This window comes from Nuphar pumila, chromosome 3 (assembly GCF_984573655.1).
Source record: "Nuphar pumila chromosome 3, dmNupPumi1.hap1.1, whole genome shotgun sequence".
NCBI lineage: Eukaryota > Viridiplantae > Streptophyta > Magnoliopsida > Nymphaeales > Nymphaeaceae > Nuphar > Nuphar pumila.
In genome coordinates, this window is record NC_143251.1 from 6514337 (window position 1) to 6586425 (window position 72089).

The window sequence follows — 72089 nt, forward strand, 5'->3', positions numbered from 1 at the left end:
TTATTAATTTGTTTTTTATCCCCATATATCATATGGGATTTCTTTCTAAATGAGTTTTTCTTAATCCTTACTACTTGCAAAGAAAAATATTTATGGATAAAAGGATCATATCATTGATATGCATATTTGAAAAGCAATTTTACATCTTGGCATTTAACCTATGAGGGGATTCAAATATTTTGCATATTAAGTGCTTATGTTTTTCGGCCACCTAGTGAGTTTTTGCATTTGTAAATAGAGAAATTCCTCAATGAGTAAGGTTCTTTACTCAAATAATATTCATTCTTGACTCTTGGGTGGATGTTTTTTAATTAGATCATGTCCTTACAAGTTCACATATGGCATTTGTTTGGCATAGAATTTCTTCTAAGATGTGAGAGAAATCATTAACTCATCTTTTGTTGATAAAATATCTCCCTATTGTTGATTTATGTGTGTTAAACATGCGTTCTTTCGTATGCTCTTATACACATTTCCTTGGGAGCAATTTGTTCTTGTGTGAACATTGTCATCTTATATATATTTCTAATACATGAATTTTTTTACTTGATCTTAATACAAATCTCATATTTTGTGTGTCTTTGTGCACTTGTGAGTGTTCTCCGTGCACACACTCCTTACTTCCAAATATTGATAAAACCCTTTGTGAGAATGCTTTTGGGAGCCTTAGTGCTCACCTATTCTAAGAGATTCAATCTTTTGCATTTGTGGGTGTCCCCTTTGTACCTTTGAGTACTTTTATTCAAGTGTTCTTGGTGTGTCTTTGCACACGTATTCCTTTGTGATGTTGGTGCTTGAAGTGCACATCTTTGAAGGCATTTTTACATGGTTCTTGGAGATATTTTTGTTCAAATGTTCTTAGTGTGGCCTTTGTGCACTTATCTTTCTTCAAGAACTTAGTGTGTTTTATCAATGTTTAAGTTTAATTCTTGTTTTGCATAATACTCAATCAAAATGCATAAAATATCTTTTGAATCATTGTCATTCTTAATCAATGTTATGGTCTATTATTATCCATTTTTAATATCTCTTATTTGATTAAGATACAAAGATACTTTTTACTTGGAGTTTTTTTGGCTTGTTCCACAGGATCTTCAAGATGAGATAAAAGAAGCATCTATGGTACATCGTGAAAGGAGCTTGGGGATGATCATTAAAGACAGTTAAAAGCTGACATTTACAAAGTTCTTTCATATGCTATAAAGTTGATGACTTCCATTGAAGATTTTTTTGAAGACTTGGAACCCTCCTTTTGTATCTTCAAACTTTTCGTTACCCCACACAAAGTTTGAGGGGGGTGTTAAAATATATATATATATATATATATATATATATATATATATATATATATATATATATATATATATATGGTTATTGGAGATATTTTTGTTCAAATGTTCTTAGTGTGGCCTTTGTGCACTTATCTTTCTTCAAGAACTTAGTGTGTTTTATCAATGTTTAAGTTTAATCCGTGTTTTGCATAATACTCAATCAAAATGCATAAAATATCTTTTGAATCATTGTCATTCTTAATCAATGTTATGGTCTATTATCCATTTTCAATATCTCTTATTTGATTAAGATACAAAGCTACTTTTACTTGGAGTTTTTTTGGCTTGTTCCACAGGATCTTCAAGATGAGATAAAAGAAGCATCTATGGTACATCGTGAAAGGAGCTTGGGGATGATCATTAAAGATAGTTAAAGGCTGACATTTGCAAAGTTCTTTCATATGCTATAAAGTTGATGACTTCCATTGAAGATTTTTTTGAAGACTTGGAACCCTTCTTTTGTATCTTCAAACTTTTTGTTACCCTACGCAAAGTTTGAGGGATGTGTTATATATATATATATATATATATATATATATATATATATATATATATATATATATATATATATATATATATATACCCGATAAATGGTGTTTTTGTAATTCTGCCCATTAGGGACATTTTAGTCTTTTTACATGTATTTTATTTTCCATTTTCTTTTTCATTTTTCTATTTTATTTATTATAAAATATAATTAATGCATTGCATTGAGGGTCCCAACCAAAGGAGTCGTTGGACCCCCAACGAGTCCCCTTTGGGCCTCCCAAGGTCTTCTCTCTATCACTTTTTCTCACTCTCTCCCTCTTTCCTTTGTATATAAATAGAGGGGCATTCCCCCCATATAAAGTATGGCTTTTCAAGCCCTCATTCAATAAAGTTCATATATTTTTTATGTGTTGCCTGCCTCTTTGAAGGCTTCTTGTGTTGTCCCTTATCGGACTATTTCTATATTCCCCATCGTGGGTTTGAGTTTGTCCATTCATTGGACCGTGTGAATGCATTAAGCATTCTTGTTATACCTTTCCACATACTTTCTTACATAATGCAGTCCAGTTGTTTGGTGATGGTTCTTGAGATTAGATGCGGGTCTTGCTCAGTACAGTATCTGGTAGATTTGATCCAGATATGCTTTTGTTAAAAGGTGCAGTATCTACCAGTCCAGCTATCACATTCTGCCCCATCATCAGCATCCCATGATTGTTTCATATGATGGTTTATGCAACATGCCTGTGTTGTGTTCACGTGCGCATGCAGGTGCGGAGGTTGGGGTGGGGCGGGAGAGGGATAGAGAGGGGTGTGGGTCTTCACCTGCTTTTGCATTAGCCCGCATGTAAGCACTTAAATTGCATGTTTTAGATGTCTAATCTATATTCAACCAATTTGATGCAGACTCAGATGTAGTTGCCCGCTTTATCATATGGCTTCACAGATGTAACCATTTCACAGCCTTGTCATAGGGCATATTGGATTTATTTATTATGTCATTAGTTTGACCAAAACCTTGCATTGGCTGCATGTTTTCTCTGCTCTCGCTGACCATGTATTTCATGTCATATGCTGCAGTCTGCTAGGCGCATGGCTAATGGGTCCAAAGCATGAGAAGACCAATGAACAAGTTTATCCAAAGGTATCCACGGTTAAGGGTGGATTAAGCAAAGCTGGCCCTTTAGCTCTCCAAGAGCCTCTTCTAAGAGCTTCAGCATACTGAGCAGTCAACTTACAACAGTTGCTCCTGAGAAGCAGAAACAGACACTCAGTGATTATCTCTTTCCTCTTGTTCAGAGACTTCAGGTGCACTAATCATCTGTTTTTTCACGTGATTTTTTCATACTGATCATTGCCTGGACTCTTTATTGGCATATGCAGACCATGCAAATCACAAAGAACTAGCTTCCCTTGATACTGAAATCATGATACTAACTCCATTGTTTCTTTTTGGTTTACATCATGAGTTTGCGGGGAAAATAACAGGCATGCTTCTAGAGATGGACAACACGGAATTGCTGCTGTTATTCAAGTCACCTGACACACTGGCTGCAAAATTAGACGAGGCGATGCAGGTCTTGGAAGCTCCCCAAGGCAGATTTTAGATTCTAAGGATGTCACATATGGAAGTCATCTACCTGATGCAGTTGCTATTAAATGATTGTTGCCTGCTCAACTTGAGCTTTAATTAGTAAAGCAGCAAGAGGATTCAGCTATTCTTTTATTTTGGAAACATTCACTTGATTTTTTTTTTGCCAAATTGATCCATTGACAATTACTTCAGCATTGCTTGCTTGAAATCTCTGAGAGTTGCCCATTGTAGATATTCAGAAATACTAGAGCATTTCATTGTTATATCATTATATCATACATCATAACTCTGAAGACAACCATCTTTTTTGAAAGTTCTATAGTATCTCATACTTTAATGGGCTCAAGTCAGCAATCTTTTGAATTCTGTTAGTGGGTCAAGGCAATCTAGTTTTTTTTTTGTAGTGCTCTATCATTTGAGGGATAGAATGCCTCTGCTCATAAAAAATAACAATAGCATTTAAAAGTGAATTTGACGGTCATGAGGTTTCCAAATGCTGACTGAAAGGTCATAAAGATCAAATTTGTAAAGTTTTATGTTTAATCTATTTAGTTAACTGCATATATATATATATATATATATATATATATATATATATATATATATATATATATATATATATATATATATATATATATATATAGGGAATGTATAAGTGCCATACCATTTATCTATCAGACTGTCTCAGACCCCTTTAGAAAACATATTCACGTGTTTTTTACTTGTATAAAAAAAATGTAGTGCATGTATTTCTTGTTTAATCTAAATCCATAGATGTGATATCGATAATTAGTAGAAAACATTTTTCATCTTTAGATGTGTTTTTCGTACAACAAAAAATCAACGTTCCATATTACACCAAAAACTGGATTAACTAAAAATGAAGAATTCTTGTTAAATTAATTCAATCCAAAGTATGGGTTTTAGTGATTACATAATGATAAACACATCTCTATTGGGTTTGATTAAGCAAAAAAGACCATCCAAGTACATTTTTTAAAGGGGTTTGGGACCGTTTGAGAGATAAAGCTCTAGAAGATACACATTACTCACACACACACACACACACACACACACACACACATATATATATATATATATATATATATATATATATATATATATATATATATATATATAGAGAGAGAGAGAGAGAGAGAGAGAGAGAGAGAGAGAGAGAGAGCATGTTAAATGGGCACATTGCTAAATGAAACATTCTATTAGATTTCCGGTATTTTTTTTTTGAAATTCCAATCCCATAGATGTGTTCAACATGATTGATTTACTAGAAATTGACATTTTGATCATGCATTTTGGATGAAAAATGATATTTAGAACCTCATAAATTTATAAAAATGGTAAGCCATTGATTTTTGAAACCTTATAAAAACTTATTCATGCATTGAAATCAAATGCTCCAATAAGTAATTCTTATAAAAACAAGCATATAGATCACATCTAAATGGTCAGAATTTTGAAAAAACACTGAAAATCCAACATGTTTCATTTAGCATTGTGCCCATTTAGTAGGTTCCCATATATATAGTAATGACAGTGTGCTCTTGGAGCACCTAATAGAAGCTTCAAAATTTCAAAATTCGAGTATTTCTTTCATTGATCAGACACTATAGATATGATCTACAATCATTATTTAGTGGAAAACAAGTTTTGGACCATACATGTAGGCGTTTTAAGATCTTCCAAAATCAACGGATTGCAATGTACACAATTTTTATGAATTAAAAAACAACATGATCCAAACCATGATTCTAATCAAATAAACTGTGTTAAGTACATCTATAAGGTCTGATTGAGAAGTGCAACCTACAACTATGATTTCTACTAAGTGGAAATAGGTGCTCCTGGAGCATTACTAATATATATATATATATATATATACATGGAGCATTACCAGAAAACTAAATAAAAAATTAAAAAAAGATCACATACATCTTAGAAACAAAAACAGATATTTTGTGATGTCTGTTTATCAAGGAATACATCAACAGTTACTAAATTTTGGTGAATAGATGGTTAAATGTCATTGGTGGGCTAACGATAACATGCAAAGTCAATCAAATGCTTGATCCTATGCATGGTCAATCCGATTAGGTAATTTACATTCATAGTCATTCAAGGTTATCTAAGCAACTTCTTTGAATAAATGGAAAGAGACATTCCATAAGCAGTTACTAAATTTTGAAAGGTTAGGCATCTATCCTTAATATTTGAAACCTGAGGTCGCTAAACGTAAATTTACTATACCTTAGCCGCCTATAATGAGAGAGAGAGAGAGAGAGAGAGAGAGAGAGAGAGAGAGAGAATGGCGTTCGTGATGGAATTCGCGGAGAACCTGATCCGGCGGATGATGGAGGACCCGGAGGAAAGGGACAGGAAGAACAGGGAGCACATCTACGCGGTGAAGGCGAGGTGCCAGAAGACCAAGGAGATGTGGGCGCTGCCCATTCGGCCCTACGGCTTCTGGACGTTCGAGCGCCACAACGCCCAGCTCGCCCGCGACGCCCAGATCAGCAACGCCCCCGGCCGCCGCGATCCCTACGACGACCTCCTCCTCCACTACCCGGAAATTCCCCCCACTACCAAGTAGCTGCAGCCCCCTCTTCACGCGTCGCGTCGCATCGCATCGAGGTAACGATTACCTTTGTCTTTTGGGTGCCTATTTTTTTGTTCTTTTGTTGGGTATATCACCAATAAGAAAGTAGGTTGACACGACGCGCTAGTAGATGGAATTTAGGAAAAGAGGAAGACAAGCCGAGGCTTGGAGTTGGAGGGAGGCAGCGGGAGGTGATAATGAGTGATTGTAAGGTGACCCAAGTTGTAGCTTTAGTCAGAAAGGAATGGAGAAATTATTTTATGGTGGGGATTCTGTTCAAGTGCTTCTTGTACCCAATTTAGGCAGAGGATTTTTGTGGACAGTACAGCGGGTCATGCAGGTGTGTGATTTCTAGGGTTTTCGATTTCATGGAAGATTTGTGCCTTGAGATGTTCCAAGGAAGCCATTTGAGAAAAGCGTAACCACGGTAATCCGATGATTGTGTGTTTGGTTTGTGGAGTTGAAACTCGAAAACTTGATGGAAGTGAAAAGTTGTCCCGGCTCGTGGAATCCATATTCTATGAAATATGAGGAAATGACATTTGCGGCTATAGGCTAAGAAGAATGTCCTTTCCTCATTGTCTTTGTAGGATACATATTTCATATTTAATTTGATTCATGAGACGTTACTTCTCAATGCCATGGAATGGGATTTTCAATTCCTTCATTGGAAAACGCTATAGAAGTTATAATTTTTAATGGAATGTTGCATCCTAAGAACCTCCCAACTGAAATGTATAGGAAATAAGGAACTATACACAACCTTACATGCTGAGGTTTCATCAAATGAGATAATGCCTAAAAATGACAAATGAATAATTTTCAAAGAGAAAATTAATTACAATCTGATTGTTAGAGTTAGAGACAATAGGATTATCAAAGCTTGTGCTGAACTTATTGCATTATTATGCAAAACTTTTCAAGAGCATTGCCACAAGTTAAACTATGCATGAACTAAGCTGTTAAACCAAACGTATATTCAGGGCTTCAAGGCCTGATTAATATTCAATTGGAACATCTGCATCTAGGTGGTACCTCAAGTCCTCTTAGAAATGAAAAAGTCATTCATCTTCAATCTTAGCAACATCATCAAACACAAATAACCACCAGAACTGTCACTAAACCTTTTGGCCATGATCATAAACATCATCTTCTTTTAGCAATAGAATTTGCTAAACCATCCAGTTTAACATTTTCTTTTGCTTTTTCATTAGAGGGCTTCATGGACTAGGGCACACTATCAATCATGCTGAAAATATTGCCGTTCCATTCAATTCGCATGCTTGCTATGGTCTATTCACACCATAAGTTTTCCTCTAAGGGTGTTGGGATCCACCAACTTAATCAGAAATGTGGAATAAGACCGGATTATCACATTTTGGTCTAGGGTGCAATATCCCAGCTTGTGTTTTTTCAGAAAAATCTTGCAGATTGTACCTAGTTATTTCCATTGTATTATATTCTGAAAGACCAAGTTTTATGTATATTGTTTGAGAAAAATAACTAGGAGTCTTGAGGTGAGATGCATATGACAGCTTCCTGTGCTCATCCCTAAAGTGGGTCCGTTACATAAAATAGCATTTAGGAGATTTTCTTTGTATACGTTAAAAGTAAAGAAAGTACCATGTGGAACAACTGAAAGCTTATTTTTTAGTAATAAGCTTAATAAAAATTTGTTCCGAAATTCAAGCAAAACACACACCTATTGTGTGGTTCATGCTTCATATTGAGTTGTGTATTATTACATTATGACAGGTATCTCATCAGTTATAATCTCATCAATTATATGCAGTGTATTATATGAGTTCGCAACAATCTATTCTTCGACTATCATGTTCATGTAGCTAGGCTCAGAATGCTGGATTTGGAGTTCAGGATGCATTTCTTTTTTGATCTAAGGACTAGACTTGTTTGGGATCATGCAACTTTGGAGGTAGAGCAGATTGGAATGGCTTTGACTGGACGTGGATTGTGATTGGGGGTGAGACCTATCTTGCAACATGTTTGTGCTTAGTTAAGTGGTAGGCTCATATGCAATGAAAACACAGTCTTGAATCAATTTCAGCAGTATAGCCAATAATCTGTTCCTTATTGGTAAGCTATATATATATATGATATGAGAATGTATTTCTGTATGATCTGTGGGCTTGTTAGCGCACTGATATTTGTCAAGCTTCACTACACTTTGGGTTTTAGATGCTTAATTGTCATCAGATATCATTCTTCATTTTTGTTGTATATATTGAAATTTGATTACCTGATACCTTGCGGCTTCATCATTCAGCTTCAGCCCTGACATGAGATTGTCTTCTTTGGTCCAAGTCCCGGATTGAATTGAAATAACTGAAAGAGTTCTTCCCACCTTACTCTTGTGAGTGCGTTCTCTTGGGGAAAAAAAGTTTAGGAAGTCCTTAGATTAAATGCATGTGTCTTCTGTCTGAGACCCTGATAACTCACAGGGTATCAATTCATTTATGACTTTCTACATATACATCAGATCTGAAAAATGTGCGGATCGTAATATTTGATAAGCTTTTCTTCTTAATTATAGGAAAAGCATCAAACTAGTATGAAATATGCATGATAGAAACAGCATACATCTACACACTGCTAGTTGAGACAAAGGTTAAATTTGAGCCTGAGGTGAGCCGTGAGCCTTCTACAGGTAAACGGAGATGCAGGTATATCGACATATGCAGTTTAGAATTTGATACCACGTTACTAATCCCAAATCTTGTTATGGTTTGCAATTGCATCATCGGAAGTATGTGGTGCATGCATTCTTATGCATGAGTAAAAGTAGAAGCAAGTGTTCACATAAACCGTAGAAAATTTAGCTAGTTCTGTCATCTAATTGAAAAATACATGGTTCCGGAGTTGACTTCATATCCAAATAACAGGTAATTTGACAGGTAGAAATCATATGCCAATCACAAACTACATGGCTTGAACTTCATCAAATCTATGCTAAGAATCATGATCCATTAAGCAATTCAGTTATCAGGCTGAATACAAATTTTTCAACAGTAACATGAGCATAGAAATGTGGAGACAATTAGAAATTTAGAACTATGGAACCGTGTCTATTTCTAGAAAACTAAGTTGTATAGGCTCACATATGCTTGTTTTATAAGCATAAATATGCATTTAGAAAAAAAGGCCACTTTTGTTTTCTTATGAATGTAAATTTCAAATAGCACATACCACAAAACAGGCTGAGTGTACCTTCTGATTCGCAAACAAGTTTGTGATTCTTTTTATCTTGTTACATTTACTACACTTTCAGCTGCAAAGGTGGGTGGACTGACTCATCATGCTTGTGAATTTTAAAAGTTTGTGAAATCAACATAGAGGGCATTACTTCTCCAAAGAGAAAAAAAATGATGCTTACAGAAAACTTGGCCCATATGTGAATAAACAAGTTCCAATTCTAGCTATGTTGGGACAAGAACAGCTGCCATCAATGTGAAACAATTTTATAACGTCAACAGGTCTCTTCTATGAGGAATCCCTTAACATGATCCCCGATCTTTTATTTCGCTCTTTTCCATTCCACTCTTGATGAAAACCTTTTATTACCTTAATGATTTGTGCAGATTGAAGCTTTTACCATTTGATGATCCTTTGTCACCTTCTATTCACACCTATACATGACAATTAGCTGCATCAAACTTGGTGAGATATGGATTGTGGCCAACAAATCCACCAAAATGGATCTTTTGATTCGCTGAAATTCAGTGGATGATTCTTCCACCATTCTCCACTTTCTTAGAACATCACTTGATTGATCTTTAGTTACACCGACATCATTGAGAAATCTGATCCTTCCGTCTTCAATATCTATATCTTCCAAGTCTTCTGCCACCAACTCTGAGCTGCTGCTTTGGCCATCATCCATTCCCAAAACAGCTCTTGTTCCCTTTGGAAGTTTAACCACTACAGAAGTCCTGGTTCTGATGACTCATTCTCTGCTAAGGATTAACAATAATCAGCATGATCTGCAACTCATGTAAACTGCATTTTGCGTGCAACCTTATACACCAGCTATCTATTGGTAGATGGAAACATTGCTACACCTTTGGCAAAAACCTCTGATCCTGATTCTCTTGGAACTCACTTAGACAGAGCAGTCCGTTCATACCTTTGCCACTTCTTGAATTTGGTTCTAATGATTGGCTTTCTGAGTGATTTATAAATTGGCCATAATGTTGATACTATATCTATGTCACTGGGAGACACTTCCTTGGGCCATATCCAGTATTGGCATGATTGCACGGGGGCATGGATGTGGATCATTTGGTGATACAAGGTGGATGTGCCCGGAATTAGGTTAGACATGGTCAACAACGTTTACGGCTAAAAATGCTTTGCAGCTATTTAAATACCGTCATGTTGGAATCACACCATTTGGCTTCATAGTTGTACTTTACCAAGTTGCAACTCATGAGTACTTTAAAGTGATACATACTTCATCTTGATGAACTTATGAGTCTACTTCTTGTACTTTATGTAGCTGTCCCGGATATCATTTCTGGTCACTTTTAAGGGTTTGTATAGCCCATCTCAACATATGCCACCTGATTGACTATTAATTGTGGTATAGATTTTCTGTTAGATGCTCATCAACTCTTTCCATTACACTCTTGTTAATTATTATTGTAGATTTTCCAAAAACATTATTTTAGATGTTACTGCATTCATGTTTTGGCACGTATAGCTTAGTGTGATGCATAATGAAATGATAAAAAGAAGGATGCCGTATATTTTGCTTTAGTTCCTTTCTTTATTTTTTAGCTACTGTTGACTAAATCTATCACTTCTATGATGGTTGGTGAAAGGTATTCAAACACACACTTACACATGCACACTTCTTTCATTTGAGCTTTAAATCTGGCATAGGAACTGCTGGTCAAAACCATCAAACAAGTTTGTGTATATAGCAGTGTTGTGAGAGGCGTACGGATCAGTACCTGAAGCGTACGCCTCATAGGCGAGGCACACACTCAAGGTACTGAGGCGTTGCTGTGATGCGCAAATTGCCCCTCATCACAGTTCCCCGGTTACAAATTCCCCGGTGGCGAACTTCGCCGTTGGCTGCTCAGTCTTCTCCGACCACCGGATGTGGCCCCCCCTCGCTTCCGTACCAGTTGGGCGCGTGGTCCTTCTCCTACTGCCTCCCCTCCCACCGCTTCACTTCCATACCAGTTGTGAGAGGCGTACGCCTCAGAGGCGAAGTGTAGGCTCAACGCCTCGCTTCGCCTCATCGCATTTAACAACCTTGGTATATAGTGCATAAATGTGGACATGGTAATGGGGATGCTACACCAGGACAATGTGTAGAATGTGAATAAAAATAAGACAGGGTCATGGCTTTGGGTTAGATTTACTCCCTCTCTCTATATATATATGTGTGTTTAAGTGTGCAAACTGTAAGTTTTTGTATTATGTATATCTCCTTTCGAGCCATCTTCCTATAGGGCACGTTTGCAAGCAAGAAAATTTCTTATAGGAAAAGAAAAATTTGCCTATGAGAAGTTTTGTATTATGGTTGACAAATCTTTTTAACAAGATTTGGCGGACAAATAAGATGCCTAATGAGTGGAGGAAGAGTACTTTGGTGCCTCTATATAAGAATAAGGGTGATATACAAGATTGCACAAACTATCGTGCTATAAAACTCATGAGTCATACTATGAAACTTTGGGAGAGGGTGATTAAGTCTAGGTTGAGGAAGGTTGTCATGATATCGGAGAATCAATTTGGTTTTATGCTTGAAAGATCTACTATGGAAGCTATACATCTTCTTAGACAACTTATTGAGAGAAATAGAGAGAGGAACAAAGATTTGCATATGGTTTTTATTGATTTGGAGAAGGCTTACGATAGAGTACCTAGGGACGTTCTCTGGTGGACAATGATGAAGAAAGGTGTTTCTTTCAAGTACATTAGTATAATTAAAGATATGTATGAAGGAGTAGTAACCAATGTCCGCACTTGTGGAGGGGTGACAACCAATTTTCCTATAACGGTTGGGTTACATCAAGGATCTGCTTTAAGCCCTTCCTATTTGCTATAGTGATGGATGAGCTTACGAGATCAATTCAAGAAAATGTGCCGTGGTGTATGTTGTTTGCTGATGATATTGTTTTGATTGATGAGTCTAGAGCTGGGGTTAATGCTAAGTTAGAATTATGGAGACAAACATTGAAAGCAAGAGGTTTTAAGTTGAGTAAGAGTAAGACAGAATACATGGAATGTCGATTTAGTAAGCAACGAAATAGAGATGGGAGTGTAGTGAAGCTTGGTGAGCAAGAAATACCGGTGGATGATTCTTTCAAATATTTGGGATCTATCATTCAAAAGTATGGAGAAATTGATGGAGATGTAAATCATAGGATAAAGGTTGGGTGGATGAAATGGAAGAGTGCAACTAGAGTGTTGTGCGATCGTAGAATGCCATTGAGGTTGAAGGAAAAGTTTTATAGGACAACTATTAGGCCCGCTTTACTATATGGTACGGAATGTTGGGCTGCCAAGAGACATCATATTCAAAAAATGAGTGTAGCTGAGATGCGTATGCTGAGATGGATGTGTGGAAATACAATAAAAGATAAGATTCGGAACGAGGAGATACATAAGAAGGTAGGCGTTGCACCTATTGAAAATAAGATGAGAGAGAATCGTTTACGGTGGTTTGGACATATTCGACGAAGGCCTAATGATGCTCCAGTTAGAAGGATGGAGAAATGGGAAAATATATTAGTTAAAAGAGGTCGGGGTAGGCCTAGGAAGACATGGATGAAGGTGATAGGAAATGATATGAATGCTTTGAACCTCACCGAGGACATGGCATTGGATAGAAATGAATGGAGGAGAAGCATTCATGTGGAAGACCCAGAATGATTTTCTTTGTTGGTTCATATCGCCGACCCCAATTGTTTTGGGATGAAGGCGTAGTTGTTGTTGTTTGTGTAGCAGTAGAAAAACAGTGGAAAAATGAGAGAGAGAGAAAGAGGCCTGAAAATGGTGGTGGGTGGGAGGAAGATGGAGATGGATGAAGCTCTTTTTGTGGCAGCCCATGGAATGAGATGTGTTGTGGTTGAATGGTTGCCCTAATGCAAAAAGGAGTTTTGATGGGAAAAATTCCTCTATCCCCCAGTTGGAGGAATTTTTCCTATAAAAAATCATACTTTTTAGAAAAAAATTCCTTTAAAAAATTATCTCAGTTGGAGCAGTTGGACAAGTTATAACTTTTTCTTTCCTACTTTCACTTTTCCTACTTTTTTCTCACTTCCAAACGTGCCCATGGTGTGTAGAAATATTCTTGTTGTACCACCCTTATACCCATTAGTCCATGTGATTGGTTTGTGCTTACGTATGCTTGTATGTGTGAAGAAGCTGCCTCCACTGAAACGGTTAAGGATCCGTTGAGGTCATGACCAACAGTATGCTCATCTAGCATGGATATGTCCATGTGACATAGGCTTATGTTTGATTTCCAAATATCATTGATCTCTTGGTTTATAAGAAAAATGAAAGAATAATCTTTTGGAGCGTGTAACGATCATCTCTGTGTTTGTGCATAGACAGTGCAAATTGCTGAACCTATTCCTTTGTCATGTTTTACATTGTTTTCCCTTCTAGTTATCTGTATCATCTTGATTTAAGCTGCTCGTGTCTTCATTTATGCAGGGAAGCTGCAGATACTCTATGCAATAAAAACACCATGATGGATCCATACAACGTTGGTTGGTTCTGATTTTTCCTGAGTGCAATCTGCTGCCTTGGGACCATGAAACTCAATGGTTAAAATTCATGTGACTGTTTGAACTTGTGTGTTCGAGATCTATGCATGGTTGTAGTTATTTCATGTTTTTCTATTGACTGTAGAATATGGACTTCCGCTACCGCAATTGGCAGTCACATACTTATCGCTTGCTTACAGGTACAACCATTGAGATGGGATGATATGGTATTCATGCAGTAAATTATGTGAGCGGAGAGTAGGTGCATACCGTGAGTGAATGAGGGTTCTTGGAGTGTTTTTCGAAAATCTAACCCCATAGATGTGTTAGGCATAGTTGATTTGCTATACAGTCGATTAGAAAATGTGAATTTTTAAGTTTAATATTTATGAAAAATTTAGACCATTGATTTCCAAACGATATAAAAACTTACCCACTTGTCAGAATGGGACGATCCAAAAGTCCATTTTTATAAAATCAAGTATGTACAACCCATCTAGATGGTCAGATTCAGAAAAACATGAAAAGAATCCCTTCAGAAGTTGGGTATGCTTTGTGTAATTATTATATGACCTACCAACTGCGGGGCGTGGGGCGCTCCACATGGTTGGTAGGAGCTGTCAGTGCACGTCTCCTTGTGGTGGGACGTTGCAGGTTCAAAACCCAGTGGTACGTTTTATAATAACTGGTGGGGGTCTCCTAACGCCAGCTTGCCTTTCAAAAAAAATAAAACTTATAAGACATGGGTATGGTTTTTTTATGTCAATGTCAGAATGGAGTCTGGGAAGGTTCTCCGGCTAATCAACTGACTCCAAAAAAACCTTTCTCTACTTGTTAATCCATCCGTCTATCCTTTTCATGCTATTTGGCAGGAGTCGACACTGGGATAGTAATTACCGGGGATTGAGGTCCGATACTACTACACATTTTTTTTTTGAAAGACAAGCTGGGGTTAGTCAGACCCCTGCCAGTTATACAACTATACCATTGGGTTTTAAACAGGTGACTTTCCCTAATGTCACTCTATATTGGTTTTCTCTACTTTAGATGCTTATCCAACTCTATACCAGCCTCCATTGGGTCAAGTTAGGTCGGCCAATCGGATCATGGGTCATGCTGGGTTCTTTGCCAGCGTGAACCTTTCTAGCCTTTTTTTTTTGGAGAAGGAAAATATTTCATTACTCAAATCAGTATGTTATACATAGGGTAGTGTCTAAGAGAATTCAACAATAAGAGATTTGAACCAATTCGGGAACAGTCTAAACAAAGGTTGAAACCATCTTAGGTCATTGAAAAACATAGCCCTGGCCAAGAAAAAGACGTCAAGAAGAATGGCCTTAAGGATAGAAGACAGGTTCCAAGCTGTTTTACATTGAGTTTTACTGGCCGTTTCCATGACACTAAAACTGGGTGGAAAATTGAGTTGTGGCATCAAAACCCTGTTTTGACAGTGAAACTGAGGTGCAGTTTGGATAATGCCCAAAACCTGGTTCAGACTCAGTTTGAGTCTAGGCAGTACCAGTCCAATATAATTGGATCTGATCTAATCCGATGACCACCCCTCTCCCCATTTCAACTACACACTGTAGCTGACAACTCCACTCCCATCACCCTTCTCATCTCTCCTCCCATCTCAAACAGAGCTTAAATAACCAGGGTTGCTTTGCTTGGCTTGGGCACATCCCAGTCTGCTATTCTTTTAGCCTGCCTATTTCTGTAGAACCATCAATCAACTGGACTTAGACCAGATAAAATGTCCAAGTTTGACTCTGACCTTTAGACTTCCGTTATCAGTCCATCAAAAGATGGACTCAGTCCACGTCCAATTTGGTATGAACCATGCCTGGCTTGCGTAAAACCCTTTCCCACTGGATTTGATTTTACTCGGATCTCAGATTCGCGTTGGTTATAGGGTAGAAATAACCAAATCAGGTCCAAGTTCAGTTAGGAATAAGACTCTGCAGAGTAAGCCGGATAAGCTTGCGGTTATGCTTTGACAAGTCCAAGTTTGACTTCTATTGGATCAGGTTGGCCAAACAAGGAGCATAAAGTGATAGAGTTGGGGCTTGGATGATTGAAAGTTGAAACTCTTTCATGGCAGCATTGGAATTGTGCCTGAGATCATTAAACACGGAAACAGATTGGATATGGTTGGCCCCTCGGTTTGAATCCAATATTATTTTCAATTATAGATCCTGAAATAAATTCCAGATATATTTTCAGATCAGATTCAGTTTTCTATGGCAAGGGCCTTCTGAGTTTGACTCAGATTGACATCAACAATTTTTGTTGGATCTAGATTCAAATCTGAACCAATCCATTTTGTACTTTTTTAGTTTTTACATAAAAATACACAATCTTTTCAAGCTATTTGTCCCAGATCCCTATAGTACCATACAAAAATCGGATATTGATTCGTATCTACTTCATCGAATCTCTTAGTGATTCAGTTTCAGATTTGAAAAAGTGTATATATATATATAGTCAACTTGTCAGGCAATTTGATCAATTTAATGGTTTGGTCGGCGCTCGGCAACTAATAGTAGCATTTCAAGCCTGAAAAATCTTCTGTTTATTGATCTAGACCAAACCCAGTATAATGCAACGATACCCCCATGATTTTTGGTTTCTTTTTGCTTAGGGATCTGCTTGGAGCCGTGAATTGGAGGCTGCGGTTTCCTCAACATCCACTTCTGTTTGGATGTCGCATTGCGGGAAGGTGGACTCCGGATCAAGTCCAATCACATTGCACACTTTAGTGTGCTGCCGTACATGATCCCCCTACATCTTCTGTTGGGCCCCACAGCTGACAGGCTGTACCCCAGAGATGGAGGGCTGATCATCAGGTGTGGAAGCACACTGAAAGTGTGCAATGGGATTGCACCTGATCTGCCCTCGGGGAGGGGATGGAGTCGGCAACCCCAACACCATATTTCAAACACCATTCAGGAGAGGACGGCTTTTGGCAATTCCATCCCCAACACCATACTTTGGTAGTACCAAATTTTGGTAAAATCATATCTTGGCAAGACATGGAAATGGTCTGAATTCAAGGCTCCCAAACAGAGCCTAGGCCCTAGTTCAATCTTTTCATGTTAGAACAAAATAATCTTTCATACATCGATACCCAGACAAAATGAAACTACTCGGCCTTCTTTCCAAACACATTTCCTGGTAATCACATGAAACAAAGCTTGTTTTTTCTACTACACATTTTGCATTTCAGTGAAGCCAAAGATACAGCAAAATGATTTGGTTGAAGGTGAACATCATCTGTAAACACCCTCAGAACTCCTACATGGTGTAAAAGCAAAACACGTTACAAAGACACTTAACACGCTTGTCCTGTATTGCTACACACACACACACAGATATATATATATATATATATATATATATATATATATATATATATATATATATATATATATATATATAGAGAGAGAGAGAGAGAGAGAGAGAGAGAGAGAGAGAGAGAGAGAGAGAGAGAGAGAGAGAGATCTAGAATTTCATGGCCTGGAGCCTTGGCTCCTTGGGGAGGAACTTCTCCTTGGCATAGCGACGCATGTAATCTGCAGAGATGAAGGTTGGATAGTCTATTGCAGTGTCACCATGAAGGAGAGTTGGTGCTGGAGAGATGACAGCAGATGGTGCAGGGTTGTAGAAGGATACCACAGACCTCCTGTTCCCATCTTTGGTGGCCACAACCCTGTGCCACGCACTAAGGAACCTGCCATTGCTCAGCACCTCAAGTTGGTCACCAATGTCAATGACTATAGCATTGGGAATGGGCTTCACATCCACCCACTCACCATCTTTGAACACTTGGAGCCCACCCACTTGGTCATCTTGAAACAACAGTATGACCCCACCAGCATCAGTGTGGGCCCTGAGCCCATCCATAAGGTCTGGGCGTGGGCATGGTGGATAATGGCCAACTTTTGTAGCAAAGAAGGGCTTCTCTTCACTGCCCTTAAACTTCTCATTCAAGTAGCCCTTCTCTAAGCCCAAGTTCTCATCCATTATTTCCAGTATGCCCCTTGCTAGCTCTTTCAACCGATTTGAGAATTCCACCACTGTTTTTCTGCAAGAATATGCATGTTTTAATTTTCATATGCAGAATTGATTTTCTTAGGTCAATAATAAGAAAGGGAGTAGAAATAGAAATGTTACTTGAAATTTTGTGGAGTAGAAGGCCATTCATCACTTTCCGCTTTGTAATAAAGCATGAAGACATCCTCCCAATCTAGTGTTTCAATTTTTTGTGGGATTTCAGACCCAGAAATAATTTTCTCCAGTTCCCTAACAGGCTGGGAGTTCTTGAACAACTCATCCCTACAAAATTTGTAGTTGTGAACGCATACTTCTTTTACTCCATCTAGAAGAGCCGCTGGCATTCCATGGTTAAGAAGCTGTAAATTGGTAAACAAACAAACCCCGATAAGGTATATTGAGTTGTGTAGGAGTTAGAAAATAAGCAAATGCCAAATTGAAAAGCAAGTTGGAAATAGGATTTCTTCATGTGAAAGCATGTGTCCCTTGAATGTTTTAAATCTTAAAACAATGGCACTAAGTATATAATAGACATGGATTGATATTGATTAATGTGATAAACTAAGAAAAGCACAAAGCAGAAAGTTTTCAGTAAACAGGATTATTTTGGTGTTTTTCAAGGTAATAACTGGTGTAGTCTAAGCCCCAAAGGGGTTAGAGTAGTTGGAATGGGCTTCGGCTGTCAGACGGGCAGTCAGGGTTCGACTCTCGCAGGTGCTAGCCCTTGTCTAATAGCCAAAGCAGGGCAACTCCCCAGAAAGCAAAGGGTGTGCCACGGGTTTACACCATCGGGGTCTCTGATTCTGGGGGTGGTTTTCCTGTTCCCTCATGGAAAAAACTGGTGTGGTCTAACTATATATGGATCTGGATGATGTGCAATCGACAGCTGGGACAAACCCCATTAGCTTAAAATTTGACAACATGAGAACATAAGAAACAGAATTAAAAATAATAAAATAAACAGAGCGCCTTAAATACCCATTCTACATATCTATAATTCAAAAAAAAAAGAAAAAGAACAGACAGCTTATGTGGAAGATCATTATAGTCTTGGAACTTTAAAATCACCCACATGTACACAGAGTTGGCACCAACTTGGTCTGGGCCGGGTAGGTTATATGTTCCCTCCAGGAACACACACTGTAGCTACAGTGCATGTTCCTGGGTCTCCACTGAGTGTCGCGTTCAGTGGAGTGTAGGGGAAGCCGTACACCGCTCGTGCACCCTCTCTGGTCTGTGAGGCAGTTTCCTATTGTAAGAATACAAGTATTTGGAGAACACAGGGTACACATTTACATATGAAACTAACAAAGTTTATGAACTTCATAGCACGTTTCCCCATTATTAATTTTATTTTATAGGCAGATACTTTACGATGCCTTTAGCATTGTATGTATGACATGCGACCAAATTGAATACCAAAGCTTCCACTAGCAACTGAAGCACTGGGTTTCATGAGTCGGCCACAACTGTGAAAGGCTGGAAAACAAGATGAGTCACTTGTGGCTCAACTCATGCTCGGCTCATAAAGCGCACATTCAAACTCGTAAAATATGCTCGTGAGCTGAACACGAACAACAGGTCTTCGGCTCTGCTCAGCTTGTATAGGCTTGTTAAGTAGTGATCGATGTTGTGAAAAGCGTTGAGGCGAAGCGAGGCGCTCCATCAAAAACTGAGGCGAGGCGTAAAGCTTTAGCCTCAAATATTTTTTTTGAAAACTTAAAAAAAACTATAAAAAATATCTAAAATTACAAATAAGTAAAAAAATGCTTCTTCTTCTTCTTATATTATTATTATTATCATTATTTTATTATTATTATATGATTCTTCTTCTTCTTATTATTATTATTACTACTATCATGCCTTAGGCTGGCGATTTGAGGTGCAGAGGGCCTTGCCTCAAGGCAAGGCACGCCTTTTGTGCCTTGAGGCACGCTTTTAACAACACTGGTAGTTATAAATATATTTTACTCATCACACAGTTCGCCCAAGGTTTCTATATCTGTATTGCATGTATTGAGCTTGCTAAGTATTTTTTGTCTGAATATATATAAAAGTGAATTGCCTTTCCTCCAAAAAAAGTAATAAATACATTTTACACAGTAGTAAGTTTAAAGCTCAAATTTTATTGCTTCAGGCCATAAGACAATGTATTTTTTTTGTTGTTGTAAAGAAACAAGTCTGAGCTCAACTCAATAAGTCTAGTTCTTAAATCTTATTACTTCTAGCTTCGAAACAAAGTACTCTTTTTGCAAAAGAGCTAGCTTAAGCTCGCTCGCCACAAGAATGAGCCATGCTTTAACACCTCAAGCTCAGCTCATTAATTTGGCTCGTTTACCAGCACTGCAACTGTGATAATTAAAAACCTGTTACAACTAGCTGTTTATCACTCTTAGAAGTAGCCATCCATAGTTCTGAAAAATACAAATCAACATCTTTTTTATTTCAAAAAAGGGTGATCAATAGATGCTCATTCTGTGGATTTCTTGAAGACATGTAGGCCTTAAACCAGAAAGAGCATGGGAGGTTTAGCATAGCAAGCCCAGCTCCCTTTGAAGCTTGGGTGGCAAAATGATCACAAAAGAACAAAAGAGGAGAAGAAGATATATATATATATATATCACCTGAAAGAAGCCCCAGTTTTGACAAGCATTGTCAATATGAGCCAGGACTGTGGTCCTGTGTTCACCATGAATCTTAGAGAAATCTATGACAGGGACTTCCATATCTGCACTATAAGCACAATAGATAGCAAGATCCAAGAATGGTTTGTTTGTGAGTGAGGGAAAAAGGCCATTCACTAGGTGTTTTATAGGAAGAAATGACCCCCCAAGTTGATGACCCATGGTTTTTTTTTTTTTGTTAATCAATAATGGTGCCCATGGTTTACGGATTAAGTTAGTTGTAGACTTGTGTGCACTGCCGGCCAAGCGAGTATATCAAGAAAGCATATATCCACACACAGACAAATATATAGGGAAATAAAAACCTTCTCAATGGAAAACTCTCCCGAACCTCTTCAATGAACGTTTTATTAGATTTTTATTGTTTTTTTCTTCAAAATTCTGCCCCTACAGATTTGATCTAAATGCTTGTTTTTATAAGAATCACTTCTCAGAGCATTTGATACCGATGCATGGATAGGTTTTTATAAGTTTCAAAATCAACGACGTGCAATTTTCATAATTTTTTGAGGCCCCCAAAGAACATTTTTTCTATCCAAAATTCATGATCCAAGTATAGATTTATAGTAAATCAATTATGCTGAACACATGTATGGTTAAAATTTTGAAAAAAAACACCATTTTTTTTATTGGAGAGGTTTGAGAGGGTTCTCCTATGTAGGAAATGAAAACCTTCGCAATGGAAAACCCTCCCAAACCTCCTCAATGGACGTTTTTTGTTGTTTTTTTCAAAATTCTGATGGTACAGGTGATCTATATGCTGTTTTTATAGGAATCATTTTTCAGAGCATTTGATTTGGATGCATGGCTAGGTTTTTATAAATTCTGACTGTTTTTATTTATAAGTTATATATATATATATATAATTATTAGGAAAGTTTTAAAATTAGTGATTTCTTTCCACCAAAAGTGCTTTAAAAGGTTTAGTCCCATATCTAAGAGAAATCAATTTTTCTAGTGGTTTAAATACAAGCTTTGTTCTCTATTCTTTACTTTGGTAAGCCTTGTGTCTTTGGGTGACTTGCGGACGTTGATGCGCATTGTATAGCAACGGATGCGCCGTTCGCGCGCGCGTGTGTGCGCAAGGGCGCTTGAGACGCAATGTGGCGTTTTGATGGCGCACTTGATTTTTCGGTTTTGAGATATCTGGTCGTTTGAAAGGTTTTAATAGCATTTATATTGAGTTTATGGCGCTTTGTGACTGTTGGACAATTTTGAAGGCCTTTGATTGACAGTCAAAGGTGGGTGACCGTTCATATACCTTTTCGTCCTATTTTCAAACCGTCAGATTTATGGTCATTAATCTCATTTATCGCAAAACATTTTGGCCTCTCTAAAAGTCTATAAATATCTTCTATTTTTGTCTTTTGAAAACACAAGAATTTTTTGACTCTCCAATTTTCTTCTTCCTGCTTCTCGATTTGGCATGCTGAGTACAAGTGTGGTAGAGATCATCTGTTCTTGCGAAGCAGTGACTCTCTTGAGGTTCAAGCCTAGTTGTATCCTGAGAACTCAGTCACAACAAACTCCTTTTCGCTTTTTCGGAATTCCCGGAGTGGGGCGATTGAAGTTCTAAAGATAGCGATCTTAAAAACGTGCCTCTAGGCTTGAGATCTCTTTTCTGAAATCCATTTTTTACAAGGTTGGAATAACAATAATGATTATGGCATAGATGTAAGTCTTTTAAGATCTTAAAAAATCAAAGTACCAAAATTTTATGACTTAAAAAACCTATTTTTATGTCCAAAAAACATGATCCAAACCATGATTCCTTTCAAATAAACTATGTTAAGTGCATCTATAAAGGCCTGATTGAGAAGATGCAACCTACAACTGTGATTTCTAGTAGGTGTTTATGTATATATACATAATTGTTAGTTTTTAGGTTAGTTCTCTCTCTCTCTCTCTCTCTCTCTCTCTCTCTCTCTCCTTAAACCAGAAATTTTAAAAGAACCCCTTGACTATGCTAGGAACCTGAACAATCTGTATACTCCTGCTAGAGATTGAGTTAGTACTGCATTCCAGATGCAACTTTTGGTGTATATTTCGTGGGCAATTCCATGGGATTGGATTTCATTAGTGATTTATCTGAGGTGGCTAGGTTTATGTGGATATTTTGGGGTTGGATTGGGGTCCCCAAATGAGTAATACAAAAATTTACAGAATATTCCAGCGGACAAGTGATCTGGGTATCTGGGTGCAAAGTGCAAACGGATTGGAATGAGATGGATCTGAATCTAAATCTTGTTCACTAATTCTGAAATGATGTCCAGGTCCAAATAGCCCCAAGAGGTTTGGCACAGTGGGGGGCCTTGGCCACTAGGCACTAATTACAAAACAATGTCCAGGTCTGAATAGCCCCAAGAGGTTTGGCACAGTTGGGGGGCCTTGGCCACTAGATGGGTGGTCAGGGTTCCATTCTCATGGGTGTCACTCCCCTTTCATATTGTCTAAGCAAGGTGACTCCCTGAGGGCATGGGGTGTGCCCCAGTCTTACACCATTAGAGAAGCTGCCATAGATTGGAAGGGTTGACCAGCACGGCCAGGTCTCTTACTTCGGGGGTGGGTTTCTCTGGTTCTCATCGAAAAAAAAAGTTCATGTCCAAATAAGATCCAATGATGTGGGGTTGAATCTAGTTCTCATATTCTAGTGAATTGCCTGAATAAGAGTCAATCACAGCAACCTGGCACGTTTAACTCTTCTCTTTAGACCTTGTTCACATTTAGTTACCAATTGCATACCTACAATTGATGTCTTTGGAAAATGCTTTATGTAATGATTGATTTACCAAGGAAATGCTAGACATTTGGCCTTTACATACTTAAAAATAAACCTTCACCTTGATTAGCTAATCATGATCATATCAGTAATTACACAATGCAAATATTATCAACTCAACCTGACTCTTACGTGGTTTGAATGCAAGAGTAGCACAACCTCAGACCAAAACGATGAAAATCTTCCATCTTTTTTAAAATATTACTTAAGGCATGGCTTTTGGCTGTCCATTATAGTCACTAGAATATGAGAACTACTGTGTGAACTAGGCATTTTCATGTTTATTTTTTGATGAGATTCATGACAAAGCAAAAGAAAATCCAAAATTTGAAAATCTCATGAGAAATTCTAAGCTAAATAATTCTCATTTGAACTTTTGTCACTATGATTCGCATCCGCATAAACTCTTTGTTTTTATTTTTTTTAATCCTACTCATTCGCATCCCTGAGCAGGGACCCAGAGAGAGCGGCTAAGTGCCATGGCTATTTGACACAGACAATGGCATGATAGTATTTCATGTGGGGCCTGTACTATGTAGTTGTGGGTCCCATGCAATGTTGTCATGTGATTGGCAGCTCATGACACTAGCATTGCATGGAGCTCACAGCTATAGGGTGTAGTCCCATATGAAATGCTGTCATGTGATTGGTTGTGTCAAATAGTCATGGCACTTAGCCGCTCTCTGGATCTCTGTTCAATCCCAACTCGCCATCCCCAATTAGATGCAAACCTGAAATTAACTTCTTTAAGAGCGGGTTAGATGACAAACAAAGCCTAATCCATTCTGACACTATAAAAAGTGGACCTGAACTAGCCCTTTGTGTGTTTAGCTTATATACTAAATCTCAGCTAGACCTGGACCCGATATTGACCTGCTTCCCAACCCAACCTTTTTTTACGATCTAAAAGACCAAAAAAAAAAAAAGACTTCCTCCCTTCGGTTATCCTATTGAAGTTTGGACTTCGCGCTATGGTAGTCTTAATGGGAGACATTTGTGTACTCGATACTCCATTTTCCACGTATGATCCTGGCCATTCAGTACTAGATAGATCCGGATTGAACGGTGATGAGACAGCATCAAAACCACTTCCAGAGACCATCTTCATCTTGAGTTTCTATCGAGAAAGAAACTCAAAGGACACCAAAAGAAGCAGTTTCATGTTGGGTCAAAACCAGAGATACCAGATTGCATCTTTGAATACCAGAAGGAAGAAAGGAAATAAATAAAATAAAGGATTTCAGTTATATGTATTGTATTATGGTGATGCAGTTGATATCCGCGTCACTTGGATGTTTGGTGCAAGGAATAGATTCGGGCCAAGATATGCTCGCTCCTATATCCAATACATCTCATGGATGTATGCATGTACCATTGCAGATGCATGTATCAACATGCATTGAAAGATGTTTTTAAAGACAACGTAAGAATGAATTAGTATGGAGGCGAAGAACAGAGGAGTAGGGATGTAAACGGTTTGGATTCGGAATCCGATGCAGCCAATACCTTATCCATCTAATCAGATGTTGGCTAAATGGACTTAAATTGGGTTTTGGATGGTGAAAACCTCAAACCAAATCTGCGTTTTTACATGTGAACAGTAAACATACTAGTATGTCTATCGAATTTGGATATTTGTCGGATTCGGTAGCGAAAAATTAAAACCATATCTGCATCCAATTATAATCGGATATGGTTTTGGCTTACCAAATGCAACTAAATGAGCCGAGCTTGGTCGGATATATCTGATAAAATCTGTCTCATTTGCATCCCTACAGAGGAGTATTCACTTCAACAGGAAGAAGCTTAATTACTAGAGAGCTGCAATGTGGTGATTTTGATCTCCCTATTGCCAGGAAACCTACAGAAGTGAGAATGGGAAGATGAAAAGGAAATCCTACGGTTTGGATTGCTTGTGTGTCCACGTTAGTTCAATATGGTTAGTTAAATATGGGCACGTTTGGAAGAGAGAAAAACTCTCCTAGGAAAAGAATTTTTTGTCAATGAGAGTTTTTGATATGAGAATTTTTTCAAAAAAAAGTTTTTCAATTGTTTGTGTAGCATGAGAAAAAGAGTGAGAAAATGTGAAAAAATGAGAGAAGAGGAGGTGGGTGGTGGTGGTGATGGCGAGATGGTGGGTGGTGAGATGGGTGCTGGTGTGTGTAAAAATAAATTCTCTTGCTAAGAAACATTCCTTCACCCCTCTCATGGAGGAATGTTTCCCATCAAAAAGTATACTTTTCAGGAAAACTGTCTCAGCTAAAAAACCTTTTTCGTTTGGAAGAGTAAAAAAATCCAATTTTCAATTTTGCATCGCTTTTCCTACATCTTTCTTTCTTCCAAACGTAGCCATCATCTTACTAATTAATGAACTGCAATATGGTGCCGAGCTATGGACAACGACAGTGACGAGAAGCAAAACAAGCAATATCACAAATCTTATTATCGAGATTTTTGTGGCGAGGGCAAATCTACCAACATAATGAAAAATGGGTTTTCCCCAAAATCTCTAGAAAAAAATAAGAAAATGTGGACGTTTTAACAAGTCAGTATCACCTTAATATCAGGATAAAATCGTGGTACTTGATAAAAAATATCCAATTTTTGGGGGATCATATCGGCTTTGAAAAAATATCACGATAAAAGTGTGATACTTTTATAATATTACGGACATTCGTGACACCGAAAACAAACCTAACCTAATCACTTCAACAGTGAACACATTTTGCTACTGAGATGGGTGCACTCTAATACTTCATTCTTCATACACCCTTTGGCGTGCTAGGCTAAATGTGTCGATTCAATATTCCTCTAAGAATAAAAAAACCCACCGGGATGGCGCCTTTCACATTTATGAGCAATCATGGCATCATACGTATTATATCAGATAAGAGGAGTTCAGACTGATGTTATCACCATTGCTGCCTCGGAGTTTTAAGCCGCCCGCGGGCATGAAGACCGTAGGTATGGCAGGCTGAGTTAGAGTGACCAGGTCTTGGTGCTGGGTGCTGTTTTTTCGGGTTATAAATAAAAAAAAGTTCAGACCAGGGTTACCGAAAATGTAATAGGAGCATGAAAAACGTGTTTATCCGAAAAACAGTTTCTGAAATGTGTGGAAAACACAAAAAAAAAAAAATGGGAAATGGGTTTCCCACCCTAAGGGAAACACGTTTCCTATATTTGGGCATTTCTCATGCATTTTTCACATGTTTCCCATGCACTTTCCTTTTGTGGAATACATGTTTCTCATGTTTGGTAATTTTTTTCTTCCTTTTAAACGTTTTCCATTCATTTCCCAGATCGTTTTCCTTTCTGGCAACCTTGGTTCAGATTGTTTTTCTTTTTTTTTTGAAAGGCAAGTTGGGGTTATGCAGACCCCTACCAGTTCTACAACGGTACCATTGGGATTTGAACTTGCAACCATCCCAACACAAGGGGACGTGCACTAACTGCTCCTACCAGACAAGCGGAGCCCCCATTGGTCCTTGGTTCAGACTGATGTGATCACCATGGATGCCTGTTTTATGTCCAGTATCTTTTATCCAACCCATACATACGGGAAAATGACTTTCAAGTCACCATATGTATGGGAAAATGGATTTCGGGTCACTAAACTAGATTGTCTTGGGTGCAGCACCAGACAAGGGAACATGGCCAAAAATATGCTCTGAATCCAAGCTCCAGTTGCACATGCTGCGTAGTCAAATGCATGAACAAGCATCATGTTAGGAAATTCCTTGTGGATTTGATCTTGGATAGCTTGGTCAACTAAATTGTGATTCCTTCAACTTCAAAATCTTGTGAATCCCTATTTTCTCCTCACCTGATTCCTTCAATTCCTTAAGTAAGTCACAAAGCTTCCCCATATAGCAAAAAATTTCATATATCACAGGGTTTTTGACAAAAATATAAAAAATAAAAAGAATAAAAAACTAGAAAGAAGACAATGATACCATTTTATTAAATCCAACGATAATTGAGAAGATTGTCATGCATAAACCAGGCCTGACTTAGATGGCTTTTTATGAAAAACAACCAAAAATATGGACCAAAATTCAGGATTTGGTTTGGGCAGTAGGCCCATGTCCAAATTCATGATCAACCTTTGTCAAAATTAGAGTTACTAGCATTGATATTCATGATGGCAATGTAAGATTACTACTTTATTGACAATGTCAATTTGCCATTAGCTCTGTCATGAGGATACTCCCATTCACTTTAGCGTCGTATCCTCTTATATACTGTTTTAAATAAAAAAAGTTTACAAAAATGGCGGCATATTTTTTCTTCTAAATATTTGGGTCAAAAAGGTTGGCGTTTCATGAGTCTTTTCAATATCCACCATAAGAAGTGCACAATATCCACAATGGTGGCCACAAAACGTTGATTTCTCACTTATCTCTAGTTGCATACTAAGACTAGTCTACATCACCATTACTATATATATATATATATATATATATATATATATATATAAGACAACTAATTTAAGCATTGTGAGAGGATCGGTTCAGAGGCCTTTGATGCCTTTCATCCATGTGATGATCATCATGGTTGGGTAGTTTACATTTCAGATGGGTCCTACAAAAATTTTCAGAAATTGTAGATAGACGGCATCTACACACGCCACCTTGTGAGGACTCCTTACTATAGACGCCTCCCTTGAGTTAGTAATCCCGTCTTGACTTGGAAACTTCTTTAGTCATCCTAAACGATTCTATAAGCTTATTCATTAACACGCCACCTCAAGCCGATGAACCTCAAGCAAACAAAATGTTGTTGTAAAGCCATGTGGCCATAAACTGTTTGGTCCAATAGTCACTACAAGAAAAACGTGGATTAACGACAGACATTTGCGATGAATTTTTTCCGTCGCTAATGAGCGATGAAATTTTTGCATCACCAAACATTATAAGACAAAATGGTAATTAACGACAGAATTAGTGAGAGAATTATTTTGTAGTTAATTTGTCGCTAATTAATGAGGGATTAGCGAGGGAATTTTTCCATAACTAATCTGTCGCTAATTAGTGACAGATTAACGACAAAAAATTCCCTCGTTAATTTTTGATTTAAACCGTCCCATCTAAGGCGCGAAATTTTCCCTCTCTCCTCGTTTGAATTTTTTCGATTTAAACCATCTCCCACCACTCCCCCTGCGAGGTCCTCCGCTTCTTCAAGGAGCTCCGCTGGCTCTGCATCGAGCTCTCCGACGACAAGCTCGGCATCGACGGCGGCGCCCTCCTCAAGTGGAAGGCCAAGTTCAGGAGCTCACTCGAGAGCTGCGCCATCCTCGTCGCCCCCTCATTCCGCCGGTGGCTCGCTGTTGGCTATGATCTCCCCATCGATCCTGCCATTGAAGTCGAGAGGGACCCCAATTGCGGCCCTGAGGACCAAGGAGGCATCCTGGAGTCATTTTACATGAACGACAGACTGAAGCTGCACGTCGTCTGGATGATCACCTCGCTGATCGTCGCCTTCATCGGAGAGCGTGCCAGAGAGTACGCCGGAGAGCATGCCAGTTCTGTGCAAAAGATCCCGTAGTGGCAGGCCGGGCCGCTCGGGTGCAATGCATGTGTGGTGCGGTACAAGTTCGGCCTATTGCTGCTGGAATACCGCCCAACAGGGAGCAAATATATATATATATATTTTAAATTTAGTGATGGATATTATCCATCGCTAATTTAAAATAGCGATGGACTCGCGACGGATAATATCCGTCGCTAATTTAAAATAACGATGTACTCACAACGGATCATGTTCGTCGCTAATCTGTCGTAAATTAGCGACGGACGTAGCGACAGATAAGTTCTATCGCTAATTAGCGATTAGGATTATGTGACAGACGCTATCCATCGTTAATCCGTCGTCAATTCATCGCTAAACTGTTTAGCGACGGATTAGCGATGGATAGTGTCCATCGTTAATCCGTCGTCAATTCATCGCTAAACTGTTTAGCGACGGATTAGCGATGGATAGTGTCCATCGTTAATCCACATTTTTCTTATAGTGAATCACAATATTCAAATGCAAGAGACGTGTTTCTTGGGGATGAAGGGATTTCTCCCAGGGTTGTGTCCTAAAACTTGAACTTTTCATTAACTATATATTGCAGTGAAAATGGTATAATTTAAGAACAGTACAAAAATACAAGAAATCATACAAGCATTCACAATTAGTAATGGTTCCAATTACTAAAGGCATTTAGACTTGTGAACGAGTTGAGAGTGTTGATTCTCTGGTGATTCCGAGTGTAACAACGACATCTTCATCTCATTGTAAAATTCTGCATCCGTGTATCTGATTCTTACATTGGTATCAGAGCAGGTTCGACAGATTCCTGACGGTACCGAAAGCATCCAGTGTGTGCAAGCATGTCGACGCATAAATCAAACACTGATAATGATAGCGACTCATCACCAAAAAAAGTGCATAAAAAATAAAACAAGAGATCAATGCTTATTTCTGATTTAGGCAAATTGGTAAACCAAGCGTTATCGATTTGGGTAAAAAGAAAACAGGAAGACGGTTCGGCCCTCTTCGGGTTTTCTTATTTTTTTTCAAGTAGAGGAAAGGAAAACCACCATAAGTGGTGATCAGACACCGATGGTGGCTTGGTCATTCTGACCTTCTCTCTCTATGAGCCGGACCACCAAATTTCTTGGTGGTCTTAGTGCTGAAATAAAAATAACATAAAAAAAAAGAGGAGAGGAAGAGGGTTTGGTCCCCTCTTTCTTCTTTCTCTTTTATGAGAGGGCTTGAACCAAATGAGGGTTCAACTTCCTCTTTCTTGTCTCTCTTTTCTGAGAGAGCTCGAACCGAACAAGGGTTCAATCCCCTCTTTCTTCTTTCTCTTTTTTGAGGAGCTCGAACTGAACAAAAAATGCCTATAGAGGCATCGACTAAACCCATTGAAAAAAAAAACTCGCTCACCCTTTCAATCAGAGGCCGGATTAGTCGTCAGGGGTGATGTCGAGTCACCGTTGACAGGAGGTGTCATCAAACTGGCCACCTGCAGCAGCATACAGAGGCCAGATTTTCTCCAACCTTCAAACCTTCGCCGATGGAGGTTTTTAGAGGTCGTGCAGCGACCGTCGGTCACCCAGTCTGGTGCGGCGTCCTGCCACCGACCGGTAGCCGGGTGTCGTTGGGTGTAGTGTGTAGCCGCCAGATCGGCGTCAGATTTTCTGCCAGCAGCGGTAGGCAGACAACAAAACAAAAAAAAAGAAGGAAGAAGAAAGGGGAAAAGTTGTTGCTTACCTAGGCATTACCGGACAGGCCGAAGGAGGTCGCTGGAAGGACCCTTGCAAGAAAACCGACTTTGCTCCAGCGTCAGGTTCCCTCTTTTCTCAGAATAAAAGAAAAAGAAAATGAAAAGGGAAACCCTAATCGGGTTCCCTCCTTTGTTTTAACATATAAACCTTTTTTACATTAAAAAAAATAGTTTAAACCTAAAATTTCCTGAAAATTCAGAAAAAGGGTTGGTTTACCTAAAAAACAAAAAATAGCATGTTGACTTTTCTAAAATTGTAGAGAAGTAGTTCCTTTCTTTTCTGTTTAACTCAAAAAACTCTTTTTTGAGGTTTCTGTTTCTTTTTTTGCTGAGAAAGGGTTCTGTCTTTCTGAAAATTGTAGAAAAGTAGTTTATCTTTTTTGATAAACTCAGAAATTTTAGAAAGTGTTCTACTTTATTGAGTTTTCGCAGAACAGGGCTCTGAACTTTTTTGATATTAGTGAAAAAGAGTCACAACTTTTTGTTTAACTAAGAAAGTTGCAGAAATAGGTTTCTGTGATTTTTGTTTGCATAGAACCTCTCATATTACTTTCTGAAATTGCAGAAAAGTGGTTTTGAGTTTTTGAAAACCACCTGTTACTTATTTTTGTCAAATAGTTCTTAAATTTAGCAATTTTTTATAAATTTCTTGCATACTTAAAGACCGTATTGCATGCTAAACTAGTTTATAAGGATCAAAACTAGTTATATTTACAAATATTAGTTAATTTTTTCATTAATTCTAATATTTGTTTATATTTAGGAATATAGCAAATCAAATAGTCATGGCCGAGTTATCAAAAATTGAAAAACTTAGTGGGACAAATTTTGAAATATAAGGAAGAAAAAAAGAATATCTATTGACACATAACAAGACCCTAGTATTGAACAATATAAAATCTTCACTAACTGATAAATCGACTGAAGAAGAGAAGAAAGCTCATAACAAGTTTATTGAAGACGATCAACTTATTCGAGCAACTCTTCTAACATTTATGCAAGATAACCTCATCTGAGTGTTTAAAGACTTTGACACTATGAAGAGAATGATGAAAAAAGTCAGAAATAAGTATGATATAACTTCAGAGACCCACATTCAACTTCTTCTGGAGTAGTACAACTCTTGCAGGATGAAAGAGTCAGACAACATGTTCGATCATGTGAATCGAATACTGGTAATGGCTAAGGACTTGACTATAGCAGCAAATGATATTTTCGAGTGCATGCAAATCTCCACCATATTAAACAACCTTCCACCAACATGAAAAATGATGTTGATTGCTATGAGATTAAACCAGAAAAACCTTACTCTAACTGAGCTCCCTCTACAATTAGTTCTTGAGCAAGAACATATGTCAAAAGACAAAAAAGGAGAAGTTATGAATACCTAAGAATCCTTTCTGGCAACCTCTCATAAGTTCAAGCCTAAAGGCATATTCTTTAAAAAATTTAAGAAGAATAAATTCAATAAGAAGCGTCCAGTGCAAACCAAAAACTCTAAGACTGCAACTAGGGAAGCATGTTGCTCTTGTAAAAAAGTTGAGCATTTTAAGAATAATTGTCCAAATAGAACCAAAAAAGAGAATCTAGGAAAGCAAGTAAATAGAGAACGAGAATTAGTATGTATTGTGTATGAATCATTGATCACAAATAGTGATCTCCAAGGATGGTGGATTGATTTAGGGGTGACGCGACATGTGTGTAAGACAAAGGAATGACTTATGGAGATGAAGGAGTTGAAACTTGAATATCATAATGTATATATAGGAAATAATACCTATAGTGATGTGGTCGAGATAGGGACCTACAAGTTTCAGGTAGAAAGGACCAATCTCCTACTAATAAATATACTTTATATACCTTCCATGAGAAAAAATCTTTTAGCAGTGAAAGATTTTACTAAAAAGGGCTTCAAAATCCACTTATAGGGTGACAAGGTCATTATTGAGAAAGATGAAAAAATGAAGCCTAGGGGTTGCTATGATGTTTATTATGATCTTTTTCATCATAACGTAACTCTTTCTACAAATAATATAATGAATATTTCTGGTTATATTGATTGTGCATTTAATATCGATGCATATTTATGTCATTTAAGGTTAGGGCATGTAAATGCCAATAAAATGAAAAGAATAATTCACATGAGATTGTTATATTCTCTTAAAATTATAGAATTTGAAAAATGTGAATCATGTATATCAGGTAAAATGACTAGAAAACCTTTTCCTAAGAAAAGTAGGTCATGTGACTTGCTAGTTTTGGTACACACAGATATTTGAGACCTTTAATCGTAGAAACACATAAAAAAATATTATATTTCATAATATTTATAGTTGATTACTCAAGGTATGGATACATATACCTAATCTCAAGATATGTTATTCCATGGATTTGGATGAAACTATTGACAACTTGAGTTTTGAAGATGCAATTGCTTCTAATGAGTCTAAACTATATAAGAAAACAATGAAAGATGAGTTTTACTCTATAGAAAAAAATAGAGTTTGGGAACTAGCTACTTTGCCTAATGGATATAAGGCAATTTGTAGTAAATGGGTTCTCAAGAAAAAACTCAATGCAGATGGATCTATTGATAAATTCAAGGCAAGATTAGTAGCAAAAGACTATTTTCAAAGAAAATGAATTGATTATGAAGAAACTTATTCTCTAGTAGCCAAACAAATATCTATTCGTATTATATTAACATTGGAAACTTATTTTGATCTTGACATATATCAAATGGATGTGAAAACAACCTTCTTAAATGGTGAATTAAATGAAATTATTTTCAAGCAGCAACCAAAAGGTTTTGAAATTAAAGGTCAAGAGGATAAAGTATACAAGTCAAATAAATCTTTGTATGGACTTAAGCAGTCACTAAGACAATGTAATTTGACATTTTATAATGGTATAACCAAATTGGAATATGAGGCAAATAGTCTGGACCACTGTGTATATGCCAAGAATAGTGGAAGTAAGTTTACTGTGCTATCCCTCTATGTTGACGATATATTAATTATAAGAAATGACATAGACATGATAAATACGACTAAATCATGGTTATGTTCTTGATTTGAAATGAAGGATATGGGTGAAACTTCATATATCATTGGAATTAAAATCCAGAGAGATAGAAAATCGAGATTGCTATGTCTAAGTCAAGAAAAATATCTTGACTACATTGTAAAGAAATTTAGAATTAAAAGTACCAAAACAAAATCTACTCCTGTAGTAAAAGGCCAAAAGCTAAGTAAGAATGACTGTCCAAAAGATGGACAAGAAAAGTTGAATGTTCCCTATACACAGGCAATTGGAAGCCTGGTATATGTAATGCTTTGTACTAGAACTGATTTAAGTTTTGCTGTAAGTCGAGTAAGTAGATATCTAAGTAATCCTGGGCTCTCTCATTGGGAAGCAGTGAAGAGAATTTTTCGATATCTAAAAGAAACTAAGGAACTTAAGCTATTCTATCAGTCAAATAGTTTAAAGCTTGTAGGCTACTCAGATGCTGACTTTGTTGGTGATAGTGATGAAGCAAAGTCTACCTCTGGTTATGTATTTATGTTAGGAGGTTGGGCAATTGTATGGTCATGCAAGAAACAAGGGTGTGTGACACAACATACCCAGAAAGCTGAGTATATTGCCTGTAATATGACAGTCACATTTGGTGTGTGGATAAATCATTTCCTAAATATGTTGAAATTGGACATTCAAAAAGATCCCATTTAACTTTATTGTGACAATAAAGCTGCTATAAGACTAGTACAATTGGGAGCTGATAGCTCTAAAAGTAAGCATTTTGAAGTTAAATATCAATAGCTCTAAAATGAAATAACAGTGAACTATATTTTTTCAAGTGACATGATAACAAATCCGCTAACTAAGACAGTCACTGAGGATGTTTTCACTAGACATGTGAGTCCGATGAGACTTAGATACATCTAAGTGATGAGTGAGTAAAGATTACTCAGAAAGTGTGTATGCAAGGTTTCGGTTAAGAACAAGCATATAAACACCGGGTGAGTAAAGATTACTCAAAAAGTGTATGAAAGGTTCCGGTTGAGAATAAACATATAAACATAGGAAACCTCTTATAGCCAAGTGGGAGATGTAAGGCCATGTGGTCATAAGGCGATTATTGGGGTTCATTCCAACAGTCAACATATTCAAATGCAAGCGACATGTCTCTTGGGAGATGAAGGGATTTCTTCCAGGGTTGTGTCCCAAAACTTGAACTCTTCACTAACTATATATGCAGTGAAAAGGGTATGGTTCAAGAATAGTAAGAAAATACAAGGAATCATACAAGCATTCATAATTAGTAACAATTATAGTTACTAAAAGCATTCAGACTTGTGAACGAGTTGAGAGTGTGGACTCCTTGGCGATTTTGAGCGTAACAATGACATCTTCATCCCTCTGTAAATTTTGCATCAGTGTATCTAGTTCTTACAGTTGTACTAAAGGCTTAGTCAGAATATTAACTAATTGATCTTGTGGAGTAAAATTAACACTAAGCTCCCCCTTCACCTTCTCACAAAGGAAGTGAAAATTATCTGATTATGTTTTGTTCGTACATGAAATATATGATTGGCTAACAAATATGTTACAATCAAATTATCAATTCCTTTAACAACTGAGTTAACCAAATTAATTTTGATATAGCACTTGCAAGACCATTGTATTAAGTGTCTAGCCTCTGTGCTGGACCTGCCAACGGTTTTCTGTTTTGATGAATTCTAAGATAGCAAGTTAAATATTCATTGGTGCACCCAACCCACTCAACATGCTAGACAAATTTGGACCTTTGAATTTTAAGTCCAAAAATGATTGTTTGGTTCAAATATCTAAGAATCTGTTTCACATGAGTCCAATGCTCTTGTGTTAGATCATGCATGAATTGACAAGTTTTGTTCACAGCATAACTTTTATACAAAGATGGATCACCAAATGACTCCTCTAAATTTTTAGTCACATTTATGCTAATGTTGATTTGGATTTACAATCATATGGTCACCCAGCCCAATCAACATTAGCATAACCATAAAGCTGTACATATTTTGACCCTTTAATTTTAATTCTAAGTGTTATTGTCTGCTTTAAATATCTAATAATTGTTTGACTTGAGTCTAATTGTCTTGGATCATGCATGAATTGATAAGCTTTATTCACAACATAAGCAACATCAGGATGGGTGAATGTCACATGTTGTAAAGCCCCAACAATATTTCTATACAAAGATGGATCATCAAATGGATTCCCAATAAATTTTGATAGTCACATTATTCTCAGTTGGCATTGAGATATGCTTATTTTCCCTGACCAAGACATCATAAATATACTTTTTCTATGATAATAATATCCTATCAATTAATGAAATGACTTCTATTCTTAGGAAATAATGTAAGCTTCTTAGGTCTTTGATTAAGAACTCTTGGCCAAAGTCACACATCACCTTCTGCCCTCAACTTTAGACTTTTCAGAAACAATTATGTCATCAACATAGATCAATACAAAAATAATATTTTCATTCATCTTTAATAAATAGCGACAAATCTGCCTTAGACTCAATAAAACCAAAAGCAATAAGATGTGAAGATGCTCAAACTACACTTTTGGAGCTTGTTTGAACCCATATAGAGCTCAATCAAGTTTATATATAATTAGGATGAACCTTGCCTTCAAAACTTGATAGTTGTGTCATACATACCTTTTGTTAATATAACCATGTAGAAATGCATTATTTTCATCAAATTGGTGCACATGCCAATATTTACTCAGTAAGTCTGGTGCAAGTGTCTCGGTATTTTTTCAAGGGTTAAAAAACATAAGGAAATGGTTGAATGAATACATTTGAACAGGCCAAAGATGCCCACAGGAGCCAGGAAAGTGGTGCTCCTTGGATATAAAGCAAGATCATAACAAAAAGGTGTATGTTAAATATTTCATATAAAGCAACAAAAAATAAATGAAAGATTTAATAAAATATTCATAGGTCAACATGTCATGAGTTTGTGAGCTTGGTGTGTGTGGCATTTGAGGGTCAACCTCTATGTTTGAGGAGTCTACTCCTTTTTAATGTCGTTATGATTTTCTGATGTTGAAAGGGTCAACTCCTCTTGTGTAATTGATGTTATGTATTTTCAAAGGTCAACCTCTGTCCCTTTTCCATGTCCTTGTGACATAGGCCATTAGTTGACTTCTAATAGTATTAAACTCCATACTTGCTTGAATCATGCTCTTACCAACAAAGTGGAAGTAAAAAAGTTTACCGGGAAGGAAACTCCTTTAGCCCTTAGAACCTGCGGGATACACCACTAGGGCCAGGCTTGTACAAATACTATTTTAATAATTTTCATGGTATCTAATATACTTTTAATAAAAATGTATTTTCATATATTACAATATCAAAAATATTTTTTGTTGATTAAAAATAACAAAACCCATATCCTCCAACTCGCTCGTCAAACTCACGTCGTGGACCGTGTCGTACCAGTACCTTCTATGACAACTTAGAACCTCTATACCAGAAACATACAATGTCTGGAGATAGATAAATGTTGGAAGAAAATGATGATTATATATCAAGGAAACAACTATTCTTTCTGAATGAGTTATCTCAGATACACACACACAACAAAGAAATGTGCCTCTTCATATATTCACATAATGCATTAGCTCACTCTCTTAACAACAACTTGCTCTCGATCAAGATGTCTTCTGAACTTTTATGCTACACATTTAAACCTGTTAATGTTTCTTTTTCACTTCTAGTCGCGTGAAAGAAACTAGAAGAGTAGCTGAAATTAATTGTATGATACGTGGAACATATGGTCACTTACGAGAGGGTGGTGTATGTTCTCCCCCAATGATTCACTGAATCCCACGTCTGTGTTCGGGGGTTTGAATGAGCACCACGTATACAAGCACATGGGGCTCATATTCCCGTGTATGTTGGCATCACTTAGCATTGAAGTCTGGTGTGGTTGCAAAGACTTAAATACCCTTTCTTGCTATTCTTCTCATAAAACGATGGTTTGAGAAAATGACAAAAATGCCCTTCATTCAAAAAAGAAAAAACAAACGGTTCAAAAAAAGGACAAACATGTCCTCCATCCAGAAAGTCGAGGATGATGTTGACTCTTCAAAGTCTACACAGCGAAACGAACCTTAATCGTTTCGCCGATGGTGATCCGGCGAAACAATGGTGAACTGACGACTCGATGGTGAGCCGGCGAAACGAACCTGAGCCATCAAAAATGTTTGTTTGAACTTTTCATTGTCATCTTCTTCTTCCTTCTCCGTAAAACACTGTAAAACCCTCTCTCTCTCTCTCTCTCTAGAGAAGAAATCAAGGGAGGCAAAGAGTTCCCCCTGGAGAAGGCCATGAACATCAACCCTCTCACTCTCTCTCTTCTCTTTCTACTTCTGTGCACATCCAGCAGACGATCCTACATTGCTCCATCAAATACCGACTGACCTGCACACTGACTGTAGCATCGTTCAACTTGATGAGTTGTGGAGCCTGATTCATAGTTTTTGCCCTTACGGGAGGGGGGTTTGGGGGCTCCTCCCAGCGTGGGTAGCATCATTCAACTTGATGAGTTGTGAAGCCTGATTTAGAGTTTTTGCCCTTACAGGAGGGGGTTCGGGGGCTCTCCCTCGGCGCGGGTCCCGCTGCACAGTCAGCGGGCGGGGGTCCAGGGGGGCCGCCCCTGGCGGGGGCTCGGGGGGCAGCGCCCTCCGGACCAAATTTTTTTGGGGCCTTGTATAATTTTTTTATTTTCTTTCCCTCTTTTAACTATCGAAAAAGAGAAATAAAGTGTTTTGTTTAATCGTGGGGCTCATATTTCTTTCGATTGTTTCTTGCTCGAGGTTTTCGTAACACCTTTTCCCACGATTTTTCTAATTTTCTTTTTTTGTTTCTTTCCCACGATTTTTTTAATGACTCCCCTACAACGATTTTTAGTGTTGTCGGGTCTCCAACGAGCCCCACAATGATTTATAGTGTTGTCCGGTTTTCCAACAACCATTAGTAGTATTGTCGGGCCTTTCTACAACGATTTGTAGTGTTTTCAGGTCTCCAATGAGCTCCACAGTGATTTATAGTGTTGTTCGGTCTTCCAACAACGATTTGTAGTATTGTTGAGTTTTCCTACAATGTAGTGTTTTCGGGTCTCCAACAAGCCCCACAGCGATTTATAGTATTGTTGGATCTCACTATAGAAATTTATAGTGTCTTCCACAAATCACTATAGCGATTTGTAGTGTTATTCAGTAAGCAAATCGCTGTAAATCGCTACCCGAATTAGGACTAACTTGTCAAGGCCATATCTCCCTAACTGGAAGTCATATTCCAAATCCGTAAAAAGTGGTGTCTTCGTTATTGAGTCTAGTTTATTTTTATAAATTTTCAGCAATTTCTATTGTCATTTCATTACCCATTTTAACTAAAAACCAGACCCCTATTATTTTGTGTTGTGCAACTAAAAACCAAACCCGACAACACTACAAATCGTTGTAGAAAGGCCCGATAATACTACAAATCATTGTTAAAAGACCGGACAACACTATAAATCGCTGTTGGGATCGTTGCATACCCAAAAACACTATAAATGACTGTAGGAAAGCCCGACAATACTATAAATCGTTGTTGGAAGATCGGATAACACTATAAATCGCTATGGGGCTTGTTGGAGACCCGAAAACACTACAAATCACTGTAGGAAAGCCCAACAATACTACAAATTGTTGTTTGTTTTCCCTCTTTTTCGATAGTTAAAAGAAAAAAAGAAAATAAAAAATTTATACAAGGGACCCGCGTCGGGGGAGAGCCCCCAAACCCCCCTTCTGTAAGGGCAAAAACTCTAAATCAGGCTCCACAACTCATCAAGTTGAATGATGCTACCCACGTTGGGAGGAGCCCCCAAACCCCCCTCCTCGTAAGGGCAAAAACTATGAAATCAGGCTCCACAACTCATCAAGTTGACTAAAAACTTCACGCTGGGAGGAGCTCCCAAACCCTCCTCCTGTAAGGGCAAAAACTTTGAATCAAGCTCCACAACTCTTCAAGTTGAATGATGCTACCCACGCTGGGAGGAACCCTCAGACCCCCCTTCTGTAAGGGTAAAAACTCTGAATCAGGCTCCACAACTCTTCAAGTTGAATGATGCTACCCACGTTGGGAGGAGCCCCCAGACCCCTCTCCTGTAAGGGTAAAAACTCTGAATCAGGATCCACAACTCATTTAGTTGAATAATGCTACCCACGCTGGGAGGAGGCCCCAAACCCTCCTCCTGCAAGGGTAAAAACTCTAAATCAGGCTCCACAACAGTCAATGTGCAGGTCAGTCGATGCTTGATGGAGCAATGTAGGATCTTCTGCTGAATGTGCACAGAAGCAGAAAAAGAAGGGAGAGAGAGAGTGAGAGGGTTGATGTTCATGACCTCCTTCAAGGGAGATTTCTTTCTCGGATAATCCTGCAGTGCAGAGACTGGGTCTTAAATATTCATCTTCGGGGCACTTAAGTCTTTACAACCACTCCTTTTCTAGAATCGTCTTTTTTTTTGCACCAATGGAGGAGAGGGTACTTAAGTCTTTGCAATCGCATCAAACTCCAAAACTAATTAATGCTGACAAACATGGGGATACGAGACGCACATGCTTACATACGTGGTGCTCTTTGAGACCCCCCGAACATGAGATGTAGCTAACTGTCCTGTTCGGGGGGGGGCATATAACCTGCTTCGGTCACTTACCTATGATCAATGTGATGCCCTTTATAAAACCTTTGCACCATCAACACCAGTTACATAAGCAGAAATTGAAGCTACACAAGGGAACCAATAGCGGTGCTTTCTATCTTGATGACCATCGTCAATCATAGCCAGGCCTTCCTGCTCGTGTGGTGTCATTGCCAAAATAAATACTGATCAGTATCAACAATATTGTTACACCAACAATATTACAAAATAGAAAGGCCTACTTTCAGTAGAGTTTCAAGGGCGTCAACAGCACGTCCATGTGGCCATCCCAAACGCTTCTGTACCTCAACTATCACATATCCCTGAGTCTGGAATATGAAGTAAATGATCATGAGAAAATCTCAAAAAATTTAGGTATAACATGGCCATATAATTGGGCAAATGATCGTTTCCTGTCACAGGTATGGGCGCAGGTACAGGACACGACATGAGTATGACATGGAAATTCCTAATAAGCACATATAAAACACAAAAAAAACATATGTATCATGCAATATGCGACACTTTATAAAATCCGCTACATATACAAGTTATAGACAGAAAATCATGAACTAAAAGCAATTAATAATCAACAAATATGTACAGAGACCAGATCATAAAATGAATCAGGGTCTGGTAATGTCTGAAACCCAATTAACCCATACCCAAATACATCCAGTACCAGTACCCATATCAATGCGGTACGACAGGAACAGAGGCCTAGTAGAAACACCCATGTTAGATTGTTTCATGGGTAACTAGAATTACTCTAAATACAAAATCTGAAACTAACCAATATTACAAAATGAAACCATATGGCAGAGAATCTCAAGATGTAGACTGTAACAGCACCAAATGGTATAACGATTTTAAAAACATATCCTGAGATTCTAACAAACAACAAGCAAACCTCACAACTTCCAATAGGGGGTTTAACTAATTCGTTGCTTGGTGAAGAGCTCACCAACAATGATCTTTCATTGATTTAGAACAGGTAGGAGTCAACAAAGTAATAATTAGATCCAACAAACATCAGCACCCTTGAACCAAGTTCCTTTTATTCATTTTGGTTTTCTTACTCCAGCTGACAAACAAAATAACCAGAAGGAGCTTGTTTTTCTAGACAAAATATCAATACCTCTTATTTTATCTTCCTCTAAGTAATCAATATGACATGATTCTATAATTAGAATCTTATATTTAATGTATTACCAGCAATCATACTTCCAAGACCACACTTTGAGCACTTAGATTAGAGGGAAGCTTGATTAGAGCATACTCGATCTGAAACTCGCAAACTCCAAATCAAATTCATCTCAAAGGAACCACCTTTGGAGAATCCCATGTACGGGATGCTACCCCATATGATGCAAAACAACATATTTGATGAGGCACATGAAGAAATGACCCACATAGACATTCTTGATAAGTCTTTCAATGACCAAAAAAAGAGAAATGCCTTGATGTTCTTAGAGTCCAGCTTACGTCAGTACCCTCATCGGTCTTGTAAAGTCCCCCATGCAAGTTATGAGACAAGTAGTTTTAGTATTGATGAGTCTACCAAAACATAAATCTCTATGACCACGCATTTCAAAGCTTGGTCTGAAGAACGACACCTTCACCAGTCTTGTAAAGTCTCTCTTGTGGGTTAAGAAACAAACAACTCTAGCACAAGTGAGTCCACTAAGAGACAAACTCCCAGGATCTCGCATTTCAAAGCCCATATAAAGAAAGGGATGTGCTAGCACAAGCAACATAGAATATGAAAATGATTAAGCAGAAAATGAAAGAGATCCAAGAAAGGTTGTAACAAGAACATGCACAAGCTGAAAGAAGAGCCAAAAAAGCCCAAAAAACAGAATATGCAAAGGCACAGGCCGACAGAAAGACCAGAGGAAGGACCTGACAAATTCTAGAGCTATAAGAGGACAGAGAGTATAGTCAGTGGGGAGAGTCCCAAGTATCTTATGTAGAGAAGAGAGTCCATAGATCTGGGTCGACCCATCCAATCTAAACCATGTCATCTGAGTCAGCCAAAAAGATCAAATCGCTCGAAGACATGGTCTAGAGTCTAATCTCGAGAATGAGATACATGGACATGGATCAAAGAGAATACTCTATAGATGACTTTCTATCAGGGGAATACGATGATGCGACCCCTCCAAAATTTCTAAAGTTCAACAAAAATAAGAACCTAAGGATTCACTTGTCCTTATTCATAGAAAGTATAGTCAAATATCGAAACAACGATAGAAAACTAATTAGTTGATTCCCCAAAAGCCTTAAAGGTCACCCTGAACCTAAAAAATGTTAGAGAATTTAAGCAGATCATAAATTTGTTCATGAAATGGTTCAGATTTAATGTTAAGGCACTTCTCACTATTAACAAGTTGTACGATTTAAAGTAGAAGAAAGATAAAGGTGCCAATGAATTTATAAACCGATGGCGGTCCATGGCCAACATGATGAATCAACTGATATCTGACTCTCATGCCCTGGTCATAGTTATGAACAACTTCTTCCAACCTCTATAGAGCTTCATCAGTATGGCTCAGGTTAAAATCTATGTCTAACTCATCAAGAAGGCTACAACCTTTAAAGTAGGTATTAAGGGAGGAGTATATGATAGGTTCCTAAAGAGAAGCAAATACAATAATATATATAAGAAGTCAAACCCATCTAAAGGTCAGGTCAACACAGTGCGGGCCACAAGGCAAAAGGCCAAGAAGAATGGTAGTCATAGGCAGAAGGTAAACAACCAGAAGGGCTCTTCGAAAAAGCAAAATGAGAATGAATATGTAGGCAATCCCAAGTGGACCAGAGATTGAACATTCACCAAGTTCGAGCAGGCTCAGTCACAAGTCCTAGATCTACTATTACAAGATGACCTAGTCAATTTTCCAAAAGTATCTAACCCACCATAAATAAAAAAAATGACCCAGCTAAGTATTGTCGGTACCATAGAATTGTGGGTCATGACACCCAAGACTGCTTTATCCTGAGGCACATTATCCAAGATCACATACATAATGAAGAACTGATAGTGAATGAAGAACAATTAGAGTCAAGCAATAATGATCATGCCACAAAAAAAATGGTTTGGACTTGTGAATCCAGAGAGAACTGGTTTTCGAGGAAAGGTATGGAACAAGGATCATTAGACAACACAATGATCAGTGTTTCATGAGCCTTCAGATGTAGTAATTATTCCTGCTTGATGCCTCTAGTACCCTAGATCTATTATCAAGAAGGATGAAGGGTCCAAGAAAGAAGAATTTCATGGTAGAACCAAGAAACTTCTCAAAAAATTAGTCAGATAAACATAATTCATCTGGGCTTACCAGACAACAACAATCACATTAGGGTTACTCTTCTAACATCCATAAAAAAAAGGATGACTTTCCTATATAGTTTCCATTGTCTAAATCTGAGGAGCAAGCTGACATACCAATAATACTGCCAAAGAAAGAAATAACCCTATTGGCAAGCTTAGTCGTGAGTGGGGCATCATCCAGTTCGGGCCAAGTGTCAGTTAGGAATCTCTCTAAAAGTCTCAAAGTTATTAGAAAGTCTCTTCCAATCACACCGAGAATGAGAACTCAGGGTCTCGACTACAAAAGGTATCCAACGAAGAAGTGGCTAAAAGAGCTCACATGGGTCCTAAATGACCATTTCATGAAAAGGGCCACCTTCATAAGCTCAGTAGAAAGTCCGACCATGTTAGATAACACATGACTGACTCTCCCCTATAAGGACTCAACCTGAGATAGAAAAAAGTACAAAGTAGCCTAGACTCTTCTATCACTCTTTCAGCAAAAAGAAGAAACTATGTTCAAAACAAGGCTTTCATATGTCATAGTAGAGTCACAATGGTATGAAGGAAAAAGAATATCTTGCACTGGTCACCATCTCACAACCCTAAATAAGCTTTCAAAAACCTAAACTCTGTAAATAGATTTTGAAAAATAAAATCCTAAAAAAAATTAAAATATTTCAAAAATCCAAAAAAAAAAAGAAAAGAAAAGAAATTTTAAAAAGATTTTTCTTTCTAGGGTCTAAGTTATGCTCTTCGTTGCAAGAGCATGCTATTCCTTTTGACAAGACTAATTAAACTTTTGTCAAGTCCTTTGTTTTTCGACCATTCTCAATTATGCCTTTTTATCAAAACTATGCGGGGGCATGTCAAAGGAGTCTAAACCTATCTAGAACCCATGAATAGGGTATCGTAAAATCATTCAAAGTTTAAATCTCTTATGCAAAGGGAACCTTCATCAGCCAAGCATACAAATCTCTAAACTGGATTGACCTTGTTCGACGAGACCTAAGTGGTCTTAAAATTCTGGTTTACCTCTGAACACTGGCCCGACCTCGTTCAACGAGACCTACAACGGTATTCATATCCTTGTTATCCTAAATGCTGACCTGGCCTCGTTCGGTAGGACCCACAACGGTCTTCACATCCAATTGTCCTTGAACTAGTCTGACCTCGTTCAACAAGACCTATAACGGTCTTGACAGTCCAGTTTATCTAGACTCTAATAGTCATAGGAAGATGATAGAGTTTCATCATGATGCAAAGCATAGCATTGAAAGATAATAAAATGTCAATGTTCTTGTTGTAAAATGGATCCAACTCTCAACAAAATTGTTCTTTCCTCAAGTAAGTCCATGCACCGGAGAGTCTACCACATAAGACATACAATTATTAGAGTAAGACAAGGTAACAATACTATGAGGCTAAAGCACTTTAATTCAATAATTCTAGCCCATGAGTCTATAAGGATGAATTATAGGAGCATGAGATTATTATCGATGTATAAGTGTTAAGCCTGTGAAACCCACCTAGGCAAGAGACTCTATAGGAAAAGAGGTTGAATATTGAATACCTTCATTGCTAATCAGCTTCATCGGTTGGTCTCTTGAGGAGCATTTTCTTTTATCTCTATAAGAAAAAATATTAAAAAATATAAAAAGTGTAAAAAAAATAATCAAAGTAAAGAACAAAAAAGAGCAGTACATTTAGGTTAACACCTACTCTGAGTCCATGGCGTGGTGACAAACTCCGATCATGAGATCGTCTTAGAGGTAGATATTAAAATAGAAAAACAAGAGCTAGGAAAAAGTCGATACTTACCTCTAGACATATGACAAGATGACAAACTCTGCAAATATGGCCTTTAGAGGTAGAGGTTGGATAGCTAGGGACATCCCTCATGGACTGAGAAACCATGACACCCATGGTTGTCAGGCCTCAGGTAAAGGGATGACAAAAGTAAGGAATAAATCTCTTTTGAGTTAAAAACAAAAACTCTAGAAAACTTACCTAGGGGCAAGATGTGCACTTGAATGCATTTTCATCAAACCCTAATCCTTTAGAGTTCAAGCCTTAATAGAGACCATCATACCTAACAAGAATGCCTTGAAACTTAATCCCTATAGCTAGTCGCTTAAAACCAAGACTAAATTAGAGAAGAAAATTTTCAATGAAGTTGAGTGTCACTACCTTATACCAATGTAAGAGAAAGAAAGTCTAAAGTGTAGGAATCTCAAGTATAGGAATCAACTTGTTCAAAATGTTTTAATTTTTAAAGAAAGAGCAAAAAATTATGACCTTATATGATCAATCACAGTTGTCATATGCTACCCACTCTATTACAAATACATGAGTCTCACTGCATATCATAAAAGGTCATTGCATGCATTAAAGAGTCTAACCATAGGGATCCCGAGTCTGAGTAGTACACAAAAAAATCTGCTCTCTCTTTAGTAATACCTGACCAAAGTATGCCTGACTCTCCTCACTGAGACACGAAGTCTTACGTCTAAATTGGTCATCTTAGAAAGAGTATCTTCACCCTAAGGCTTTACTGGAGCAACTCTACCCTATTTATAAACCCACAAGAGGTGTACAACTTCTGACACTTGCCTTCACAAATTCTGAAAAAAAATCATCAAAAGGCATCAAAAATTAAAACGGGTCTAAAAAGTATGAAAGGGAGTCACATTCCTCTTGTGCTACCCCTGCTCAAAGCCCAACATTTTCTTTCTCTAATACAAATAAAGACCACTAAATAGTCTTGAAAACCCGATTCATGTCTCGACACTGACACTGACCTCGTTCGACAAGACCACTAAATGGTCTTGACAATTCAGTTGTTCCTGCACTGACACTGACCTTGCTCAGCAAAACCATCAAATGGTTTTGGCAGTTTAGTCACCTACAAAGTAGCCCAATTTTGCTTGGTGAGACCATGAACGGTCTCGAAAACCCGGTTCACCTCTTGACACTAGCACCGACCTCACTCTGCAAGACCACCAAATAGTCTCGACAATCCAGTTATCCTCGGACTAATCTGACCTCGCTCGGTGAGACCCATAATGGTCTCGACAGTTCAATTCCTCCCTTCGAATGTTGGCACTGACCTCGTTCGGTGAGACCAATCACGATCTCGACAACCTAGTTTTTTTTTCAAAGACTAACCCGACCTCATTCAGTAGGACTGAATTTAGTCCCGATGACATAGTGTTCTAGGCCTCAAGTGTCTACTTCTTTGTCATAAACCAAATCACGTCGATTAATGACAAAGATAGGCAACTGTAGACACCAAATGCTAATATTTTTCACAACAAGTGTATGCAAGTGTTGAGCAGAAATAAGACACCCCTCCATCTAGAGGAGAGCTCTCTAAACTATCATCCACTACTAGATGACATAATAGACCGTTGTCTGCTACAGGATGATAGAAAGGAGCGTCGTTTGCTGGGGGATGACACAGTCCTTTCACCGTCTGATGTACCAAACTTGTGGATACGATGTGGCTTATGCCTATCTCATCCTAACATCTTGCATGTCTTCTAGGGTGGGAAAACTCTTATTGGATGAGTTTTCGTACGAGAAGATTCTCTTAGAGAGGTCTTATCATCATTTAAGATAGACTTAGATCCATCTGAGATCAAATTTGAACCCATAAAATCCAGTGATCTATATCTATTCTGAACTCTATAAATAGGGGCTCACATCTACACCTTGATCATTTGAAAATCCCATACTAGAGAAGGCTACCCAAGTCTTGCCTGTATTTTGTTCTGATGCCATTAAAGAACACTCATACCTATGTGGAGGTGCTAACAGATAAAAAGGAGCTTGAACGATAAAATGGATCCTCGAGCCTAAAAAATGTATTTTTTAAATCCCTAATTCGCTTATTTCAATTCTTTATAATCTTTTGATTGGTTATTTATACATGTTTTTACCTTTGTTGGCATAACTGAATCCGTGGTGGTGTGATTTGAGCTATGGATATCGAAAAACATATTTTGACTTTACCTTTTCTTTGGGTAAAGGACGATTAGAGCTTGCAAACAGTATCCCCGTAATCTTAAAAATGATTTTGTATAATCTAGGAAAGTCTCATCTTTTTCAAACTTTAAAATATTTTTATCAACTGTTGTGAATCTCCAAATATAATTAAATTCAAACTAAGAATATTTGCATGATATTTACAAAGGTCTGCCGACCTTCACACAAATATCTTGCAAACCTATTAAAGATTAAAATCAATCAAAGAAAATTCACATGATATTTGTGTGGACCTGCCAACATTCTCACAAATATCTTGCAAACTTTTGAAAATTTAAAATCAAACTAAAGATATTCAAATAAAATTTATATAGACTTTTTAACATTCTCATAAAATATCTTAACATCTTATAGTTGTAGGATTTATAATCATATAAATACTTGTATTGTTTTTTACTATATTGTTAATCTTTTAAGTGATTTTAACCATATTTGAAGGTTTCGTGATATATTTGTGTAAATGTAAAGAGGTTTGCATAAATATATTGTCAATTTCCTTAATTTTAATTATATTTAAAAGTTCACAATATATTTGTGTGAACATAATCTCTTTAGTAATTTTAACCATAATTTCTTTGATGGTTTTAATCATAATCGAAGGTTACTCTTTGAGTGACGAATTGAAGTTATCACTAATAGGTATTTTTTGACACAGTGACATTTAAAAGTGAGCCCAATCAGATGATCCCGGCGCTTGTCGGCATGTTATATCATTTGGTAATTGCAATATATATACCGAACAAAAAGATTGTGAGAATCCGAGTAGTCGCGCACTTTATATCGAAATATCTTCGCCGGTTTCTGTTTTTCGAACAGTGACAAAAAGAAAAGGCGCTTGTTCATTTTTATCATTAAAATAATGTTGCGCTAACGTTTTGGTTGCAACTACCTTGGGTTGGGTGGGATGATATCAATGGCGTTGATGCTAAACTACAGTCTGACTGCCACTTCGGACACGTGCATGAATCTACTTGGATTCTTTACCTTCTAGCGATGTCTATGAAACCCCTAGCTTTTCATCTAAATAATAAAATAATATTTTAAAATTTAATGAGCTATGACAAAAAAGAATTTCAAAACAAACGAACTTTTCACCCTTAATTATATATATATATATATCTCACTTTCTTAAAAGTTTTGATGTGGGCCATAGGATTCTTGAAAACTGTTAAATAAAAATCTTTAGGTTAGCATTCTTTTTTTTTTTTTTGAAAGGCAAGATGGGGTTAGGCACAATGTTGTTAAATGCGATGAGGCGAAGCGAGGCGTTGAGCCTGCGCTTCGCCTCTGGTACTGAGGCATACGCCTCTCACAACTGGTATGGAAGTGAAGCGGTGGGAGGGGAGGTAGGGAGCGGCGGAGGAGCAGTTGGCCGGCACGTGGCGGTGGATCCACCGGCACTTGGGGTTAGCACAGCCGACGAATCGGGCGGAGGAGGAAGACTTGGGGATGAAGGAGGGGGTTCTGGAGGTTGATGAGGGGCAATTTGCGCATCACAGCACGCCTCAGTACCTTGAGCATGCGCCTCGCCTCTGAGGCGTACGCTTCAGGTACTGAGGCGTATGCCTCTCACAACACTGGTTAGGCAGACCCTGACTAGGTTTCGTTAGTTTTGGCTACCAGATCTATCTTTCCAAAGCCACTCGTGAGTTCCAGATTGAGAATACAATTCCACCCACACCACTCCCTATCTGCCAATTTGTAGTTCACAGTGAAAACAGACGGCCTTGATGAAGTGTTCCGAGTGCCCATGACTGCAGGGTAGCTGGGGGATAATGAAGATGGTTACTGCAAGGAGTTAATGCTGCTGCTATTATCCGTCATGGGGCCGGGTGGTTCAGAGGACCTGTCCTTCCCTGAAGAGGGCCGAAGCCATCCTGTGCCAAGCTTCCACTAGGCTCCTTCTCCTTCTCCTCCTGTTTTCCATCCAATTTTTTCTATACCCCAGGAAAATCACCTTCCTCACTTGCAAGGATTTTACGTTAACATTCATCATCTCAAAGAATCGTGTTATTTTTTTTCATATTGCCTTTTGGAATTGGAAAATATTCATACCTGTAGTTTAAAAATATGTCTGTTTGCTTATATGGTTATGAGAGAGGCAATTTAGTAATTGTACTGCACATCGTTCATGGTTAACTTTAGTTAAGTCTCTGTTCAATAGTTTTCAGACTTTCAGTACAAAGTTAAGTAGGTTTTGAAACATAAAACTGTTTTGATATCAGCCAAACGGTACCTTCAAAAAGTTAGGTCACTCGTTAGGATTCTTCCAAAACTATTGTTTTAGTGTGTTTATCACGATTTACTTAGTAAAAAAATTTATATATTGGATTAAATATTTTTTACAGTTAAGTTTGTTTTGAAAAATTAAAAAAAAATCAATGATCGATGTTGTACTAACACTTAATGATAGAATATTCAATTTTAAAAAAAATTAAAGACATATATATATAATGATTTTATACATAGTTACTAAGAAACTAAATGGATAGAGAAGCAAGCAATGCGTAAAGTGGAAGCAATGAACGGAATGTTAAGAAATTGTATGAAGCAGGAATTGAGATATGGTTACGAAGCAATTATGCAAATGCAGGAAAATGAAAAGAAAATACATAGAAAACAGTATGAAGCATGGGCCAAAGCAATTAAGAAATGATGTGAATACAAATATAACATAATATAAAACCAACCTGTTATAAGAAATTATAAACTTTTAATATAAAAACATAAAAAAAATGAGAAAAAAACAAGTGAGAAGTGACAATAGTGAGAGAAAAACATTAAGGAAACAAAAAGGAAGCGAGCTTCTAACTAAAGGTAATTGAGTTTTTCATATTTTTGAAAGCGAGTTTCTTAAAGCTTTCATGTAGCAAAAGCTTCCAATAAATATGGTACTATACCATGATACAATATGGTGGCACGCACTTTTGTTCCATAAATCTAACCACTAAATGATAAATCTAATTACATGGTATAAATGTGCTTAACATGATTTATTTACTATACTAAACAATTTTATCATGTTTAATGAAGCTTAAGATTCTATTTTTGAGTCAACTTTAACACATGAATATAATAAATAGAACATGTTAAACATGATCCAACGGTTAGATTTTTGCTTTTTGCACCTTATCAGCACCCATAAACGGGTATAATAAAAATAACACTAATTTTCAAGAAAGCCCTCACAAGTGGTGTCCGGATCGAGTGCAATCACATGACACAAAATTTGTGCATTAAGCACCTGATTGCCTCCATTAAGCCTTAGGCCCCACAGGCCTGTTCTCAATATGGAGGGTGATCAGGTGCTTAATGCACCTGATATTTTCACTCACAAGTGACCTGGTGTTTTCAGAATCAGGACCATACCGTGTCCATTTCCACGAGGGTAGGGACCATATAAGGTGATCATATCTCAATCAAAATCTGGCCCTCTTCTTACAATCTATGGGCTGATTTCCTAGACCCACCGACTCGGTAAGGGGCCGCTGAAACAGCTTTAGAGGGGTTTAAGGATTTTCTTGTGTTCCTCCTCCCTTCATCCTCTCTCTCTTTCTCAGACAAAACCTCACAGGATAAGATTCAGAAAATGTCTCTCCCCCACTGCCCTTCTTTTTCTTCTGCTCACCCTTCTCTCCTGCATCTGCAGAGCCACGGTCTACACCCTGCAATGGCCAAACCGCATCGCCTTCTCACCCTCTTCCTCCACATACTGATCATGGTGGTCGTCTTCTCCGTGGGGATCCTCTTCCTCGCCATCGCCATCGTGTTTCTCATCCACCTCTTCCTTATCCGTTGGACTTTCAGGTCCCCGATGGACGAAGACTACCCATCCTTCGCCTCTCGCTCCTCTTCCTCTTGTGGGTTGTCGAGATTCGACCTCCAGAGGCTTCCTTGCTTCGATTACGGAAGTGGGTGTCCCTCGGATTGCGCCGTTTGCTTGGAGGCGTTCCAGGGTGGGGATAGATGCCGCTCGCTTCCGCTTTGCAAGCACAGTTTCCACGCCCACTGTGTCGATGCTTGGCTCGCCAGGGCGCCGGGCTGTCCGATCTGCCGGACGGCCGTTCGCCCGTCCTGTTGATGGAATTGCGCGTATCCGGCGAGAGCTGCTGAGATCCGATCTGTAGCTATGTGTAAATTGTGTATCTTAGACTGCAAGTTTCTCCCAATTGTGGGTTTTGTTAATATGTATAGAAGGTTACCATTTTGAGCCCTTTTCTTTATCGTGGTCATAGTTTTTTTGCTAATCATATGCAAGTTAGTTGTGGAAAATTGTTGACTATGGAAAGGTGGTGGTTCCAATGTTGAGGTAAAGCTTGGGAATCCAGTTGAAAATTTAATTTGGATACCCTCTATGTGCTTTTGAAAGATTGTGGTTGTTCTGAGCTATTGCATATTTGCCTCCGGCATTGAATGCTACCCCATGTAGATAAAGATGAAGATCGTCCAAAATTTGGTGGTGTTGATTCATGGGTGTGTCCAACATTTCGTTCAAAACATCCAATTAAGAATCTCCCTTGTTGTTAATTTGGATTTGTCACTCCCATATACTGTTCTTGCACTTGTATATGCGTTTTCTAAAGTTCTCACCTAGACAAGGTTGTTATGCTTTGTTGGTATTGCAAATCGGGACTAGTGTTAAGTCATTTTCTTTGGCCCTCTAAAATATTCAATTATTGTCACTTTGGCGAGCTGGAGATTCCGAGTTGAGAGGTAGATCCGTATCTCAGTGGCCATTGTCCTTGATCATTGAAAATCTGCACTCTTCTAATTTCCACAAATTTTCACACAAGTTTTCCACACCTTAGCGCACTTCAGCTTTACTGCTGCAATTATGAGCAGAAAACTGCTGCAGGTTTCAGCTTCATGTGACAGCAACAGAACCATTCTACCATTAGCATGTATTGCCTGTTATTAAGTGCCTAATGCTTAATGGAGGAACACCATAGCCATATTATTCCTTGGGCATGCAGAGAACCCTGCATCCAATGCTCGGTGTCCGGAAGCTAATGTGTGTGTGTGATGGATGCAACCGCTCACACGTCTCTCGCATGCCCCTTTAATGCTGTCTGGTTAACGTGCTAGGCTTGCAGGCCATGTGCGCAGCTTCTAGGAACATAATACTATTTATATCAGATCTTGGCATATGAGTGCCAGGTGCGACCTCTCTGCAGCTTGCACCTAGCGGTTCACACTCAGTATCTGATCACCAATTTCTCGTCAGCAGACTAAGCACCCGATAATTTTTTGTGAAATTGCGTACTTAAGAAAAATGCTTACAACTGCATTAAAGGTCGCTTTCCATGATTTGATGTAATTTTAGCTTGTCCTTAGGCGTTTGCACAGGGAACGACAAAAAAATCACCTCATCAAGATCTTGAGCAGTTTTGTGAAAAGCGTTCTTAGCGAGGCGCGCGCTTCATCAAAATCTGAGGCAAAGTGTAAGCCTCGAAGCTTAAAGGGTAAGCCTCACAATTTTTTTTTAAAACTTAAAAAAAACTATAAAAAAGATCTAAAATTATAAACAAATAAAAAATACTTTATTGATGAAGCAACAACCAACAAGAAATAAAAAATCTCAAATAAATACTGAAAAATATGAGATTAACATGTAAAAGCAGCATTAATGCAACAACTTTATCTACGTAAGTATCTAAAAAATAAAATATAAGCATTCATTCGATAAAAAATTAACACTAACAACGAAATGCATATTAACATTAACAACCAAAATGTCATAATTAAAAAATGCATGTTAGCATTAGCAATCAAATGTTAATATATTTGTCCAAAACTCTTCAAAATGAAAGTGTTAACATTCACAAGTGCAAATGGAAGACCCAAAAAACATATAAATGCCCATAGCCCTATGATATGAATTAGGGCTTAAGCTCTTCTTGTGTCTCGTCATCATCAATATCTAAGTCTTCAGTCTCATTATCTGAGAAATCCATACAAATAGGTTCTCCTTCATCCTCATTCTCTCACTCTTCATCATCTGCATTTTCTTCTTTCACATCCTCGGTCACTTCTTTTGCTTTTCTTTTTTTTTAATAAAAAATCATGTATTAAATACTTATTTTATCTAATTAAAAAATTATTTATATTCATAGCAAGGTAAAAAGAATATAGCTTTACCTCGATCTCTTGAAAACATGTTTTGCCTAGAATCACTTTGTGAATCATGAGGTGAAGTGACTTTTTCTATAGGCACATGCCCAATGACATTTATGTCGAAATTCAGATCCAACCAATTGGGATCACTAAGCAACACTGGATCTTCCTTCTCCACAATTCACTCATCGTCTGAGTCTATATGATTTAGACATATAGAGTCTTTGGTAGTCGTTCTTCTCATATTTCTCTTTCTTAATTTCATATTGTACATTACAAAAATCAATGCATTCATCTTCTCTTGTTCAAGTTTATTCCTCTGTTTTGTATACACCTATAATTTTAAATCATTGATAATCAATTATAAGATAATTACACTTATAAAAATGTATTTCAAAACTAAAATACAAAGTCACAAATTAATGAGAAAGTACTTCAATTCCTCTCACAGCCCGATGCATTGCACGTCAAACTTAGGATTCGAATTGCAAAATTTATCAATTTAGGATTTTTGTGCCCAAATAAACTCCACCAATCAGCTGCATTCAAATAAAACAATAAAAAATTGATAAAAACATTAAGGATGTCACAATTAACAAAAATATATAAAAAATATTAACAAATAACAACATAATTGCAAACTTATCAGGACTTTTTAATTTTCTTGTTGTAACAACTGCCTCTCTACTAAACAACCCCTTTGCCTTTTTAAATGAATCAATTTGTGTTGTAATTTTCAATCAAACATTTACATCAGAAATCAATTTTTCAACACAATCATACAAGTCACTCATAACTTCTCCATATGAGTTGAAGTTGTCAGTATAATGAAAATGATGATTTAAATAATAGGCAGCTGCATGCAAAGACTTATGAAGTTACAAGTCTCAGCGTCTATCAATGATATCTCAAATAAGTTTATATTTTTTTTCAACTTTGTCATGGTTTGAAGCATTTTTCTTCTTTGTTCTATCCATTGCCTCGTACAAAAATCTCATAGCAGACTCATCTGCATCTACTAATCGCAGCACTTTTATGAGAGGTAGTATAACTTTAATTGCATATCATATGACAACCCAAAACTTATCATCATTAAGAACAATATGAGAAATGTTCTTAGCATCAGATTTTTTATAGTAATTAGATGATCTAAAATTTGAAAACAAGAACATCGACTTCAACTCTTTCTTATAGCATCAAATACTATGAAACATGAGATATGTTATGGCAAAATGAGTGACGGCTGAACGTATAAGTTATTTTTTCTTTGTGAACTTTCTCATCAAATTTAATACCCATGCATGACTATAGATACATCTTGTATTTTTTTTTTGCATTTTCACTGTATCTTTAAAAATTGATATCTTTCCAATATCTTCTAACATCAAATCCAATCTATGCACCGCACATGGTGTCCAAAAATATATTTTTTCTACTGTTAACAGATTCTCAGCTACCACATAATTTGGAGCATTATTTGTAATGAATTGCACCACATTACTTTCACCAACTTCTTTAACAACTTCTTCAAATAACTTACACAAATTTGCACCAGTTTTTTTCATGTCGCTGATGTTAATGGACTTCAAAAATACTATCCCAAATGAGCTATTCACAAGAAAATTAATTAAGTTTCTTCATTTTTCATTTGTCCAACCATCTGCAATAATGCTGTAACCAACTTTTGGCCATTCATTTTTTAACTCTTTTAAAATTTCATGAGTACAATCTACCTCATCCTTTAAAATTCATGTTCTGATCTCTTGGTAAGAAGGCAGTTTGAACCTTCACCCATAATTTATAATAGTTTATACCATTGCACCAAAATATGTACTGCTGCAAAGATTAAATGATAATGCATTTGAATAAAAAAATCTACTAATTGCATGACATACACTTTTTCTCTCATCTCTTTTGAAAGCAATGTTTATTGTGGTTTGTCGTGCTTTTTTGTTCACAAAGAGATCCATGGGACTACCTGTGTTTGTTTTTGCATCACTACATGATCCACTAGTTTCTTTGTTTACATTATAGCTTGTTGATGATCCAAAATAAATACTCATTCTGATTTCGAACTTGTTTTGTTCCTTCTCTTATTTCTTTTTCTTTTGATCCCTTAGATGATTCTAAAAAAATCTTTTCACATCAGGTTAAACCATTTCGCACGTGCTTACACCATGTTTCGTGTCAGCTAAGTGATGTTTCAACCTATAGATGCCTCTTGTAGTCTCTTTATGACAGTAATTACAAATTACATGTCCTACTACTTGGGATCTTTAGTGGGATTTAGAACTTTAGTTTCATGATCACATCCTACATCTTTTCTTATTGTTCAACTGCAAAAATACATATAAAAAAATATATATTAACACAAAAATTTATATTACAAATACTATTCTTTGATAACAAACACATTCAAAATCCAAATAAAAGAACATTTACAATTCTATGGAATCATTCTTATGGAACTAAATTATTCAACAACAAAGAAAAAAGACCCAAATACTCAAATGTGTATCAACAACTAAAAGCACTGTACCAAATATGCAGCAATCACAATTACATCAATTATTTAGATGAAAATAACATGTATACATCTATTGAGAATGGTGCATCTATGAAGAAATCAATATTAAAATCTGATAAATGAAAATCAATATTAAAAGTATATCATGCCATTAGTATTGTGATCTATGAAGAAAATTACACCTTAGGATGATTTCTTGTTCAAACAATAAATAACATCCAAATGTGATCTCAATGTCCAAACAAATATTCTAAATCTTAAAGACCAGAATGCCTTGTGCTGATGTCACCTATGTTTAGATTATCATGTATAAGAAGGAAAGAGGATATAGACATAGCACCATATAATTTAATGCAACAACAAAAGATTTAAAATATGATTCAGTCCGGCATCACTAAAAAAGAGTATCAAGCATGAACCATGCTGCAGAAGAAGGAAACATACATCACAAAATATTAATCATACAGATTAAAAGAAATAAGTTGAAGTATGACTAAAGATTCTTGATCTGGTTAAGGTTTTTCACTAATTTTATTCATTTTCTTGTTTCTATGATTGTTGTAACATTCTCTTTTTATCTGAATATGTATTATTTTTAGTTGGATACTAAATGATGTAATAATCTTTTAACTCTAAGGGTGAGTAATAAAAATTTGACCTTGTTTCTCACATTAAGGAGCCAACAAAAATTCTTGTTCTTGGTCATCTTGGTAAAGTCATGTCTAACTTTATTTATCATACAATATACAGAGCTTGAAAACGAGGTTCATGGTTAGAGAAGGGTTGGATTGCTATTAGGCACAGTAAGCTTAATGAAATAGTCTTGTGAACTGAACAGTTGGCAACAACAGTAAGGCACTATTTAGAAACTGGCAGTTGGATGGGGATTACAAATTTGAGAAACTGGCAGTCGGATGACTGAAAAAATCATTTTTTTCAAGTTTTAAGGCATAGCCAGCCATTTTTCAACTACTCACCAACCGAGAATAACAGCGGCTGGCCAAAAAATAGCCAACCACCCAAAAGAAATGAGAAAACAGAACATTTACGCGAGAGACAGAGTGTGAGAGATGAGAGAGAATACAGGCATGAGAGAGAGAGAGAGTACCTGTTTTCTGGGCTCGACCACGAGAGAGAGAGAGCCTGCGTGTGAGAGACGAGAGAGAGAAGCTGTGTGAGAAAAATATGAGAGAGAGAAACTGAATGAAAAAATAAAAGATTAGGGCCCCTGACCCTAATTAGGGTTGGGAGCTCTTTGTTTATACCTTAACTTTTGGTCAAATTAGGGCTTTGACCCTCATTTGACCAAAACCCCCCAGGAGTATACGCCTCATCTTGAGGCGCGCCTCGTGTCAAGGCGTACGAGGCGCACGCCTCAGAGTTTTTGTGCTTTATTCATGCGCCTCAAGGCATAAAGCCCCTCGCCTTGAGGCGAAAAAAAAGCCTAGTTGTTGTGCCACAGATGACACCATGTATTAGGCATGGTAAAAACACGTATTGGAGTACCTAATCTTGATTGTGACTGACTGGAATGGTGTATTCACTTAGATCAGTGCACCATGTTCCACTAACTAAAGGCATAAATTAGGCTGTGGGGTCTAAAGCCACATGATAAGTGTATTGAAGTGGAAAACAACTGATATACAACTGAGATGGGGACATATATAATGATATCTCTAACTGATGTTCTTGTGTACTGCATGCTTGCTGTGATAAAGAACTGTGTATTTTCAGTTGAACCAGCAAGGAAGTTTTCAAGCTCGCAGCTATATTCATTGCTTTATGTAAGCATAAGTGCATTAACCTTGAGGGTTTATGGTCGAGTATGACTTTTTTGTTCTTTTTTTCTCTGAACTGAATGTGACTAACACATTCTGTTGGATGTTCCCTTGTGTTTATCGTGTACCTATTGTTCACAAATACGTATGGCACAATCCAGTAGGACACAAATCTAAATAGCTTGAGTGTTGCGCTTAAAACTTATGCTATGGTAAATGTTGACCTTGTTTTTTCTCATAATACAACTAGTAAGACAATACCAGGGGCAGTGGATAATCGGTATTGTAATTATAGTTAGATATATTGTTCTATCTTCCTAAACATGATTACTGCAATTTCGTGCCATATTTCTGAATTCATTGTCATTTTACATAATATGAGAATATCTCACAATATGTTCCCTTTCTCTCTTAATCCCTTTAAACAAAATTAGTTTCTTTCTCAGTTTCTTATTTAATAATCACTTCTGCAAGTCTTGAGACTCCCTGATTGTTCCCGCGTGACCTTCCACAGTTTCTTATTGGATCTTCATCTTGGACTTTGTGTGGTCACTGAAAACTATTGAGCATTTCATAAGTGTATGGATACGAGGCAGTCGTTCACCACCATACAGAACTTTTCAATTCCATCCTCTGGAGATGCCATAGGTGTTCAAAGGTTTGTGGCAAGGGCATGCAAGCCTGGGGAGATGGGTAGGATGTGAGTCCTCTATGTAGAGTGTAAATATGGTTGGACTGGAGAGGCCAAAAGCAAATTGAACTGGCCAGGGGAGTGACCAAAGTGACAAAAATGTGGGCAACCAGGGCTGAGGAAATAAGGGAGAAGCAAGGAAGATTGGGGAGGAGTGTGGTTAGGTTCCAAGGGAGGAGCTTTTTTGTTTGACATATGGGGAGTAGTTGACTTCCGCATTATCTCAAAGAATAATACTGGGGAGGACGATGGGAGAAAACAAAAATTAGATGAAAAAAATAACCGACCACAAGGCATGGATGTGCCTAGTGAGTTGTGATAGGTTCTACTTCTACAAAAGATACACCCCAAGACGACTCTAATGGCAATGCTGTGAATGGGACTGCTGCTTTTGATCCAAGTCCTGCCAAAGAGCTTCACTGGCAACCCATTTGGGTGATGGTCGTCAGAGGGGGACTGTAGTTTCATAGTTGCAGCACCATGGTGTCTATTTGGCTAGTGGATGTGTGATGTATATAGAGGTCTGTTGGAGAAGGGATCATCATGCTTTTGAGCCCTTCCACCTCTTCTACGGATTGTTGACCACAGCATGGTATGATATGGAGTTCACTAATGATTTGAATGAGAGCATTAAGAATCTTATCCTTCTGCCATTGACCAAAGAACAGTTGGGCTATCATTTTGGAGGTGGTGGCTACTTGCTGTTCTTGTTTGGTGTCTGATTGCTTGGGGAGGAACTCTAACATCTCTTATAATTCTTGGAGTGGGTTGAAGACTTATCTAATGGAGAATCTAGAGGGGCATCCTTCTGTGTGAAATGGATAAATGGGTTGGGTATGTTTCAAGGATGGCTGCTTCTAGTATTAGTCTTATCACTAGTCATTTATCATAATATCAGCCATGATTTAGAGTATTATATTTATTTTATTTATACTAGCATAATGTGATTTATATGTCATCTCAAAAACTATTATAAAGTATAATGTGGATCTTGATGTGATTTAGTGCAATTTGGTTGCATGTGCTGGTTACACTGAAATGATATCGCTTATCTGAGGCTGTTAACCAGTTACTGCTGTTAATTTCTCATGAAATATTGGCAAAATAAATAATTTAAAAAGTTATGGAATATATGTACACAAGGGACAAAAAGAAAAATACAGGTTCCTCTTGTCCTGAGATGTTGGCTATAAAAACATAATATCATGATAAATTTACCAATTTTTTAAGAAATGAAAATATGTTATCCAAATTACCAACGGGCAGGTCTCCATGTGGTGGGACGTTGCAGGTTCAAAACCCCAGTGGTACGTTGAACAATAACTGGTGGGGGTCTGCCTAACCCCAGCTTGCCATTCAAAAAAAAAACACAAGGTTTGAACCCACTATATAGAGGGACATAAAGATCACTAGGGGGAGAGAGCTCGTCTGAGTTGGAGGGCACAAGGGAGTAAGAAGTTCATGGGAGAGAGGAGAGAGTATGGAGATTGTGAGAGAGGAGAGAGGAAAGAAATGAGAGAACTTGAGAGTTGATGATGAAGAATGAGAAAGAGCTGGAATATATATAGGCCTCAACCCAACAACTATTAATAAAGATATCAAGGCTGGCCAAACGGCTAGGAGGGGCCATACATGGATCAACGGTAAAAAATCTCGTCAACATGACAAAAATGCTGAATCAAGGTCAAGAACATCCAAAATCGATGCACAACCAATATGACAGAAGTAAAGAGGGCAGTTTTGTGAATGTTGGACCAAAAAAGTTCCATGTAGAAGGATGTTGGACAGGTTTAGGTCAAAGTCAAAGGGGTCCCAATGGGTGGGAAGACTGGGTCAAGGTATAAACTAGTTTGGTCAAGGCTCATAAAAGGTCAGTCAAAGGTTGGTTTTGGTCTTGGGGATAAAACCATCTCAAGTACCAAAAAGAATTGTCAAAGTTTAAGACAAAACAAGACCAAACCAAATTGAATTGAATCAAATTGAAACCTAAATTCAAACCCAAATCAAAGTTTAAAGTTTAATTGATTTGCCTCTCAATGGGGCTTTGCCCATAAATACAATTTCTCACTATATAAACACAAGTGAAGTTCTCACACTCTTTAACGTGGGAATAAACTATATAGGAATAAATAAAACTCACTTAGGTAAATATAGGGTAATGGGCAGACAAACCTAGCTTCTAAGTTAATAGTTTTGATACAAAACTCCAATAATCTCCCATATAGATTAAAACTATGTAAAAACTCAAGAGGTTATTCATGAAGATCCAGTTCATAAATAAAGGTACCTTTTAGGATGAAACCTTCACATTAGTGTTACTTAGTCATAGTCAGTCTAGGACTCTAATAGTGTTAGCTTTGAATTGAGAATCCTAATTTACTTTTCAAACAAACTTTCATTTCAAATGATCATATTGTATCTACTAGTATATAAAAGTCACATATTAAGGGTCATGTGTTATATCTCAGTTTCATGAGTGCTATAGAGACAAAGTATAAGTCTCATAAAAGGCAAACCTCACATAGGTGAGTCCATCAAGGGTGTAAATCTAATTGAAACACTCAAGTCATAAGGCCTATGAATCTCATTAAGAGTTAAATTTGAACTCAACTTTCATACACAAGTTTCTAATACTTGCATTATGAATAAAAAAAATTATAAGTGTTCAACCCAATCATTCAGTGAATTACTCCTCCCATTTAACCACTAGACTTGATTGACTCATATCATGTGATTGGGTTTTCCTTAACTGTGATTGTTTTTATAGGTTTTAGCCTATTTCCCTTGATATCTTAATTAATCATTTTTTTGAGAAAGTCCCTTTGTTAATGGATTCGTTAAGTTTTGACAAGATTTCATATAATCAATAGATATTGTTTTGTGGTTGAGTAAATAATTCACATAATTGTACTTTATACATATGTCTAGATTTTTCTTCATAAATATTACTTGTTGTTAGCTATCATAATGCATAGCTATCAAGGGTATCAATTTATGGTATAGTTTCATTCATAACATACATGAGATTGCAAATAATACTCACTCACTCTAATTGAGATATACTTTTTTCAATGTTAATCGACAACTTAACACTATGGTAAAACAAAATAACAACAAACTTACAATCATAATTATTATATTTTGTTAACTTAGTGGGATTGAGTCTAATCAATTTAATATCAATAATAACATCAACTAAGTTCATGTCTTGCATATCATATTTAGATAAAAGAAAGTGTTTGGTATTATTTCTATATTCTTTATGCATGAGTGTAAACATCCCAAATTTTCCACCTTCACTCACAAATCCTTTCATCTTGCCACTAGGACCCACTCTCTGCGACCTTCGGGGAACCAGCTAGTCAATATCTGAGTCAGGGTTCTTCATAGCCCAAATTTTACAATAAATTTTAATACTTCATTCTACAATCAAGATTTAATTCTCGTTTTGGCTCAATCTCAATCATCAGTTTTCATCCTCAGATGAGAATTTCTAGTCCTTTGTGTCTGTCAGAGGTTCGGGATTCCAAGTCCCTCATCTTGGGTTTACATTTCGTGTGTCATTGCATATTACTGCATGCATTTTGCATCTCATTGCAAATCAATTCATATCATCTCACATCATTGTATGTAATTTCATTGCATTGCATCTCATTCTCGAGATCCAGTACTCTTGTTTTTCAAAATATTTGATCCAGATTCAATTTTAAAACTTTTCTTTCAAAATCAATTCCAAATACCTAGGTTTTAAATCGACATTTTGTCATTTGTTAACCCCCAGGATCTTATATTCTTTTATTTCAAAATATTTTCTTTACAAAATGATCTGGATTCATTTTAAAATCAAAATTTTTTTACTGATTTCAGTTCTTAGATGAGACCCATCTAGGTGGTGTCGCTTCTGGATTCCTTCATTCCTCAAAATTTTCAAATTTTCAGAGTCTTAGTTGGATCAAGACTCTAACTTTTTATTTTTTAAACCTTTTTCAAAATTCAATTTTGGTTTTAAATCAGAGGTAGTCTTATTCCTTGTCCATTCCTGTCATTTTTGGACAAAATCTCAGAGTTTCAGTCTGATTAGGACTCTTTTCTAGAGTTTCAGTCGGATCAAGACTCTACTTTTCACTTCTATTTTTATCTTTTTTCTAGAAAACCTTTCATTTGGCCAAAAATTTAGAGTTTCAGTTGGACTAGGACTCTGCCCCAGAGTCTTAATCGAATCAGAACTCTATCTTGATATCATTTTTTATTTCATTTTCACTTGTTTTCAAAAGTCTTTTTAAAATCTCATCATTTTTTTCTCAAAAAACTAAAAATTCTCAAAGTTCTAGTCGAATTAGGACTCTTCTTCAGAGTCCTAGTCAGATCAGGACTCTAGACCTGACTTCAATTTATATCTTGTTTTTTTACCTGTTTTCTAAAATCCTCTTATTTGTTTTCTAGAAAACCCTAAATTTCAAGAGTTTTAGTCAAATTAGGATTCTGTCCTAGAGTCCCAGTTAGATCAGGACTCTAATTCTGATTTCAGTTTTCACTTTATTTTAATTTATTTTTGCGAAAAACTTCTAAAACCTCCTTGTTTGTTCAAAATTTTAAGAGTTTTAGTCGAATTAGGACTCTATCCCAGAGTCCCAATTAGATCAGGACTCTAATTCTGATTTCAGTTTCCATCTTATTTTCACTATTTTTTTAAAAAAGTTCTCAAAATCTTCTTGTCTGTTTTAAAAAAATCAAAATTTTAGAGTTTCAGTCGAATTAGGACTCTGTCTGAGAGTCATGATCGAATTAGGCTATGTTCTGATTTCTGTTTTAACTCACATGTTTGCCTGTTTTTAAAATATTTTTGCTTGTTTTTTGAAAAAAAATCAATTTTTTAGAGTTTTAGTCAACTTATGACTCGATTTCAAGAGTTTCAATTGAATTAGGACTCCGACTCTAACCTTATTTTTTTGCTCATTTTATCAAATTTTGAAAAAACCTTTTTAAAATCTCTTTCTTTATCTTTTGAAATGCCAAAAAATTAGAGTTCCAGTTCGATCAAGACTTTGTCCTAGAGTCTTAATCCGGTTAGGACTCCATTCTGATTCCTTTTTCTACTTCCAATTTCATTATCTTCACTTGTTTTTCAAAAATTAGTCTATTTTGAAGAGTTCTAGTTGATTTCGGACTCTATTTCAGAGTTTCAATTGAATTAAGATTTTAACCCTGACTGCTTTTTTTGAATTATTTTTACTAGTTTTGAAAAAAATCTTCAAAAACTTCTTTATTTGGCTTTCAAAAATCTAAATTTCAGAGTTTCAGTTGGTTTAGGACTTTGGTCTAGAGTTTTAGTTTGCTCAAGACTCTATTTTAAAACCTTTGATTCTCATCTGATGATCAACTCTGTTTCAAAACTCTTTTCAGTCTTTATTTCTACTTTTTCAAAACCCTGATGTGGGGCCCACACAGTTGGCGCCACCTATGAAGAGTCCCAATCCATTTAGGACTCTATTTGGTTTAGAACCTCAGTTTTATTTTCAAACTTTCTTTCAAAAACTTCCCTTTTTAAAATCCGTCGTTTCAAAAACCTGATTTCCAAATCAGTTTTCAACCTTCTTCAAACGGGACCCACCCTACATGGATGCGAACCCCTAATTTTCAATCTTATATCATTTTGTATCATTCATGTCTCAAAAATACAAAAAAAATAATTATCTTAGATGTTCTTTTGAAGTTTCTGAGAAAAAAATCATTTTTAACCCTTTATTTTCAAAATCGTTTTCTGAAAAATCAAGTGAGGCCCACACTGGGTGGCGTCACACTTGAACGTTTTGGTTAGTTTAGGATTAGTCAGTGTCCTAGCTAGGTTAGAAGAGTCAAAAGTGATTTTAAAACTTCATCTTTGCTTTTAATAGTTTTTAAAGCTTTTAAATTCGAGTTTTTAAAAACCAAATGTGGGCCCGCCTAGGTGGCGCTACATTTGGAATTTCTTTTTATTAATTAAGTTAATCAAGTCAATTAGGGTTAGATAGAGTCCTACTTAGGCTAGAATTCTCCAAAAAAAATCGCCCCCCCCCCCCCCCCCCCATGTGCTTATCCAAACCTAATTAAGAATTTTTTTTCTTTCTAAAATAGTTTTTTTGAAAATCTATAAAAAGGGGCAAAGGGGGGGGGGGTCGACCCCTATGCTCTCGCTCTCTCTTTCTTTTCTTGTTGCTTCTCTCTCCTCCCAACCAGCTTTCCTTCCTCCATTGAAGCTGCAACAATCCAAGGTAAACTTTCTTCTAGTTTTTATTATATTTCATAAATTTTTAATGTTTATTTGATGTTCAAGTCATTGTTGCCCCTTATGGATTGGATTCAAGCTTGGATTTCATTCAAGAACCATGGAATCGATTCAAGAAGATGATCTAAGACTGTGTATGGACATTTTCTATGATTTCAAACCATTGAAATTGTTTATATTAATGTTTTTTTTTATCTTTAAGTCAAAAAAAGATGAGATTCGCCCGTTTAATGGGTCAAATCCCTCTTTTGAAGGTTAAATCAAGTTTTAACCATGATTTTCCTAAGTTTTTTATTTTATTTCATTGTATTAATGTTTATTTTATTCACTCAAGCATCAAATCCAAATTTGTGACATTATTTGCATATTTTTCTTATTTTTTTTCATGTTTAGGTTAGGGTTTTTCAAGTTTTATCGCTAATATGTGATTTTCAATCTGAGGCATGCAGAAACAACGTTATTCCATGTGCATTTTTTTGTTAGAAAAATCTGTTTTTTTAGGGTTGGTTCACGGGTTTTTCAGTGACTTCCCATAAAAAAAATAGATTATTTTGGGTTCTAGAACTCTGACAAAAAAATAGAAAACCGAACCATGATTTTTAAACCGTGAAATTGCTATTGGGATTCGGGAACAACTTGTAGAGGCGATATCTCTCTCGTCAGAGATCCGATTGACAATCCGTAAGTTGCAGTGGTTTTGTCTTGATGTTTAGTGTTTATTGTTTTGTTTTCATATTTTCTACATTTGTTTGCTATTTTTCCTCTGTTAGAAGATAGAGTCAGTTTCTCAGAACTCGTTACACCTTGTTTAAACCCTAGATCGACTTGTTTGGATCATATCTCCCTAACCGAAGATCTGATCGATGATCCATAAATAGAAAATTCTTCCTCTATGTACCTGCTATTTACTGCTAAAATTTCATAATTTTTTAATGTGATTTGCTACATTTTCCTATACCCGAAACTGGATGCATGTATTTCAATTCGTTATATATTTGTTATAATTGATCGTATATTGCTGGAATGGTATCTCCTTAACCGGAGATGAATTTTATGATCTGTAAAAAAGAAACTCTTTGTTTTTTTGTACAGTGTCTCTTTGTAAATTTTTATGAATTTCCATGGTGATTTGATACCTAGTTCAGGTCTGACACTGTGATAGGTATGTGCCCGTAGGCAAAAATTGCATATTTTGGGGTTTTATTTAATTTTTATATTAAAATAATGTCAGAAATATATTTTTTCGAATGAAATTTAATTTTAGGGTTATCAAAACTATCCATGTCAATTTTTGAGTTTATTTGATATGTTATTTGATTAAATTATGAAAATAGGGTGCCCGTAGAGTCTCGATTCGAGTAAAACATCGTTAAAAATTGCTCTTTTATGATATTTCAATTTTTTTTATATAAAGTTTGATATTTTTAGGGTTTGATCATATTTATAATCATGTTAGGGTACTTCATACCCAATTTGGGTTTGATTTGAATCCATTTGAGCCCTAAATCCAAAGTTTTACCAAAATATTTTCTTAAAACCTTGATTCCAAGGCCACAATCTTGTTTTCAGAGGTATTTTTGTCATTTTTCTACAAAATCTGAATTTTAAAGTTATTTATTTTATTATTTTTTCAATTTTACATTATGTTTTATTATGTTTATCTCAGGAAAACATGAAAAAGGCTTATATCCAGATAAATCTTGTAATTTTCAAATATTATTGGATAAATTTTGAAAAGCCAACATATTTTTACTAACAAGTTTGTTAGTTTTGCAGGGATATCTAAGACTGTGTTTTGTTTATTTTTTTTTATTTCTTTTCAGTTAATTGATGGAAATTGTAAACAAATTTGGAATAAGAGTTTAATTTTCTGCTTAGAATATGTTTGCATTGCATATAGTTTTATTTTTCAATAATGTTAATGTGTGATGAATGATGATTTATGCATATTCAAATTCACCATGGTCTACACGAATGGCAAGTGTACTAACTTCTAGGGAGTTGATAAACTTGATTGAGTTCGCATTTATGGCCATAATCAGAATACATACAAAATCCAGATTTATCATCTTCTTTTAAGCCACAATCAGCCTACACTCTTAGGCTATTTTAAAAAACCATTGCATATTTCAAAGTTTTCTAAATATTTTCTCCTTTTAGAATCAAATGGATTAGATCAAATCCATATTTGTGGCCATAGTCAGAGATATGAGAAGAATCTATCTTATTGAAATTTTACAAGGCGCAAAAATGTCTTTTTTAAACAGTTTTCTCAAAAGTTCTTCAAAAAACATTTTCTTCAAAATTGTATTCATTCATCTAAGTTAGTTTACATCATAAAAAGTTTTCACAGGGCCACACACCCATCCTTTTGATGTATTTTCCAATTCCATCTCATAAAATCGATTTCCTCAAAAATCATTTGAATTTCCCAAAAATCTGATTTTCTCATAAAGCTCCCCTTTTCTTTAGAAATCAATTTTTCTTTCTTCAAATTACTTTTCAAATATTGATTCACGATTTTCCAATCATTTTCTTTTCCAAGTATTTTTCAATTATTCCAAGCAAACATCATGTTTTCAAAACTGCATTTTCTGAAAGTCATAGCATATGCCTCATACTCTGTGCATTTAGGAATAAAACATCGATTTAGGCAAGTTGAGCAAAGCAAAACACTAGATTGATCCTTGGTTCAATTATCTCTGGTTATGGTGCCAGGAACGGTTGAACCTCGTACCGTCAGGCGAGTCCCATTCTTCGAAATTATCCCGCATTTTAAAACGAAGATGAGATATTTTCAAAAACTTTTTCAAAGGTCAGTTTGACTTGCAAAAGTAAAATTTTGCAATGATAACAATGAGCATGAGTGATACACATTTAGGTCCATAGGATCTATTTTAGATTTTGATTTTTTTTTATTTAAATTCCTTGTAATGACTTGATCCATATAGCAACTTAGTAGTCATTAGGATTAGCAAGTTTTTTAATTGATGTTTATCAAAATTGGCATGTTAGATTTACTTAGATTATGATTCTTTTTCTATAAATGTATGGAGATCTATGGATTAAAATTCAAGATTTGTCTTATTTTCAGTTTAAGTTAATTCTTTGCAATTTTTTGTTATTTTTTTGCAATTTTCTTTATATCGCTTGTTATTCCTAGATAACATGTAGTTTTGGTTATATTTTCTCATAACTCAGTCAATCGATTTTCATAAATTTGATATTAGAGTTACACTTCGATCACGTGTTCATGATGTAACCATAAAAGCATACATGAGTAATAAGAAGTCTAATGTTCATGAGTTACACATATGGGTGGATCAAATATTCGATGAGATGGATAAAAAATCGAATGCAATAAAGCAACACATAACATTGTTAATAGTGATATTCAAGGCAAAATATGGGATGTGTGTATACCAACATATCAGTGAATCAGATTAGGAACTTGCACATCTAATGGAATCCATGGCGAGCAGAAACAATCCTAGTGTTTTGAGGTGGGTTGATATTCAAAATGTTGATTGTGGTTCGTTTATGGAGGTCAACCATCCACTTCTTGTCCCACCACCACTGTTGGCAGAGCCATTGCTGAAAGGGGTTGGTGGCTCTTTCCCTCGCCTGGTTGGGGTAAACCTAGAGAGCAACACTAGCCCGATGTGGGAGGCATCTTCTACCAGCCAGCTTTCGTCTGGTAACCTCCCACTAAACGACGTTGGGTGGCCAGACCCCCACCTACCAGTTGAGGCTCTACCTCCACCCTCTCTCTATTTCTCCTTGAATTTCTTCTTCCACACCACCACCACATTTCCCTTCTTCTCCGTAGCCACCACCACCATTATCTTCTTCTTCTCTCTCTCTCTCTCTCCATATCCACCTACTGGCTCCACCTTACCCATCCTCTTCCCTCACCAAGTCTACCACCTGCCAGATTTTGACGAGTGAGGGGCCGCCATCCATCCCTAATTGGCAGCCTCACCAACCGTAGCTAACCCTCTTCTCCCACTCTACCTCTTCCTATTGTGCAAGGTGGCATTCCCACTCGAACCGGCTCAATGTAATAGACCACTCAAAACCCTTCTTTCAACCTATGAATCAGTTTCACTCTCCAAAATCGATTCTTCGCCCTTTTCAACACTTTCAACCTAATTTTGGATCCAGTTTGGGTCCAAAACCCATCAAACCAAGCTCCTTTAAATTAAAACACTTTTTTAAACCTTCTTGGATCCATTCAACCCAAACAATATATGAACCTAACCCATGTTCTTAATATATCCTACCCATATGACTCATGACCCACCCAATGCTACTTAGATCCATTTAAGGAACACTTACATTAATTTTAATGAGATCCTAGTGTATTTTAAAGTGGGTCTTTTTGTAGTTTGACTCATGACCCATATGAAGATCCTTTTGTCTTTCCACTGTACCAACTATTATGCGACCAATTTTTCATTTTGCACTGGATTGGATATTCTTTAGAGTGGATCCCATTAGTGCTAGTGGATCTATGCATTCAAGAAGTTTCAGAGGATCATTATTTCCTGCAGTTAGAGCGTAACTAAAAAAAGCAAAAGCAAGACCTGACTCGTGGGTGAGCTTTGTCTAACTCAGGGAGAATGATGCAGGAGCATAAGCGATATATATATCTAGGTTAATAGGGTCCATTTGGATCTGTTTTAGATTTTAGTTTTTTTATTTAAATCCCTTGTGATGGATATTGGATCTAAATACTTGATATATATTCGAACTTAGTAGTTTATTAGGATTAACAAGCTTCTTAATTAATGTTTATTAAAATTGATATGTTATATTTACTTATATTAGGATTCTTTTTCTATAAATATAAGGAGATCTAAGGATTATGAAGTTGATTGAGTTGGAAACCAAGATTTTTTTTATTTTCAGGTTATTTCAATTATTTTCAGTTTCAGTTAGTTTACAAATTCTTGTGATTTTTTGCAAATTTCATTATATCTCTTGTTTTTTCTATATAACTTGTACTTTTGGTTAGATTTTTTCGTAAATCAAATAAACCGATTTACATCAATTCAATACTATTGCTCATAATTATCCTATCATCTATATATAAACAAATAATTATAACATTTCTATTCATTATTTTGTTGTATATGCATTTATCAAAGTCATGAATTTTGAATTTGTACAATATAATCATATTATGCCATTGTTTAGGTAATTGTTTCAAACCATATAAAGTTCTTAACAATTTATAAACTTTCTTTTTTTGGTTAGGTAAAACATAACCTCATGTTGTTCTATATAAATCTTCTCCTCCAAGACACCATTAAAAATGTAGTTTTAACATCCATTTGGTGTCTCAAGTTTGAAAATCGACACCAAAGCAATTAAGGTTCTAATGGATGCAATCTTATCAGAGAATAGATGTCAAAATAATCAAGTCTAAGTTTTTGTTTAAAACCTTTAGCAACAAGTAAAACTTTAAATTTCTCAATTGAACCATCAAGTCAAAGTTTTCACTTGAAAATCCATTTACATTCCCAAGGCTTAAAACCAGAGTGTAGGTCTACCAAAATCCATGTTTTATTTGTGATGATAGAATCTATTTCTCCCTATAGCTTCTTTTTAAGAAGAGGTAGCGAAAGAGGTCATAGATTTTGAAAAAAAAATGAGTCTATATCTGTCATGTAGTGATGAAAATCATGACCAAAATCTTTTGGTTTTTTTAATCTTTTACTTTTTTTGAATTTCAAGATTTTTAAAATGATAAATTTTTTCCCTTAAAAGTGGCACATTTTCAACTTTTGGAACCTCAAGTAATTTTAAAGTTAAATCTTCTTTAAATTCAGCTTGAATAGATTTTAAAATCACTTTGGTTTCAATATCTATAAAACTATAAGTATTGCTATTTTGGAAATATTCAATAAAAACACATGTTCAAGTTTTTAGACAAGTTTGATTAATTTTGGTTCAGTCATCTTTATATAAGCAATGCAACCCCAAACTTTTAAATAACTCAAATTTAGTTTTTTGCCTTTCCAAAGCTCATAAGGTGTGGTGTTCGAATCAGAATATAAAACTTTATTTAAGATATGACAAAAAACAAGTAATGCATCACCTCATAGATTATATTTCATGATAGAACTTAGAAACATCACATTAACAATATCTATTATAGTCCTATTCTTATGATCCACTACACAATTATACTGATGAGTATATAAATCAATATTTTATCTTTGTATTCCATTAATTTCATAAAATTTGATGAAAATATTTGAAAAATATTCACTACTTCTATCAAATCTAATCAATTTTATTTTGCAATTATAAACATTTTTAACTTCTTTGAAAATCTTAAATTTGTCTAAAGATTCATCTTAGTTTTCATAAGATAAACATAAGCATATTTTTAAAAAACATTGATAAATGTTATAAAGTAGTTGTTACCCCCACTATTTAGAGTATTTTGTAAATCACAAACATCATTGTGTATTAAACTAAGAAGTTTTGAATTTCTTTCAACACTTGTAAAAAGTCTTCTTTGTAAACTTGGCTTGAATACAAATATCACATTTTCTAACATGCTCAATACTATATTCAGTAATAAATGTTAAGTTACCTATATCTATCAAAATTTATAATTAACATGTTGTAGTCTAACATGACATAAATTATACAAGTCAAGCATATAAACAAAGGCAAAATCGACTTTATTGATAAACTTATACTTAAACAACTCATTGGTAGAGTAGCATTTGCCTACAAACTTGTAGTTCTTCAATAATATAATGCTATTGGATTTCATTGCAACTTTAAAACCATAAGTTGTAAATTGATACATTGATATAAGATTCTTCGTAATGGTGAGTATGTGATACCTATTTTGGAGAGCTAAGTGCTTTTTAGAAGTGAAATAAAGCTCCACACTTCCTCTTATATGAACCTTAGATTCACGAGAGTATCCCATAAAGATCTTATCTTCTTCTATGATTTCGTATGTTTCAAATATACTCCGATCATTGCATGAATAAATCATTGATCTAAAATCTATGTACCACCCTTTA

At 36.5% G+C, this 72089-nt stretch overlaps 2 protein-coding genes and 1 pseudogene across 2 annotated transcripts; 2 read left to right on the forward strand and 1 right to left on the reverse strand.

The window, feature by feature from the left end:
- Positions 1–5699: 5699 nt before the first annotated feature.
- On the forward strand, positions 5700–13973 carry LOC149841773 (uncharacterized). Its single transcript, XM_089998687.1, has 2 exons — positions 5700–6060; positions 13718–13973. The coding sequence occupies exon 1, from the start codon at positions 5735–5737 to the stop codon at positions 6017–6019; it is 285 nt and encodes a 94-aa protein (XP_089854813.1). The 5' UTR covers positions 5700–5734; the 3' UTR covers positions 6020–6060; positions 13718–13973.
- Positions 13974–17271: 3298 nt separating this feature from the next.
- Positions 17272–20549, reverse strand: LOC149841774 (1-aminocyclopropane-1-carboxylate oxidase 5 pseudogene; annotated as a pseudogene).
- A 30783-nt stretch (positions 20550–51332) lies between these two features.
- LOC149841775 (RING-H2 finger protein ATL56-like) lies at positions 51333–51743 on the forward strand. Its single transcript, XM_089998520.1, has one exon. It carries the CDS (start codon positions 51333–51335, stop codon positions 51741–51743), a length of 411 nt encoding a protein of 136 aa, XP_089854646.1.
- The last annotated feature ends 20346 nt before the right edge of the window (positions 51744–72089 follow it).

Coding starts and splice junctions, on each gene's coding strand:
- LOC149841773 (XM_089998687.1), top strand. CDS start 5,735: ATGGCGTTCGTGATGGAATTCGCGGAGAACCTGATCCGGCGGATGATG.
- LOC149841775 (XM_089998520.1), top strand. CDS start 51,333: ATGGCCAAACCGCATCGCCTTCTCACCCTCTTCCTCCACATACTGATC.